The sequence below is a fragment of the Peromyscus maniculatus genome, chromosome 13, assembly GCF_049852395.1.
Source record: "Peromyscus maniculatus bairdii isolate BWxNUB_F1_BW_parent chromosome 13, HU_Pman_BW_mat_3.1, whole genome shotgun sequence".
NCBI classification, from domain to species: domain Eukaryota; kingdom Metazoa; phylum Chordata; class Mammalia; order Rodentia; family Cricetidae; genus Peromyscus; species Peromyscus maniculatus.
This window is the reverse complement of record NC_134864.1, coordinates 34,767,362-34,839,450: the sequence shown is the minus strand read 5'-3', so window position 1 is coordinate 34,839,450 and position 72,089 is coordinate 34,767,362. Positions and strand designations below refer to the sequence as shown.

The following is a 72,089-nucleotide window of genomic DNA, read 5'->3' as shown; positions in this document are numbered from 1 at the left end:
TAGACTGTTGGCCTAGCATACACAAGGCCCTGGATTTGATTCCCAGAACCACATAAACCATACTTGTAATCCCAAGTGTGGGATTAAGAAATGGAAGCAAGAGGACCAGAAATTCACCATCATCCACCACTACTACATCGTGAGTTCAAGGCTAGCCTCGGCTACCTGAGATTTGTCTCTAAAATGAAGAGGTTGCTATCGGGACTATCAGTAAGGACCTCAGGGATAAGACCATGGCTCGTTGTCAGGATCATTTCAACTGTGCCTGTGTGACTATTAAAGCTTAGCCCCATGCTGTGGATATGCAAAACAGTGGAAACAGAGCTCATGGTGGGGTAGGGTGGGGGAGTGGGGGTGAAGTCAGGTGTCACTTCTTTCTGAATTTGTGAGAGACGTTCTCTTAGAACAGTGGTCCTCAACCTTCCTAATGCTGCAACCCTCTAATACAGTTCCTCATGTTGTAGTGAATCTATTTTGTTGCTACTTCATAACTATAATTTTGCTACTGGTATGAATCACAATGTAAATACCTAATGTGCAGGATATCTGATAGGCGACGACCCCTGTGACAGGGTCATTTGACCCCCAAGGGGCTCATGACCCACAGGTTAGGAACTGCTGTCTTAGAAGGAAGCCGAAGATCCATTGGCCCTGAACTATAAGACAGGTGAAAACTTACCACTTGCTGCTTTCATGGAGAGTCCAGAAAGTGCTAGAACTTGAGCTCATTAGAAGCTGAGCCTTGTGGATGGACCGAGAGTCACCTGCGAGCTCTCAAAGCCACCAGGGCACTGCTGTCATCCACGATAGTCTCTGCAGCTGTAAGAGTCTAATGCAACGCAGCACATTAATATTAATTCCCAGTAAGTGTTCTGGATGGATGAGGCAGCTGTGTGGGTCACAGAGTCCTAGCTGTGTGCTAATTATTCCTTTTTTTTTTTTTAATTCTAGATTTAGGGTAATGGAAAACCAATTCTAACTGCCTGCTTTTCTGTTTAATTAGAATCGGCTTTGACTTTATGTGGCATTTCTTTTTGGTGTTTCACATGCTTCTAGCCAAATTAAGAAAAGAAAAAGAAATATAGGATGATGCTTGGCTTGGAGGTAGATAGAGTAAAAACAAGTAACAGTTTCTCCATTCATAATCTTACATCCAACATTCAAAAGTCAAAGATTTTTTTTCCTAACTCCAGGAGAGCAACAGACCCCATCTACCCACCTACCTCTTGCTAACATGAATATTTTTAATTGATTTTATTTATTGTTATTGTGAGTGCATGGAGGGGTGTATATGGGGGTGCACCTATGCCATCCCGGGTATATAGAGGCCAGAAGACAAGTTTGTGAAGTCAGTTCTAGACTTCAATTTCTACTTGGGTTCCAGATTGAACCCAGGCCCTTAGGTTTGCACACACAGCCCATCTCACTGGCCCTAGGATTCATATTGAGATAAGATGATAAAAGACGTTGGGAAATCTGTCTTTTCTCCCTCTCCTACTCTGTCAGTTACTGTGATAAAGTAACTAATGACCAAGGCAACTCATAGACGAGTCCAAACTCTGGAATTGGGGCTCCACAGTAGCAGGAGTAGGGAGCTGAAGGCTCACACACCCTGAACCCCCAAGCAGGAAGCAGAGAGGGTGTACTTAACCATAATAGGAGTGGTTTGAACAAGATGTCAGCCATCCTCTCAAGCATTTGAACATTTGGTCCCTAGTTGGTAGCACTGTTTGGAGAGATTTACAAGTCATATCCTTGCTGGAGGAAGTATGTCACCAGGGGCAGACTTTGAGGTTTCAAAACCATACATCATCTACCATATTTGCTCTCCCTGCTACAAGCTGAGCTTGTGGTTCAAGAGGTGAGCCATCAGCTTGCTGCTCTATCCGCCATGTCAGTCACCTGCCACCTCTATTCCGCCATCATGGATTCCTTCCCTCTGGAACCATACGCCTATACAGACGATTTCTTCTATAAGTTGTGTCGGTCACGGTATTTTATCACTTTAGTAGAAAAGGAATATTCCTACTCTCTCCCGGTTGCAATGTCAGAAGTAGCCTAGTGGACATGGAGCCTGCAGAGAAGACAAAGAGGAACTAAGGACTTTGCGTCATAACCGGGGGAAATCAAGGCTTCGGACTACACCATGTGAATAAACATAGAGGCTGAGCCGACGGCTCCAGATGAACCCTCAGATATTCCCAGCACCATATGGCAGCATGGCTGGGCTGGGGCTGTTTGTCCAGACTGCTCCAAGTTAGTCTGGTTTCAGAGGCCGTGTGGCTTAACCAATGCCACTGGGTTTTGATGCCTTGTACTGTGTTACGCCGAGTGTTTGGACCTGATGTAATTACTGATAGGGTCCGTTTACACTACCATCTGTTATGGGCTTTTTTTTGTCTCTTCTCTGTTCTCTCTTTGTTTCCTTTTCCTTGTTTCCTGGGTGCTTTGGGGACTCTTGCTGGCTCACCTAACTGTACTCTGCCTTGCTGTGTGGTGCCTGCTTTAGAATTCACATTCTTGCTTAGGCTTGCCACAGACCGCCTTCAAGTAGCTTTTGTGAATTGAATGACAGCATGTGTTCATTTCTCTTCTTCATGTCCTTCTGCTACTGTTGTTAGGAATTTAACATCTGCACACATTTAAATCCCATACTCTACTGTTATTATTTTTGCTTTAAGCGAGAAATGTTGAACTGTCTTGTTTTTACCAGGTACTATTCCCACTATATTTCTTTCATATATAGAACCTTGATCCATACCTTATACTCAAAATGGATCTGAGACAGAATATCATTAAACGTCTTGAGGAAACTAGAAAAGCAGAAAGGGGGAGGGGCTCTTTGATGGGATGAAGGGGAGGGGAGGGAAGTGGGGAAGGGACATATAGAAACAAATGGTGACGTGTATGTATGAAAATGCCACAGTGAGATCCATTATTTTGTATTCAAAAATTTAAAAATCAACAGTTAATAGATAAGACAAGTGGGTTGGTATACACACCTGCAATCCTAGTCCTTGGGAAGTGAGGGAGACAAGGTCAAGAGTTCAAGGTCATCTACCTGCTCCATGCCAAATTCAAGGCTGGCCTGGGTTACATACGATCCTATCTCAGGAAATAAAGAATAAAAAACAATGAAGAATATATTTAATATGTGTACATATTTATGTAAAAATATGGAAATAGAAAGGGGACACTGAATGGGGAAGAAGAGGCCTCAAGGTGAGGGGAGAAGAAAATGAGAGAGTAACTGATTGTGTGTGTCATCAAAGCAGAAGGTGGGACCTTCTGAGGGGATGAAAGGGACCAATGAGGGAGAGAAGGGGAGTGGAAGAAACAATGGAACACGTGGTAAGAATTCAGTTTTGCATTATGATATGACTACAAGTCTTTAAGGGTCAGGGAGTAGAATGTGGTGGTTTGAATGAAAATGGCCCCCAAAAGGAGTGGCACTATTAGAAGGTGTGTCCTTGTTGGAGGAAGTGAGTCACTGTGGAGATGGGCTTTGAGTCTCATATGTGCTCAAGCCATGCCCAGCATCTCAGACCACTTATTGCTGCTTGTGAGTCAAGGTGTAAGGACTCTCAGCTCCTGCTCCAGCATCATATCTGCCTACATGTTATCAGGTTATATCATGATAATAATGGACTAAACCTCTGAAAATATAAGCCACCCCAATTAAATATTTTCCTTTATAAGAGTTGCCGTGGTCATGGTGTCTCTTCACAGCAACAGAAACTCTAAGACACAAGTTGGTACCAGGGGCTGGGGTATTGCTGTGATAGGCCTGACCATGCTTTTGTTTGCAGGAATTTGGACTTTGGGATTTGGGTTGGGAAAATAGTGGAATGCTTTAAGCACTGCTTAATGAGCCACACTAGTGGGAGCATGGAAGACAATGGTGCTAAGAGTCATTTGAACTGTCAGGGACTGGCTCATGAGGTTTCAGAGGAAAGGAATTTTAGTATGTTGCCTTGAAATCATTCTTGTGATATTTTGGTGAAGAATGTGGCTGCTTTTTGCCCTTGTTCTAAAAGTTTGCCTGAGGCTAAAGTGAAGAGTTTTAAATTAATTCTCTTGGCAGAGGAAATCTAAAAACAGTCTAGTATAGACTCTGTTGTGTGGTTACTAGCATTAACTCTGTTAGTTATTTAGCTGCGTTGTGTTCTTACCCTGCAAGGAAACGTCACGAAACACGACAGAATCCGCTTATAAGAGTTTATTAGAAATACAGGGATAGAGTGTGCAGGCCTGTGGGAGAGACACGTGCGTGGAGAAGAGGAAGAGGAGAGAAGAGAGAGCTGGGAATATGGCGCTCTGCTTTAAAAACCGGCTGGGGGCGTGGCCAGGTCACGTCACTACTCCACGCATGTGCGTAGATCACATGGTCACGTAGCACGCTTACGTAGCCATGTAACGTCACGGATTCTGGTCACGCGAGATGCCTTGGCCGGAACTTGCTAGGCGGAGATGTCCGCCGGGTATCCTGGCTACGAGAGACGCTTTGACCCGGAAATGGCTAGGCGGAAGTGTCCGCCTGGTAAATGGGACCGTGGGGGGCGTGTTGTAAACCCTTCAAACTCCAATGAAAATATGTAATAAAAAGGAGCAAGCAAAGCAAGGAAAAATATTTAAGGAGAAAAGGAACACCAGGAAGTGGAATGGAGTTAAGTTCTGTGTTCAAGGAGATAAACAGATTAAGAAATGGAATTAAGAGAGTGGCAACCTAAGGTAATATTTCACTCAGCTAAGTGTCCAACTTGTGAAAAGGAATTAAAGAAAAGCTTAGAGCCAAGTGTGGTGGAACACACTTTTAATCCCAGCCCTGGGAAGGCAGAGACTGGCAGACCTCTGAGTTTGAGGCCAGCTTGATCTACAGGGCAAATTTCAGAACAGCTAAATTTAGGCAGTGAAGGTAACTGAAAGGATGATAAACAGTGCTGGTTACCGTGTGGAAAAGTCACGACTACCTAGTTACAGAGAGCTTTATTGGGAATAAGGGGAGGCAGGGATAAAAGGACCAGGCCTGGGGAGGAAAGAGGGAGAAAGATGGTGGATTGGGGCAGGGTGGGGGGGAGCAGAGCAGAGCAGAGAGAGAGGGTGGGGTCTGCGTCCGGCTTTTAAGGTACAAATTGTGTGACCACACCACATGCACGTAGTCGCCAGTGCACACTGATGACGTAAGATGAAATACCCTGAACTGTGCATGTGCAGCTGGAGTGAGGGCAGAATTCTAACAAAAACCATCAAAAACAGAAAGCTGGTGAAGATGTAACTGAACAAAGGGACTGTGTCCCGGCCCCAGCAAACAGAATTTGGCAGCTTTGGCCATGTGGTTCTGGATAGAAGGGCTTATGGAATTTGCCTCTGAAACTAAGGAAAACTGAAAAGGCCAGGCATGTGTCAGTGGTGTCCCTGAATGGAGGCCTAGGGAGGCCATTGTGTGAAGCTGTGAAGTTGAAGCCTGGGTTGCTTTGGAGACTCTAAGATGTTAGAGATGCCAGAGCTGTGGGATACCTGCCAAGGAGAGCTACTAACAGGGAGTGGAGCCAGCCCAAGAGAAAGACGTGTGTTGCAGTCAACAAAGCCCAAAGGAGTTGGAGATGTGGAGTGTTTTGACATCAGACATGGAGATGCAGAGTTTGGAGTTTGCCCAGCTGGATTTTGGTCTTGCTTTGGTCCAGTATTTTCTCATTCTGCTCCCTTCACTATGTTTTAGAACAGTAATGTATGTCCTGTGCCATCACATGTTGGAAGTGTGCGATCTGCATTTTGATTTTGAGTTTTGTAGCTGATTACAATTAAGAGATTGCATGAATCTCAGAAGAGACTTTGAACTTCAGACTTTTAAATAAGTTTGAGACTGTTGTAGACTATGGGGACTTTTGAAGTTGAACTAAATGCACTTTTGCGTTATGATATGGTTACAAGCCTTTGGGGGCCAGGGAATAGAATGTGATGGTTTGAAAAAAATAGCGACCCCCAAAAGGAGTGGCACTATTAGGAGGGGTGTCTTTGTTGGAGGAAGTGTGTCACTGTGGAGGTAGGTTTTGAGGTCTCATACATGCTCAAGCCCTGCCCAGTGTCTCAGACCATTTCCTGCTGCCTGTGAGTCAAGATGTTGCTCCTGCTCTCAGCTCCTGCTCCAGCACCATGTCCGCCTGCATGCCACCATGTCGTACTATGATGATAATGGACTAAACCTCTGAAAATGTAAGCCACTCCAACTAAATATTTTCCTTCATAGGAGTTGTCATGGTCATGGTGTCTCTTCACTGCAATAGAAACCCTGAGACAGAAGGGCGAATAAAAATTAAAAAGAAATTTAAAAACTAGAACTAATAGAAATAGCTATCCATGAATGAATAGACAAAGTGTGGTGCAGTCATGCATTGACGACTACTCAGGGATTCAAGCAATAAATTGGGTGCACACAGCAACATGAAGGACCCTCACAATAATGTGTGTGTGTGTATACATACATATATATATGTATCTAAAGCATACATATTAAATGATCACATTTATATAAAATTCCACAGACTGTAACTCTAGAGTGAAAGCATTTCTGTGGCTGTGTGGAAACGAAGAAGGCGGTGGTGGGAAGAAAGAGACACACGAAGCCTGCTGAGGGAACTATAGGCTCATTATCTTGATCAATGGCGGTTTCGTACATCAAAACTTGACAGATCACACCTGTGAAAGTTGCTGATCCCAGGAGAAAACCATTTTTGTCACCCTGATGCACTAGAGATGGGGAATAACAAAGGAGAGGAGCTCATGCCTGCCTGAGAGAAACAGTGTTCAGGGTAACTCTGAAGGCCATGAGTAAAGCCTTCCCACACATACACCCTGCTCTGCACATCTCATGTGACTGCATCTATGCACAAAACATTCTGCAAGACTGAAGCGACCTCCACAGGTCACTCTGAATGAACCCCTGCCCAGCAAAGACACCTTCACCTACAAGCAGACTCCAACTTGGGCATGTGGTCTCCAACATCAGTGAGCTTTGTATCCAGGTAGTATCAGAGATGCCTCTCTTTGTTGTTAAAAATGTCCCCATGCCTCAAAATTCTTAAATCTCCTCATAGTTTACCATGCTATGCAATGCCCTTCTGTTAGCAAATAAATGTCATTCTTCAGAGAACCTCTCTGACTCATTTTTTCAGTTCGATTTGTCTTTTAAACATATGGAGTTTATGTCCATCAGTTGCACCACAATGAAATCATTAAAATAAAATTGTATCAAATTTCTATTCTTCTGAAACAGCAATTGGGAACAGTAAAAGGTAAGTTATTTTATTGATCTAAACCATGTGAAGTTGCCATCTTTGCAGGCAAAAGTTACAATTAAATGTAAATTCCATTTGGTTCAACCAAAAGTATGTAAATGTTACCGCCTGGGAGACACTGATAAACCCTGGGGCAATGATAAGAACCAAGTCCAGTGAGCAATCGGGGTTTCCAGGTGGAGGCCTATATGCACATTTTAAGTGAGTTGTGAAAGCAGGTTTCATTCAGCAACATGGAATGAGAAAGGGAGGAGGTGGGGGTGGAAAAGGAGACATGGAAAAGCCTTCATGTTTAAAGAATGCTAAGAAACCCAACGCAGGTGGAGACTAAACATAACTTCTGGCACCCTCCTTTAATCCCACCACTTGGGAGGCAGAGGTAGGCAGATCTCAGTAAGTTGGAAGCTAGCCTGGTCTACAAAGCGAGTTCCAGGATAGCCAGGACTGTTACATAGAAACCCTGTCTCAAAAACCCAAAAACAACAACAAAAATCTAGCTCACAGAACAACCTATGTATCTGGGAAATGATACTTTGAAAGTGCACAGGGATGAGTTGAGAATAAACACCTAAAACTGGGCTCTGACCTGAGCCCCCATCATCCTGGGAACACACAGGGTATGTAGGGATACCCTCAATGGTGAAGACAGACACCTATACCACCACCATCCACATCGGTGTAGCCCTCTGACCCCAGATTGTCTCTGAGTGGGTCAGAATTCACAGTTCCAGTGGCCAGGTCTGCTTTTCAAGGCTGAGTCAGTTCCCAGACCCTCACTGGCAAGCAACAAGTAGGCAGCCATGGCATTTTCACCTTCTCATCAGGACTCATGCAATCCCCATGGGATTGCATTGCCAAGCACAGAAAGGATCTAAGTTCCAGAGCAAAGAGTAACAGAGATCTTTTTGTTTTGTTTTGTCTTTATTTATTCAATGTGTCTTCCACATCATGCATCTTGATTCATTTCCCCAATCTCTCCAATCTGCCCTCTGCCTCTGCAACCACCACACCCCCACCCCATCCCCAGAGAAAAAAAAGGAAAAAATAAAAACCTCATCATGGAAGCCGCTGTGTGACACAGTGAGTCACTCTGTCCATACATCTTTACTTGCAAGTGTTCATTGCAAAGAGTCATTGGTCTGGCTCGAGGCCTCTGGTTTCTACTACACCACCAATGCTGGGCTCTCATTGAGACTCTTCTTGGAGTCAACTCTCCCGGATGCACACTGTCAGGACCAGCTCTACTGTGTTGCCCAGGTGGAGTACAGTGGCCACTCTCCAGAGTGTTAGAGCTGGTGAGGGGCAGGGATAACCCTCCCACTCTTATAACCCCAGGACCAGCTCCTCCACCTGTCTCAGGCACTGATGGGCCAGGTGGGGGGCATCTCTCCTCCACCCATGCTACCACATGTCAGATGAGTATAGGGACAGCTCTTCCTTGCTTGCAACATCAGGGCTGGATCAGCCACACCTCTAACAACGGGGGCAGCTCTGCTCTGCTGCCTAGGCTAGGAGCAGGGCCCACTTTCCTGAGTGCTGCAGCTGGCAGGGGGGAGGGTCATCTCACTCTCTGTTGCAGGTGGTAAAAGGTGGGGGGTCAGGGGGGACATCTCTCCCCCACCCACACTGCTACATGACAGATAAGTAGTGGGGACAGCTCTCCCATACTTACAATTTCGGGGCTAGCTTACCCACACTTCCACCAACAGGATTGGCTCTTTTGTGCTGCCCAGGATAGATGCAGGGTCTGCTCTCATGAGTGTTGCAGCTGGTGGGGGACAGGAATGGCTCTCTCATGAACAGAGACTTTCTTTACCCTGCCAGAGAGGGCAATGCCAAAGCAGCAGGCCTGGTTTCCCTTACCTGGGTACCACCAATAGCGCCCATTAGCGATGGCTTATGATAGAGTTGAACAGGATAGAGACTTACATACTCCATAAAAAAGCCCCCAACTGACAATAGTCTGTTGTGCTTGACAGTATAGACCACAGCTGAAATCACAAGGAAATAAACACAGATCCTGTGAGACAGGACAGAAAGATGACCCATGGCTTCCAATGGCTCTGCAAACTTGAGTCAGCCACAGATCTCACTCCCAAGAATTCAAACAGCCATTTTCCTGCTGCAATAATAGCCTCTCCTGACCAGAGAAAACCTGCATCTCTGCAGCTCCTGGCCAGCCAACTAGTCCCTACCACTGCGATTCTTAGACTGAAACACTGAAGGAAAATTTCAGCCATGCTATTTCATGGTTCCTGTTGGATGTATGTATAGTCACACCCAGGAGATGGGAGAAGGGATGGGGACCTGATGTATGAGTATGCAGTGGGGAGAGGGCTTTGGTATTGTCATTCAATTGGTAGAGTGTTTGCCCAGCATGCACAGAGTCCTAGGCTCGACTGAAGCAAGATCCTAATTAGTCTTAATAACAAAAACCCGGAGTTAGATATCTAGAGTGAAAGCTAAAAGATCAGAGAAGCAGAGCAGCCAGCCACTCGTTCTTACCTCTACAAAATCTCAGACTGAATCCTCAGACTGAATAGGGGAGATCCTGTCTCCACCACCTTATATTCCTGTCTCCACCTCCCTAGTGCTGGGATTAAAGGCATGAGCCTCCCATGTGCTGGGATCAAAGGCATGAGATCCCAAGGGCTGGGATCAAAGGTGTGTGCCACTACCGCCCAGCTCTGTTTCTCCTTTAGACTGGTTCAATCTCATGTAGCCCAGGGTGGCCTTGATCTCCTGATCTTCCTGCTTCTTCCTCCCAAAGGCTGGGATGTAGGCCACCATGGCCTGGCTTCTATGGTTAACTAGTGGCTAGCTCTGCCCTCTGATCACCAGGCAAGTTTTATTTGTCAGAACACAAACAAAACATTATACAACACTTGATCCCCAGCACTGAATAAACTGGGTATAATGGTACATGCCTGTAATCCCAGCATCCAGGAGGCAAAGGCTAGAGAATAAAGTGTTTAAGGCCAGCTGGGGCTATATGAGACTGAAAACAAGTAAGTTTGTAACTCGGCTGGGTTTCCTAGATGGATTCCAGAGCCGTCCCTCTGGCCTCCAGGCTCAGATGGGAAGCTCTGACTTGGAATGTGATGGTTTCCTGTTACCATTTAATGATTTTGATCTTTGGACTTATCTAAAGCACAAAGAGGGCATGGCAAGAGCTGTTCATGCGTGTGCCACCTGCTGCTGCCTCCAGACTTCCAGGATCCCATCAGCCCAGGGCTCAGCACCAGCTACAGTCCTGATTGGAGGGGTATGCTGAGCATGTTAGCATGCTCCTGGGAGGTTCCACTCTGTTCCTGTAAATAACCTGTTTCTGAATAACCACGTGCTAAATAGCAAATTAGGCACACTGTGACAGTTCAAGAAAAACCACAGCAGGAAAGAAAAGTCTCTCTGGTTTTTACTTTGTCTTACCTTTCGTTTTTTTGGCACAGTCTCCCCATGTCGTGCAGGCTGGCCTCAAACTCATAACCCTCCCACCTCAATCTCCCTGGTGATGGAAGGAGAGGCATGAGCCACCAGGCCCCTCACTTGCTGATTTTTTGACAACGAGCCCTGGGCCAGGCTGACTATATCTGCAGGGAGCTGATAAGAAACCAGGGAACGTGCGTGCACTCTGGGAAGTGGAGAAGGCTCAGGGGGACCCAGGACATTGTGGAAACTGGTTCGCCCTGACCTTTGTCATTTAGGACATAGAGCCTCCCTTTTATCTCACCCTTGGCTGTCTGTGCATGAACGCAACACAATAAAAGGGAAATGCCAACATACCATTTCCTGGGATAAAACAGGATTTCCTAGTAGACCGGGAGATCGGTGTGTCTACAAATGGGACATTTTACCTAAACCTAACAGGGCATTGAATTTGATGCAGCCTGTGGGTTCTGGAGAGAGAATTCCAGACAAGAAACAAAGCTCCAAGGTGGGATCAAGTGGAGCTAAGAGGGGTTTGCAGTGATTTGAACCCAGGGTTAGTTTCAGGAAATAATGGCCTCAGACCACGCTGAACTGAAGAATCACTTCTTTCCATGACCTTAAAGTGAGCACTAGTCCACTGAGTTTCAAGCTTGGTCAGCCCCTCCCTGATGGACATCTTTGTCTATTTTGTCCACTGGAGAGCATTTGAGAGCTGCTGGACACTAGCTGTGACCCTGACTGAGTGAGTCCAGGAGGGGTAGGATCCTTTGTATCTGGGAGTTAATGAAGAATCTGTGTCCCAAGACAGACGTGATGTATGTCAAAGGACCAATGACTACCACCAACCCGTCAAATGTCTTATAAATACTTAAAAACCCTATGATGGGGGAATGTCTTTCTCTACGCTGCGAATATGTGTTGCTCTGATTGGTTGATGATAAGTAAAGCCATTTGGCCTATGGCAAGACAGCTTAGAGGCAGGCAGGAAATTCAAAGAGAGAGACAGGAAGAAGATGGAGAGAGACGCCAGGCCCAAGGAGCAACATGTAACGGGATGCAGGTAAAGCCATGGAACATGCGGTGACACATAGATTAACAGTTGTGGGCTAATTTAAGATATAAGAGCTAGCTAGCAAAAGGCTTGAGCCATGGCCGTGCAGTTATAATTAATATAAGCCTCTGTGTGTTTACTTGGGGGGAGTGAGTGGGAGTTTTATCCCGACCACCGGCAGGCCAGGACACAGCTATAATCTTCACATCTTATTCCATATTTGCCAGCTTCCTTCTTAGCTAATTAACAGCATCACAATTTCAACCACGATTGGTTAACAAACTAAATGAATTGATGTGCAGGAGAAGCCAAAACAGAAACTGTAGTAATGCTTCCTGCTTCCCCTTTTACTTCACATACAATGTCCTTTAAAACTTAAATCATCAAACTTATATCATAACTTTAATAAAGTCTTGGGGTTTTGTGTTCTAACAACTTTATTTGTATTTTATGCACATTGGTGTTTTGCCAACATGTGTGTCTGTGCGAGGGTGTCAGATCTTGGAGTTACAGACAGTTGTGAGCTGCCGTGTGGGTGCTGGGAATCGAACCTGGGTTCATCTGGAAGAGCAGTCAGTGCTATTAGGGGCTGAACCATCTCTCCAGCCCCTAAAGTCTTGTTTTTATACTATGCTTAAAGATTCCAGGATTTAGTCTTCAGCTTTATAGAATGCCTGAGTCATTCCCTTACTAGGGATAAAACTCCAAGGCCCGGGGCATGCTGGGTAAGCACTCTACCATGGAACTAAACCTTCAGTCACCATTCTACATCATAGAAATAATAAAAACAGAGCCAGAGGGGTCGATTGTGCTGTGTAGCTATAGTGTTCCCGCTTACTGTCTTTCTCAGAGTTTCTTGCCCTCAGTCTATGTCATCACAAGACAAATTAGACTTGTAAATAGTGCTGTTGTGGAGTACCGTAATAAAGTAAAGAGTAGAAAAGCTGACATAGAGAGACCGCACATCCAGAAATGAAAGAAACCCTGCTCAGGTTTCCTCTGGGCAGGACCCACAGATGCCTGGAATCTGTAGCTGGCCATTCTTAAAGATCCCTATGTTCTGATCACTGAGACTTCCAACTCTGTTATGTTAAATGCCAGAGGTGTTAAAACCATCGTTGGTTTGTTCAGTTGTCCATCCGCAGATGAACCAACCAGAGTCCAGTGGACAGCAGCCACAGCCACATGTCACATAGATGGCCCTGCCTATATGCAGGAGGTTACTGTTGCTGGAGGGCTTCTCTCCAGGCTCCACCAAGCCCTGCAGTCCCACAATCCACGTATAAAATAATCACTCAGACGCTTATATTACTTATAAACTGTATGGCCATGGCAGGCTTCTTGCTAACTGTTCTTATATCTTAAATTAACCCATTTCTATAAATCTATACCTTGCCACGTGGCTGGTGGCTTACCGGCGTCTTTACATGCTGCTTGTCCTGGCGGTGGCTGCAGTGTCTCTCCCTCCTTCTTCCTGTTTCCCCAATTCTCTTCTCTCCTTGTCCCACCTATACTTCCTGCCTGCTCACTGGCCATCAGTGTTTTATTTATATAGAGTGATATCCACAGCAGGTTACAAACAAAACAAAAAGACCTAAATGCCGAAAAGGAGCTTGTGTGGGGCGTAGTATGAGTGGGAGGAAGGTGAAAGATGCCGGGGGGGGGGGGGGGGGGGGGGGGGGGAGGGGGGGGGTAATTAGAATGTGCTACATAATATGTGTGAAATTGTCAAGGAACAATTTTAATTAAAAAAAATTGTTAAAGAAGGCTGTTTGCTTATCTAAGTGAGGACTTGATCCAGGCAGAGAGGCCAGGCAGGGCTTTGCTGAGCAGCAGATGTTGAGTGTCTCTGGGGTGAGTGTGTAGGAATTAATGAGAACACAGAATCCAGGAGGAAGCCTCCAGGTGGGAAGACATCACAGGCAGGCAGGGGTCCTGAGGCCGGCGAACTGACAGGAGATGCAGACCCATGAAGACTGTTCTGTGGGAGACAGAGGGGAGGTGGTACGGAACGGGATGCCCGTAAGGAGCCAGCAACTCGTCTTCTTCCTCCCCCCTCCCCCACCACCATGCAGGCAATGGCAAGCCACTGAGTGGCACCTTGGGCACAAATGTTAAAAAGTCAAAACATGTTCAGGGTAAAAAAAAAAATCACTTATCCCAAATATATTCTTAGTAACATATTTAAACATACTGCTTTAGAAGGTTTTCACTTAAGTCTTCAAATTTGAACAAATGCGATTTGATAATAGCAATATTGTCCTCTCTATGAATATGTGCTGAAAAGTAAAATCCAAAAACAAATTAAAAATTCATTAGAATTTTGTTAACAGAGTGCATTTTCAGAACTAAAAATAAACTGGTTCAGACAGCATTTTAATGGCGTGCTCCCATTGGCGTTATGGAGTTTATGACAGACATGATGCAGCCTTTCCCAAGCTGCAAGGGTTCTCTGAGGGCCCTAGTGTGCTTGCAGAGTCTTTTCTGGTTAGCTGGTGGGGTCAAGGAGATCTACAGCTACACAAGTTGTATAAGGAATGTTTAAAGAGGTGTCTGGGCCCACCTGGTTTTCCTAAACACACACACACACACACACACACACACACACACACACACACACACACCTGACAAGATGGTTTAATACAACTACATATCTACATTTCTCGAAAGGGCTTTACTGAAAAGAATCAAGGCAGAGGAGCAGTGGTGGCACACACCTTTAATCCCAGCACTCAGGAGGCAGAGTCTGGCAGATCTTTGTGAGTTCAAGACCAGCCTGGTCTACAAAGAGAGTTTCCAGCAGCCAGGGCTGCTACATAAAGAAACTCTGTCTCGAAAAACCAAAAAGAAAAAAAAAATCCAGAAAAGAATCAAAGTAGATGAAATTAATATTTTCCTGGGAAATCCAGTGTATAATAAGTTGTTCATTGATGGGGCAGCTAAGATGCACAACTCCCTATAATTAACTTCTGCATGTTGAGCTGGTTTAATCCTTACAAACATCACTATGAAAGAATTGATAAAAATCTTCTAAACCCTCTTAAAACATAACACATGCACATATACACATATACATACACATAGACACACATACATACATTATATACATAAACACATACACAGACATACACAAACACCCAAACACAAATACGTGCACATGTATGCATATGTATGCACACACACATACACATGTGCATATATATATGTGTGTGTATATGCATATATATGTATATATATAGATATATAAGCATATACACAACCTATGTAGGAGTCCTCATCACTTTGTACCCACACTACGAGAATAGCCCACCACTGGTCTCCCTGCTTCCCTCTTCTACCCAGTCTACCCATAGAACTCTAGGGAAATAGTCGTAAGCTCCTGCAGCTCTTGGCCATCCCCTGCCACTAGGCTCCATCTCCGTATCATCAGGGCTCACCTTCCTGGTAGGCTATCAAGGCTCTTTAAGATCTCCACTTACTATTCCAGCCTTGGCTCCTTGAGTCTCACCACCTGCTGCCGCAGTACAAGCACTCCCCAGGCTTGATCACTCAGAGGGCTCCGTAGCTCTCTATGCCTTTCCCATTTCCACCCTTGTCTACATAGAAGAGCACGCCTCTCCTTATTGGGCTCCGATTCCTGCTCACCTTCACACCCCAGCTTAGAGACAGCATCTTCTGAGTTTCCCATAATCCTTTCCCCATCATCTTCAGAGCTTCCTCAACCTCCTTGCATCAGTCCCTACGAAAGCATCTATCACAAGTGCATGGCTGGAAAGGAAACCAGGAATCAGCATGATCAACGGCTGGTCAGCGGTGTAGAGATGTGACTCATGTAACGTCTGGTGGTGAGTTCAAGAGCACAGGCAGTATTGTAAGAGCTGACCACTCTTAGCAGATTGTGGGAGGAAACAGAAAAGGTTATCCAGAGTGTTGGAACGAGGCACAGACCACAGGGAGCACAGGGTGGGCATCATGGACAAAGTAGCTAATGTAAATGGGAGGAAAGGGGCCTGGAGAGATGGCTCAACAGTTGAGAGCACCAGCTGTTCTTGCAGAGGGCCCAAGTTCAGTTCTCAGTGCCCAGATGCTGGCTCACCACTGTAACTCTAGTCCCGGGGACTCCGATGCCCTCTTCGGTCCTCTGCATTCACTGCTTGTAAACTCGTGCACACGCAGGCAGTCATTCATACACAAAATAACAATCAATGAAACTTTTTTTTTTTTTTTAAGATTGGGAGAAAGCGAAGGAGTGAAGGGGAACATGACAGAGTCCATGTGCCTGTCCAGGGCAGACGCGGGTCAGCTTAGGGACCCTGTCACCATTATGGGAGTGTGGCTTTTGCTCTGGGGGAAGAACGGCATTTGCCGCATTCTGAACAGATCCACTGTGTTCCTTTAGGATCACTACAACTGCTGGGTTGGAGCTGAGATGCAGAGAGTGGGTGGCAGCCCCGAGGCAGAGCAGAGAAGGAGCCGAGTCGTGAAAAACCTATTTCCAAAAGATTAAACGTAGTCTCAGGAATAGATTTAGGATCTCTGGTCTCAGAGACATAATCACAAGCAATTTTCTAGCTCTGACCTACGCAAGAAGATTGGAAGTTAGATGTGTGCCAAGCAGACGAGGAACATTAAAATGTCTCTCATTTTCTTGTCAGCCTCATGTTTCCCAATTATCTCTTTATGGTTACATTTGTACATTTGATGGGGATGTGCAATCAAGCTACCCTATAATAATGCAGGTTAAAAAAGACTCACCCATCCTATAAGCTGCATGCATTACACATAATTATACACCTGCAGGCCTATCTGATTCCATGAAAATATGAGTTATATGCTAACACAGCCTTCTATCCTTGAATTTTCCAGTTGCACTTCACAGTGAAAAGCTGGTGGCAAACAGAAAAGGACCAATCAAAGAATCGCACAGCAGATATTAAACCTACTTGCAATTGACAAGGCTTTTCTCGGAGCTAACAATCGGGCGGTAACTCCGCCGGCCTCTCTGAGCTCCTGTTTGTACCAGATTTGATTCCCAAATACTAGAGATGCAAAGATGAGCAAGCCGGCTGTGGCTATAGATTGCAGACTAACAGAAGAGGCAAACTGACTGCACAGTTCCTCTCTCTCTCTCTCTCTCTCTCTCTGTAACTTTCTTCCTCATCTCTGGATGACACCTCTCAGATTTGGCTTCATGCTGTCCCCAGAAGTGAATTAAACAATATAAAATCCTGTTGGCAGAAGGTCTATCCTATACTTTTTCTGCAGGGGTTCCTTCATTCTCAGGAAATGTGTGAACTCTTCTACAGTGTTTAGGCTAAGGCTTACCCCGAGGAGGGCATTGAGGAAAAAAAAAAAAAAAAAACCCATGTACAAAATCAAATAGCTCCTCTTCAGTGCATTTGAAATTTTGATGAATGCCAGCCCCAGGCACAGTGCCTGGACATGGTGGCAATGTTAGCAAGCTCCCCAGGCAAATTCTTGGGTCTAGCCAAGATGGAGAATCCTTAGAAAAACGTTCAGAGAGAGAATTTCCTTACCACTGATGGCTCTTCTTTCAGGTGCTAAAAATAACAGCCTACTTGGTAGTTTCTATATAAAGAGATTTATTTGTGATGTTTTTAACACTCCATTGCTTGCTGGAGTGGTCTCTGGTAATTCCTTCTTATGCTTAAGTGTTCTTAGATCTCTAACAGAAAGCATTTAAAGCGGCCATTATCCTTTATGCTCATCCATATCAACCCTCAAATGCAAATTGTAAATATCGCCAAGCAACCCCTTACCTGTTCCTCAATGCATATGCATCCTAAGGGTAAAAATCGAGATTGATCAAGATCTATGTCCACAGGCCATCCATCAGTAGTGATCTCAAACCCTAACACTTGCAGCAAATCAAGATTCCAAAATGCCACAAAAGGATGTTCATGCTCAACAATAAAGCAGAATAAGCCATCCATGCTTGGAACATCAGAGATTTATCTCACCTGTTTTCTATTAAGAAGGTGAGTTCAAAGGGCTGCATGTTGTATGGGCTCCATTTAGAACATTCTGGAAAAAATAAAAATACAGAGAGATAATACTGCTCAGCGGTTGCCAAGGGGTTGATGCTAAAAAGTTCATAATTGTTGGTGGGGTGGTATACTAGTTTCCTTTCTGTGGATGCAATAAATCACTGAACAAAACCAACTTGGGGAAGGAACGGGTTTATTTCCTTTATTAACCCATAGGTTACAGTCCACCATCAAGGGAAACAGAGGTGGCCACAGCTTGAGGCAGGAACTGAAACAGAGACCGTGAAGAATCTCTGTTTTCTGTTTGCTTCATGCTGCTCTTCTTATAGCTCAAGACCACGTGCCAGGGGTGGCACTGCCCAAAGTAGGCTGGGCCCTCCTCCATCAACCAAGAAAATGCCCTTAAAGACATACCTATAGACCGATCTGATGGAGGCAGTTCCTCAACTGAGGTTCATTCTTCCCAAGTGTGTCAAGCTGATAACTAATAATAGCCATCACAAGTGGCAATCATGCTCGGTGGCTTGGAGGTGCTTGCTTGACTGTATGGATCTGTCAGTACTTAAAATAGCACCTAAGTGACTGAATATCAATTACACCTCTCTTGAAAATACTATATAAGACAATATCAGCGGAACTAACTTTTAAGCTTAGTCAAAATTTTAATTTAATTCTTCGTTGGTTTGTGTCTCTGTGGAGGGGGTTATGTGCATGGGTCTGTACTTGTCTGTAGAGGTCAGAGGTTGACTTTGAGTATCTTTCTGTCACTCTCCACTTTTGCTTTCGAGGCAGGATCTCCCCCTGTACCTGGAGCTCACTGATTCAGCTGCAGTGGCCAGCCACTGAGGCCAAGGAACCTAGTTGTCCCCACCTCCCCAGTCCTGGGATGCCAGCATACCCTGTGTTTTTCATATGACTGCTTAGGATCCTGCTCAAGTGCCCGCAGCTAAGCAGCAAGTACCCTTCCAACTAAGCCATCTCCACAGTCTCAGCAACTTAGTTCAAATGATAAAACGATTGCTTTATTCAAGAAAGATAATTGATTACCTTTAGGATGGAATTGTAAGTCCAGTGGTCTGGGAAAGGATTCTACAAGGCTGGGCACTGCCTCTTCGGTGTTCTTCCATAGAATCTGAGAGAGAGAGACAGAGACAGAGACACAGAGAGATACAGAGAGAGACAGAGAATTCTCAACCGACCTGAGTGTGTTGGAGGATTTTTTTTAATTTTTAAGTTGAGCACCAACAAGATGGCTCCGCATGTAAACACACTTGCCACCAAGCCTGATGACCTGAGTTCCACCCCCAGGACTCACATGGTGTAAGGAGAGAAGCAACTGTCACAAGTTATCCTCTGGCCACCATGTACATGCCGGGGCACACATGCAGCTGCACATATATACACACAAAAATAAATAAGTAACTGTAATTTTTTAAAGTTGAGAAGCCCTTCATTTGAGACTCGTTTCTTGTAAGTGTTAATCTCCCTGGAGTTTGGGGCCTGTGAGTAAATGCTACATTTTCAAAACTTTCTACTCTTAAAACACACTGAATGCATATTTGCTATTCTCAGGATTTGCACAGAATGGAAGTGTAACGTAGAATGTGTGTCCCTGGGAAAGCCAATGTCAGTGAAAAAATAGGTCACAGAGCAACAAACAACAGGAAAGTCAGCTGTTGGTGAGGATCAACGGAGCCAGGAGCAATTGCATAAGGCTTTTAGAGGAGGCAGAAACTGATCCAAACATGGAAGCTTGGGTAGAGGCCAGGAGAGGTACTTTCTGGTTGCAATCATGGAGAGTGACTTGGGAGAGTGGAAAGGAACAAATAGACACAGTCAGACACTCAAGTCATCCTTGGTCTTGAAATCTGAGCCATATCTTTTCTGATATTTGATAAATACAAACTTGGATGAGCCTAACCAGCCTGAGCAGGGGCTGTACCCCGGAGCTTTTACATTGCTATACTGCTTTGGACTGGCTGCAATAACACATTTGCTGGGTGTGCAATGTGTAATGGCACTGTATCACACTTGCAAAACAAATGGTTTTCCCTGGGCTCTCTAGGGACAAATGTTAATTTTTGCATAAATATACATTCCGATGAGGATAAAGAAAGCCACAAAACTTTTAAAATAGTTCCTACTCCTCAATGCAAAAGAAGCCTCCATATTTAATTTTAGTGTATTTTAGGATTGTGAGGGATAGACATTTTGATTTTTCTTACATATGTGTCTATATGTGTGCATTGTTCAGGGTTCTCTAGAGGATAGTAACTGATTAAATGAATATAAATATAGGATTTGTTAGTGGTCCAGCCAGTCCAGCAATGGCTGTCTCCTAATGGAAGTCTAAAAATCTAGTAGTTGTCTTCTTCACAAGGCTGGCTGTCTTGGCGGTTTTCAGTATATGTTTAGAATCCCAAAGAAGCAGCCTCCAATGCCAGTGCACGGAGAGCGAGGGCAAGCAGGCAAAGGCAAAAGCTCTTCTCTCCCTTGTCCTTCTTCTTACAGGCTTCCACAAGAGGGTGTGGCCCAGACTAAAGCTGTGCCTTCCCACCTCAAAAGATCCGGATTTAAGGTGTGTCTTCCAACCTCAAGTTACCTGGTTTTAAGGTGGGTCTTCCTCCCTCCAATGATGCAATTAACTAAAACTCTCTCACAGGTGCGCCCAAGGACAAGCCAAGCTGGCAGCCAAGAACGGTAGTCAGATCTACAAGTGGGTGCAGAGATATCGGAGCACAACTTGCAGGATTTGATAGTCTCTCCCTTTCCACCATCTAGATCCTTGTTGTTCGAATCTTAGATGGTCATTTAATAAATTAAAAAAAAAAAAAAAAAAAAAACACCCAGAGTCAGATATCAGGGTGAAAGCTGAAAGATCAGAGAAGCAGAGCAGCCAGCCACTAGTTCTTACCCCTACAAAATCCTCAGCCTAAAGAGAGTGAATTCCTGTTCCCTCACACCTTATGTACCTTTCTCTGCCCAGACATCACTTCCTGGGATTAAAGGCATGTGTAGTTCCCAGTACTGAGATTAAAAGTGTGTACCACCACTGCCTGGCTCCTTTTCCAGTGTAGCCTTGAACTAATAGAGATCCAGACAGATCTCTGCCTCCTGAGTGATAGGATTAAGGGTATGTGCCACCACTGCCTGACCTCTATCCAATCTAGTGGCTGACTCTGTCCTCTGATCCTCATGCAAGTTTATTAGGGTGCACGATATGTCACCACAGATCCTGGCAACCCAACTCAGTTTACCAGCTTAGCAGGAAGCACCTTCACCCACTGAGTCATCTTGCCAGCCCTATTTTTAATTTTTAAATGTCATGCAGGAGAGATGAAATTTACAGCTACTGACTCACACATCTAAGATTGAGATTTTTCTGGCCTAAGGAAAATGCAAAGCTTTTTGAAGAAAGAAAATAACAACAAACAAAACCCACAAAAGTATAGGGAGTGATTTTCCAAAGCCAGGCATCAAAAAGAAATGTTTGGTCCTTTTTATGTCTTTTTTTTTTTTTTTTTTTTTTTGGTCACTTTTCATAAAACTTCAACCAGGATGGCTACATAAAACTAATAATAACAGTAACAAGCCAATGTGTGCTGAAAGACAGACACAGGTTGACTAGTCCAATGCCAAGAGTGAGTGTTAGCAAGAGCGAATGCTCTCACCAGTGGCCCCAGCAGCCTCAGGAACATCTGCACTGCTGGCCTGGGGTGGTTAACTGTGTGGCTATGGCTGGATCGGCCCCTGCACATCAGTGTCCATCCCCAGAGTCACAGGGATAAAAACAGTCCCTCCAGAGCAGTGGTTCTCAATCTCTGGGTCATGACCCCAACCCTTTCGCAGGGATCCCCTGAGACCATCAGAAAAGACAGATATTTACATAGCAATCCATAGCAGTATCAAAATTACAGTGATGAATCAGCAAGAAAAAAATTTTCTGGTTGGGGGTCACCACAACGTGAGGAACTGTATTAAAGGGTCACAGTACTAAGAAAGTTGAGAAACACTGCTCCAGAGATGCTCTCCCAGGTATATAAAATAATGTGTGAGAAAACTATCGAGCAATATGCTTGGTGTACAATCCATACTCGGGAAATCAAGGCTCCCCATTAGATAGTGCAAACATTCAATTTTGAAAGAAAACATGAGGATGAACTCCCTATATAGACACTGAGTCTGGACTCTGGCTTGATGACTCCTGGCCAGATCACCAACTGCAAGAACAATTGTATCGCCTTTGGAAAATGACCTCAGAAAGGTTTTCCCCAAAGCCATCACCTTCCCTTACCAGGAGACGGAGTGAATGACTCATGGGTGACAGAAGGCATGGATCCCTTCCTGCGTTAACTCCACAGAAGTCGTGTCTGGTAAAATATGGATCTCACATATCCATAAAAACATAAAATACATATTTAGTCAGTTCGGTTACTTAAAGTGATAGATAGGCTTCTGCCAAGCATGAATATGCAAATCACACAGCATTTGCCAGACCTGTCTTTGAATTACATTGAGGGGTACTTCCAACAAGAAGAAAAGGAGAGCTGTAACCTGCATCAGCCACACAAAATTATCCGGGTGCATTTTGTTGGCAATGAAAATGGATGAGGATGGCTCCGTGTAGCTACTGCACTTTGAAACGTGAGTTTTTTTGAGGCTACCCAGAATCAGTGGCAGGGTGGCGGGATTTTTTTTTTCTGTTGACTATATCCACTCTGATCATCCCTATCCCCTTCCCTCTGAGATGAACCCCAACATGGAGGTCATTCAAGATGCAGAATAAGACAGAAGCTTATGATTTTAAAATAATAATAATAATAATAATAATAATAAACAACAGGTTGAGGCTGTGTTTCTGGAATGTGTTCTAAGTCAAAGATTATAAAAAATACCTGCATGTTGGCATATTATGGTGATGTATGCCACCTGTTAAAGTGTCCGCTGAGTACTTTAAAAGATGAGTGGAATGTGGAATTTCAATATAATGAAGGAAAGGGTGTGATCAGTGAACTTTTAGCAGGGCTCAGATGTATCATTGGTTCTCTGGACTGTCAATGCATATCTATGAAGCCAGTTTCTCCGGGGAAGCCCATTTGGAAAAGCCGATTCTTCTACCTACTTTCTCAGCCATTCCTAATTTTCACTGCCTTTGTGAGAAAACACCACTTACTATTTTCTGTTCTCCCTCCATCTCTCAGTCTTTATCCTTCTGGGGTTTTGTTGTTGTTGTTGTTGTTGTTGTTGTTGTTGTTGTTGTTGTTGTTTTTCTTTCTTTTTTTTCCCTCACCTCAAAAGCAGGAGTGGTATTTACCAGTTTGGATTGCGGAAGGATCATAAAGAGGATTCTCTAAGTGGGAAGCGGACCTTCAGACTCTTCAAATCTACTGTCCTACTCATGGGCAGTCCACCCCCAGTGCCATGACATAGTAGAAGTAAAGTTTGTAAACAACGCAAGTTCCCTGCTGAAACCTGCTGCCAGTAGACTGGGTTTGGTGTAAGGGTGACACACAAGCCATCCCCTTGAGAACACCCCAAGGTCCTAATGATCAATTTCACACCTAAACCTTTCCTAAGCCGTTGCTAGATCGTGAGCCTAGAATTTGATGATACCTTCGACCCATCTCTCCCAGGAAGTGTGGAGCACAACTTTGCACACTGTTTCTGGGGCTTCAGAGAGCTTCAGCTGCCTGTGGACATGAGGTAGGGACCTGTACAGTAGACACCAAACACCTTTAAAGAGAGTCACAGCCTGGGAGAGCCAATCCTCTCATATCCACGTGTGTAAATACAGAAATGATAATACAGAATCTTAAAATAGAGCCAATGAATTTGAATTCATAAACTCTAACGAGAATTTTATTTGGAGTTCAGGAGATGTGGGTTCAGATTGCTCTAATCAGTGTTTAAAGGGGGACAGGGAAGAGGGGAGTGTGCCTATAGCAGAAAAGCTCTTAATCTATTACAAGGTAGTTAAAACCGTTTAAAGATAAACGCCTATTGATGTTGGGGAAGCTAGGCTATGTAACCAGCACTCAGGAAAAACGTCCACAAAGCAGGAGTGTGACACTCTTCCAATACACATGCTGAGTCTCCAGACACATGAGGTTATCAGGCCTTCCCAGCTATCTGCAATCTAAGGGAGGAAGCCACCACCTCACAGCCTGGGCCACAGCTGGAGACCACACAGGCGCTGATTCCCTAATGCCTACCCCCCCACACACACACACACACCATTTCAAAAGCTCTCTGCAGGCTGCTTTCCTGGCAGGTTCCTTTTCTTTTCGCTTTAGGAGAGTAGAGGGAAATGATAGCCTTGAATGCTGCCTTCTTGGATCGCCTCAGAAGCAATTAACATCTCATAGCTGCAGCTTGCAAAATTCCAGCCAAGAAAAATAGCAATGATATAGCTAAAATAAAAATCATCGATCGTGCGCCTACCACATGCTAGGTCTCAGGCACGAGGCTAAATGCTGAAAAACCCTGTTTCTATTTATTCCACATCCCGATTGGTGTTTTCTGAGACTCTATTGGCCCACTTAGGGATCTCCTGGGGGACTCAGCTGGCTGCTTCCAGCTGGCCTAGGCAGCCATCCACCTCCTCAAGGGCTGAGACAAGCAGAGAAGATGTCACCTGTTGTAGTCCTAAGCCCCAAGCTGCCTGACGGCTAACCCTAGAGACAAATCTGCTAAACCCACCTTTGCTGTTGGCCCCACGGCTTTGCAGGTCCACCAACCCTAACACGCCACAGGAAGGTCTCAGCAATCCATGGCAGAATGAGAGAGACCCAAGCTTTTCTGGACCTCCACAGCCGGAACTTAAAAGCAAGAACCAGGCCAAAGGGCAGGGTTGCTCAACAGGTAAATGTGTTCGATGTCAAGCCCGGTGACCTGAGTTCTATCACTGGGACCCATGACTTCCACAAGTTGTCTTCTGACCTACACACGCGCACACACACACACACAACACACGGAAGTAAATGTGGTTTAAAAATAACGTGTTAACCGCTTGAGGCCATTCCGTTGCCCATCTCAGTTGGAATCAATCTAGTGAGAGTTTTCTTTTTCTTTTTTGTTTTTCTTTTTTTTCACGTTTTAAAGAATTGCTTATTTATTATTTTTATGTGTCTGGGTATTTTGCTTGAATATATGTTTGTGCATCATTGGCATGCCTGGTGCCTGCAAAAGCCAGAAGAGGGCGTCCCATTTCATGAGCCTGGAGTTATAAACAATTGTGAGCCATCATGTGGGTGCTGAGAATCAAACCCAAGTCCTCTGGCAGAGTAGTCAGTGCTCTTAACTTATGCAGCCCCTGATTCAGCTTTAGACATGGCACCCCAGGAGATCCCAGACCTCCCAAAAATCATCTTTCCTCCTGGGAGACAGGACAAGTGTTTTTAAGGAAATGCATCCTCCTGTAATGACTTCAAAAATCCCAGTGGATTCGTCACCCTCAGGTTTGGCCCTGGAGCATGTGACATAATGTTAGTCTTAGCACAGTGTCCTCAACACCGTGAAGTAAGCTCTCTCACTTCAGCACAGTGAAACTGTGGAACCAAAATAAGACCAAAATGCTTTCACCCTAAAACTAAGGCCTCAGATTTCTCCTTTTAGGTACAGGCCACGAGTTACTGGAATAGGCCATGAGTTACTGAAACCAGTCAGTCCAGATTCCAGAAACCAGGAAAAGTCACAAGGCACAGAGTCACAAGGTAGTCACAAGGTAATGACTGCTGGACTTTGGAATGTCCTCTCCCTGGCTCCCTAGGTAACTGTTTGACCAAAGAATGTTCCACCCCTGGTTTCCAGGGTAACTGACCATAGAAATGCCCCCCCCCCTGGGGACAGCCAATGAGAAATGGTGGCGGGCAACCACCCCCTTAGAAGTAAGATTAAGCCATGATTTCTAGAAAGCCCCTAGAAGCAAGCCAATGAGAATTGTACCCATACTAGCACCCCTAAATGATGTAACCTTGTAGTTTTTGCCTTTAAAAACTGAGCTTGCAGAGAGGCAGGCACTACCCCCAGCCTCCACTGCATTGGATCTGTTGAACAAAGTCCCTGCCTAGGCTTGTATTGCTTTTGGATATCCCAAATTAAACCTTGCTTTTATATTCCGGCATGCTCATCTTCGGTTGTCTATCTCGGGGTTGCAATCTGGGCACAACAAAACAAGGTCTTCCACACCTAAGCAGCCATCTTGAACTCATACTACCTAATGTTCCTGGACTTCAGCTTCCATAGTTCTGAACTAGTCAAGAGTTCCCTTGAGATCACTGTGAGTGATTAAGCAGAAGAGACAAGGGTAAGGATTCAGTATAGCTTATACCCATTAGGACTTGAGATAGCGAACACACACACACACACACACACACACACACACACACACACACACCACCTGTGAGAGACCTGCTGCCAGTTCCACAAAGAACTTTCCTCCCCATAAGTTTACAAAGAGCTAACCCTAATACCAATGCTTAGTGTTGGCTGGCTGTGTGTTTCAAGCTGATTATTCATTTGCTGTACAAGAAGGATGATTTCAGGAAATAGTTTCTCCTGTTCCCTCCCACTATTCACTGCCTTGCTGTCAAATCTTGTTATCAAATAAAGCCTTGTGATATCAAGAAGGGGAATGAAATGGTAAGAGATAGTTGGCAAAAAGCATGAGTGGGACGTGAGCATTCTGTGCTTCAGGTCCCCCCCCCCCATGGCTAGCAAAACTCTCATTTTGGCCTGGCTTGGTGGCTTATACCTTTAATCTCAGTACATAGGAGAAAGAGGCAGGCAGATCTCTGTGAGTTCAAGGACAGCCTGTCTTCATAGCCGAGACCAGCCAGCTATGCATAGTAAGACCCTGTCTCAAAAACAGACAAAAACCCCTCATTTTTCAAAGTAAGTCCTCAGACATTCTCAGAAGTGTTTTCCTGACTTTTCTTTAGCTTTATCCTGCTAAGAAACTGTAGGAATGGTTTCCCTTTCTTCCTTGATCTTAAGGATCAGAATATCCAGGGATGAGTGGTGGCCTTTGAAAGTCTCCTTCCAAAGACATTCATTTGGCCTCTCTCTAAGGACACAGTGGAATCATGGCTCTTGTCTCCCACTTAACTTATTTTCTCCTTCCACATTCCTCCCTTCAGCAGAACTCTCCTATTTTCTGAGCAAAACCTCTTTTGCTCTCTTTTCAAGTTCCCCTCAAGCAACCAGTCAAATGCAAACCTGTCACACACAAGAAGGGGGAAAAAGTCTCAAGGGTTTAGTACACAAGAAACTCCTTGAACTGGAGTTCTTCACATTACTAAGTCAGAGGAAGGCTCTGTGGGCTGGCATCCAGGCCTGCCCCTTGCTCTCTGAGTGCTGCCTTCTCATCCAGAGGACTTGATCTCGGTCCCTGTTCCACGGCATCTACTTTCCCTGTGCCTCTCAGCTTCGTGCTGCATAATGAAGCCCCTTTGTGGGATCTCCACCTCCGCCATACTTAAAAATAACTACTGCATATTGTGTTCGCTGCGTTCTCCCTTGCTGTGACAAATGCAGAAGAAAGCAACCTAAGGAAGGAGAGGTTTATTTTAGCCTACTATTCAAGGGATACAGTTCACTGTAGGGCCAGAGGCTTGGCAGCAGGAGAGTGAGGCGCTTGGTAATGAGTACTTATGCTCAGTCTGTTTTCTCCATTTTATTTAGTCTGAGACCCTAGCCTTGGAGTGGCACGTACCACATTTTGGATGACTATTGCCACCTCTATTAATCTAAGCTAGATAATGTCTCACAGACATGCTCAGTGGGTTGTTTCCATGGTGACTGTGAATCCTGTCAAATAGGCAATCAATATTAACCATTACAAATATCTATTGTATGGTGATGAAGAATTGTCTAAATGTATTGGTAGTTATCTTAGTTAAGTTTCTATTGCTGAGATAAAACACCATGCCCAATAGAAACTTGGTGAGCAAAGGTTTTATTTCATCTTACAGTTCCAAATCATAGTCCATCACTGAGAAATCAGGGTAGAAACTCTAACAGGGCAGGAACTTGGAGGCAGAGGCAGATGCAGAGGCCAGGGATGAGTACTGCTAACTTGTTTGCTCCTCTGGGCTTGTTCAGCCTGCTTCCTTATAGGCCCATCAGCCTAGGGGTGATATCACCCACAATGGGCTGGGCACAACCATAGCAATCACTAATTAAGAAAATGCCCTACAGGCTTGCCTACAGCCCGCTATTGGAGGCATGTTCTGAATTGAGGTTTCCTCCACACAGAGGACTCTAGCTTGTGTTGACTTGACATGCAACTAGCCATCAGAGCAGTCTAAGGCTCCATTCAGTAATTTGCCTCCAATCAACGGATCTGAGTTGATGAAGGAAGTGTAAGAAGGATGGAGAATCGAGTTCACATCCTGTTTTCGGGGCTTGCATTCTTCTCAGCAATCTCACCAGCCTCACTTTCTTTCCAGTCACAGTTTTCAACCTCTTCAGCATTTCCACCCCATCAGAAGCTTGGGCCACTGTGTCCAGCATTCGTCACTATGTACAGCCAGAGACTCTTAGATGAATACAAGGCATGCAGGGATACAAGGAAAAACAAACAAGATTGTTTATCATGATTTGTGGTCATTCAAACATTCCAACACTGTCAGTCTTCTCAATTCTCTGTAACCTCCTTTTTAATGGAGAGGTCTAGAGTTGGAAAACTTAGATGGTTTTGTCAGAGTAGAACAAAGAGTCAATATGAGAGCAGAGAAGTTCTGTCTGAGGGTTTCATTGCTGTGAAGAGACACCATGATCGTGGCAACTCTTATGAAGGAAAACATTTAATTGGGGGTGGCTTACATCTGGATCCCCAGGCAGCAGGAAGAGAGAGTGACACTGGGTTTGGCTTGAGCTTCTGAAACCTCAAGCCCACCCCCTAGTGACTCATTTCCTCCAACAGGGCCATACCTCTTAATAATGCCACTCCCCATGAGCCTATGGGGGCCATTTCCATTCAAACCACCACAAGTACAGACATATTCTGGAAGTCCTGATGGATTTACCAACTGGAACACAGCTCTGCTTTGTGAAAGAGACAAGAAACCAAAGATTTAATCCAAGGGCTTTACAGACTGAGATTAAAAACAAGCATATTGCAAAGCTTTCACATACCAGAAACGCAGCGCTATTGAATATACATTCAAAACATTTAAATATAATGTGCATCATTGAACTAGTTGAACTAGTCATCTGATTTGAAGTTGTATGGCTATCCCAGTAAAAGACGATATATTCATTATGAATAACTAGCCATAACATAGCTAATTACTGTAGGTTGCATAAATGATAATTAAAAGCGGACAGTGACATGTCTAAAAAATAAAGCCTTTGTTTCATTGATCTGGAAATTCTAAGTTGTGGTTGATTTCAGTGCTCACATCGTAGTGGAGATAGCTCATCTGAAAGGCAGCTCAGCTGGTTGTTTGTAGAAATGGGTCTACAAAGCTACACTGAAACCATAATATAAGCTGACAGAGTTAGCTGAGCAACAGTTGTTAGCTGAGTGTGGCCTGGCTGTCTCTCCTGGAGCTATTATCACCTGGTTGGGGGGCGGGCAGGGGTGGGTGGGTAGAATAGACACAGGTCAGGTTGGATGGGCCTGTGAGAGACCATCAGCTTCTTGGTGTTCATCCATTACAGAAATGCTGTCCTGCGTCTACTATTCCCCTGCCAGCTTTAGCTTGGATTGGTGCACTGCTGTCCACAATTTCAGGAAACAAGTAGGGCATTTTTGTTTTCAACCACATGCTAAGGAATCTGCTTAAGAGCTAATAGCATGGCCCACATGTTGCGGTGAGCTCTGTGGTCTCTGCTGAAGTCATGGTCTTCAAGTCCTTGGATATATACACTTTGAGATAGGAAAAGTACATTTTGTGTGACAGCAGATGGGCAGGTGGCCTGCCACTTAACACAGGCTTGACTCAGAAGCCAAGAGGCAGCTGTTAGCATATGTTGAGACTCCTTTCCCCTAGGAGAATTTTAATAAAGAGGTGCAGGACAGTTGGTTATTAGTGATACATCAATGCCGGACAGAAGGGAAGGCCCAATGTCATCCTCAAGGCCCACCCACTCCCCAGAGATCCACTTCCTACAGCAAGACCCCACCTTCCAAAGTCTCCCCAAACAGGGAAGCCATCAGTGAACCAGGTGTTTAAACACAGGCATCCACATGGGACATTTTACATCCAACCATCACAGTCCTCATGTCAGAACTCATCAGCCTGTGTCAATTTCCTCAACACAGCTTGTTCAAGAACAATACAGAAATCTGACTCTTCACACATGTAGAGACTATCAAGATCTCAGCAACACCCAGGAGCTGATCAACATTTCCAAGGAGGAGAGATTAAGCTGATGAAAACATCGGACTGTCACCACATCGTCAAAGAGTTAGTGACTTGGAGTTCCATAGTCACATCTTTTCTGAAGCTAGAGAAAGACCCGTGTTATTAGCTTAAGTTATTAATAGCTCCTCGCTTTTAAACAGTATCAAGAGTCATGACTCATAATGAAGATCCGTTTCAATGACATTAATCAAATCTTCAGCATGTTAACAATGCATGCCTCTCGAGAAAATGAGATTAAAAGACTTTGAATAAAATTTTGATATTTTTACAACTTCCAGAAGCACTTCATAATCGCTTTGTCTGATTTCATATAGTTATACTTAACTGTAAGTAAGGAGTTTTTAAAATCATGATTTCCCTTCATATAATATGTAATAATAGCATGACAGAAGAGGAAAATCTTCTAGAACAAATGAATCTCTTTCCTCTGCTCTCAGGTTGCTGCTACAAGTCAAAAGTTGATAGGACATGTCACAATGACAGATTGCTTTTAATAGAATGGTCACTACTGCCTCCGAGTGGCGGGATCTCCAGACTTGAAATTTCCTTCATTTCAATTCTTTTCAGCTTAACGGTAGAGAATTCCAACAGAGGGTACAAGTCACTTTAAGTTTCGGTTTTGACCCTGAGACTACAGTTTAGGAACATGAAGGTATATTTTATTTGGAGAATGTTTAAAAAACCTCATCAGTGTCACAGGTGGTCAGGGTGATGGCTAATTTTGACTGACAACTTGATTGGATTAAGAAATGCCTAGGGTGTTAGGGTCCTCTTGGAGGGTGTCTATGAGGACGCTTCAGGGGTGGTTATCAGAGAAGGCAAAACACTCTCGATACAGGTCATTTAACGGGCTGGCGTCCCCGACAGAATAAAGTGGGAAAGAGAAACAGGCCAAACAGCAGCGTTCACCTATCTTCTGGTTCCTCACTGTGAATGTGATGGAACCAGCCGCCTCTGCTCGCCCCACCCCACCCTGTCTCAGAGCCATCACCACACCTTCCCTACCATGGTGAACTGCATGCCTCTCAAACTATAAGCCAGAAGAAATTCTTTGTTCCTTAGGTTGATTATTATCAGGGATTTGGTCACAATGGTGAGAAAAGTAACAAATACACCCAGCTGTGTCCACAGAATCTATGTCTATGCACAAAGCAGTGGGCCCCAAGTGCACAGGGTATATCTCCCAAGAAATGCTCCTGGACCACCATGTTAGCAGGCTGTCATCTCCAATCCCTAGAGGGGCAGGGCCACCGGGCTCACAGTACTCTTCATTGTTTATGAAATATCACAATGGAAAGAAAAGTGTTATTATAAAGCAAAGCATGCTATTGGGACTCATTAATTTTTTTCTCATAACGATGGATACACATTTGAGTTGGTCAAAATAAAGATGCAGATGCAGTTAAGAAAGTTTGAAGTTAGCAGGGTGGCGATGGTGCATGCCTTTAATCCCAGCACTCGGGAGGCAGAGCCAGGCAGATCTTTGTGAGTTTGAGGCCAGCCTGGTCTACAGAGCGAGATCCAGGACAAACACCAAAACTACACAGAGAAACCCTGTCTCAAAAAAATTTTTTTTTAATTAAAAAAAGAAAGAAAGAAAGATTGAAGTTCAGCAAGTGACATTAAAAGTCACTATTCCAACAAACTGAACACACACATACAGAAAACTGCCAGCCAGCAATAGAGTTGGTGCAGATCTGACCTAGTCCAGCAATTAGTATGGCATGGAATTTTTATTAACTGGTAGATTATAGTGCCTTGGCTCTATCTCAGCTGTGAAATAGGCTGAGTAAACTAAGAAAATTAAGGAAAATGGTAACTCCATCTTTGAGGAAAAGAGGAGATAGTAAAACCTGAATCATGGAGAGAGGGAAGCACCCCAAAAAGAGCCAGCAAGGCACGGCATGAATTGATGAAGTATCTACAGGCCAGGTCAGGACCCCCTGTGTGCACAGAATGCTTTCTGAGCATGTGCAGAGCTGCAGGGTGCAGAGGCCTGTGAATCCCACCTGACACCATGAGTGGCTGAGCCAGTAAGGGGGGGACATGCAGAGAGTGCCACCCAGGCATCCAGGACACACGCAAGGGAGCCAAGGGAGCTGGAAAAGGAACAAAGTTGATCCTGAATAGAAACAGAACCAAAAATGGACACAAGAGCTTTCTCTTGACAAGCTACAAAGTGCACTTTATTTTTAAAGTCAAAATAAATGATCGCCTGATCTGTGGTTTTTCTTTACCTCCTTGTATTTCCAGGAGACATTTCAAACATCCGGAGGAATTTTGTCAAAAATTGGAGAAAAAGGTTGCAGTTGGCATCTGGTGGATGGAGGCTAAGAATGCAGAAAAACACACTGCAATGCCAACATAACCCCCTCCAAACACAAAATTAGAGAGTTGGGCCCCACAATTCAGTAGTGCCAAAGTAAAACACTGACCTAATGCAAGCAAGAAAGAAGAATAGAAAGTACACTGTAGCCAGAAGTTTTCTCTGGTCCTGCCAAGCCCCTGCAGTCCCATGGCCCACTTGTAGAATAATCATTCAGAAGCTTATGTTAATTATAACTGCCTGGCCATTAGCTCAGGCTTAATATTGACTAGCTCTTACACTTAAATTAACCCATAATTCTTATCCATGTTTAGTCATGTGGCTTGGTACCTTTTCCCAATTCTGCCTTGTCATCTTTCTTCCTCTGTGTCTGAATGGCGACTCCTCCTAAGCCCTTCTTCTTCCCAGAATTCTCCTCGTCTGCTTGCCCTGCTTATTCCTCCTGCCTGGCTACTGGCCAATCAGCGTTTTATTTATCAACCCATCAGAGCATCACATATTCACAACATACAGAAAGACATCCCACAGCGGGACACAAAATGAAGAAACAAACTGGATGCAAACACGCTTTGAGATTATAGAAATGCTGGCCTCAAATCTAAGCAAAACAGTTTTTAGAGCCCATTCATAATGAATAATGCTGTCAAGAAGTAGGCATTACTGAAGGGGATGACACAGAAGATGGAGCTATAAAATTATCAGAGACTACGAAGAAAGAACAAACAGTACAGAGAGGACATGATAATTCTATGAACTATTTAGGAAAGAGATCATTCCAATGTGGTTCACATTATTCCAGGGCAGAGGAAGAAATCCCATATAATACCAAAACCCAACAAAGAGAGCCCAGGAGGAAAGAAATTGCAGTTTTAATTACAAATACCATAAAATACCAGGCAGATGATTTTATCAGCACTCTGACAGTACCTAGTGACCAGGTGAGCCACATCTCACAGAGGGAAGTCTCAGCATTTATGAGATCTGCTAGTATAATTCAACACTGCAAATGTATCATGAAAAGATGGCACAACAGCTTTCCATGTTTACTTTGGCACTATTCACAGTAGCGGATTATAGAATCAGCCAAGGTGTCCATTAATAGATGAATAGATAAAGAAATGTGGCACACATGTACACACACACACACACACACACACACACACCACACACACACACCTATAATAGTATTTATCCATTAAGAAGGATGAAATCATGTCCTTTGCAAGAAAATGAATGGAACTAGAGATTCTCATGTTAACTCGGTTAAGACAAATTCAAAAAGAAAAAAAAAATCACAGTCGGATGGTGGTGGTGGCGCACGCCTTTAATCCCAGCACTCGGGAGGCTGGGACAGTCAGATCTCCATGAGTTTGAGGCCAGCCTGGGCTATAGAGTGAGATCCAGGAAAGGCTCCAAAGCTACACAGAGAAACCCTGTCTCAAAAAACAAAACAAAACAAAATAAAACAAAACAAAACAAAAACAAAATAAAACAAAACAAAACAAAATCACGTTTATCTCCTGTGGTTGTTTGGATGTCATTGGCCCCCATAAGTTCATAGGAAGTGGCAGTATTAGGAGGTGTAGCCTTGTGGGAGTAGGTGTGGCATTGTTAGAGGAAGTGTGTCACTGTGAGGGTGGGCTTTGAGGTCCCCCGTGCTCCAGCACAGTATCTCAGACCACTTCCTGCTGCCTGCGGGTCAAGATGTAGGACTCACCTACTTCTCCAGCACCATGTCTGCCTGCACGCTACCATGTCATACCATGATAGGAATAGAATAAACCTCTGGAAATGTAAGCCACCCCAATGAAATCTTCCTTTGTAAGAGTTGCTGTGGCCATGAGGTCTCTTCACAGCAATAGAAACACTAACAAGACATCTCCTAGGTCAAATCTATACTTTTATGTGAAAGGAGAAGGAAAACATGTTGAGGGGATGGAGTAGGTGACAAGAGAGGGTATAGGCTAATAAGTATGTTCAAAGCCCCTTATATACATGTATGAAATCTTGTAATGAGATCCACTATTCTGTACAACTAATATACACTAATTTTTAAAGGGAAGATGTTATGGGTGTTGGAGATGAAAGGGTATGACAGGGACAAAAAGCATCAAATTAGGAATGGCGAAAGATCAAGAATATTCCAAGGGTGACCTCTTAGCCAAGTGTTGTCATGGAAGCCCACAGGCAGCCCGTAGAGGCACTTTGTCGTTACACAGGCAATGTGATAACTGATGACAGAAGTCAGTGAGGAGGCCGGAGAGAAGGGTCAGTGATTAAGAGCCCCTGATGCTCTTACAGAGGACCAGGTTCCTGCCTCAGAGTCCCCAACCCACAGCTCACAGGTGTCTGTGACTCCAGCCTCAGGGAGTCTGTCGCCCTCTTCTGTCCTCTGTAGATATTGCATCCATATGCATGTACCAACCCACAGACATATACACATTTAAAGTAAAATATAAAAAATAAATAAAAATGTAAAAACTCCAGTGGGAATTGCACAGGGGTGGGTAAACTTTACAATCTAGAACTTTCCAGTTTGGGAAACCAAAGCTACTTTACAAAGCATTAAAAAAAGAAACTGAGAATGTACTCAAAGTATATTACGTATTTCCATAAAACATGGCTTTATGTAGCCAAGTATAATAAAATAAATCTTTAAAAATAAAAAAAAACTTTACAAATGTTAGTTTCAATCAATGAAATATTTGGGGTGGTTTTTTTTTTAAAAAAAAAAAAATCGGTGTTTGTTTTAATTTCCAGTGGTTGGGAGTGTTCTCTCTACACAAGGTTTTCAAAATGTGTAGCCTGATGTTATAATGATCCTCTCTTCTGCCCTGTCCTAAATAAGCTGAGTCAAAATGAGAGGTACATAAGCTGTCTTCCTGACAGTCAGTCTCGAAGAAATTTAAAATATTTACCTGTGAAATAATGTCTTAAACTGTCTGGGTCTCTCCCAGTCCATCTAGCAAGTGTCTGGCTCATTTTGGCAATAGAAAAACCAAAGCTACTGAATTTAGCCCTGAAGAGTAGATGCGGGCTGGAGGAAGCCTGGCTTTTAATAACTTTGAGTGGGTCCCGCTTTGCCCTTTGGAAATTAAAGTTGTGTTTTTTAATTTACTTAAAAAAAAAAAAACTATTGCAGATGTGCGTCGAAAAACAAACCACGTCGTGAAAGAACGTATCGAATGCGAATGACAGAAAGGAATCCATCGTTAAAGGAATTACATCATAGCTCAGAATGAAAACGCTTTTTCCATGGTTGCCCACAAGGTGGCGATAGGATCCCGCTCATTTACTGCAGATGCTGCTCGCAGCGCCCGGGGAACCTGCGACTACGTAATGAAAAAGCGAGAGTGTGTGGACTGATTTTTAACACCTTTCCCTGTGAAAGTCAAGACATTTTTCAAGGAAATTGAATCCGCTACATGAGTATTTTCTGAACACTGACCTACAGGAAGTCCATGAATTCTTCAATTTTTATGTACTAATTAAAATATATAATTACATCACTTCCCCCTCCCCTTCCCTCCCTCCAACACCCCCTTCACCGCCCCCCCCCTCAAATTGATGGCCTCTTTTCCTTTGATTATTACTATTACATAGATGCATGAACATATAAATACCATTTGCTGAGTCCATTTAGCGTAGCTTGTGTGTGCATGTGTGCGTGTGCGTGTGCGTGTGCGTGTGTGTGTGTGTGTGTGTGTGTGTGTGTGTGTGTGTGATTATATGATGCCAGTGCTCATTTTGTATTGGATAACCAGTTAGGGAACTCACCCTGTTGCAGAGCAGCCATCCTTCTCTCAGCAGTCACTAGCTGCCTATAGTATTTTGACATCCTGAGATTTCCTCCTACCATTCTATCGTGTCTACCTGGTGGTGTCATGGGCCAGGTCTTGTTTCAGCAGCCATACTTTTGAGGTAGCAAGAGTGTAGCTTCCCTGTCCTTTCTAAGGGACACAGTCTCCCTGCAGACTTCCTTATCTCTTGCCCTGACAGTCTTTCTGCTCTTTGGAGGTATGTTCCTTGAACCTTAGGAGCAGGAGGTGCGTTGTAGATATACCTATTCCGGCTGGGTTTCCCACCACCGGTTGATCCCTGCATTGTGGTTTCCTGTAATGGTCTCCATCTGTGGGAAAGCAAAGCTCCTGGGGGGGGGAGGGTAGAAACTTAAAGGTAAGTTTCAGAATGCAAATAGGCATTATATTGGTCTGGTAAAATAAAGTTACATATAGTACATATAAGCAGATTGCATGTTATATATACATGTATGGTGATATTTTATTTGTACTGAAATTTGATTTTATTTGTATGTTAATGAATAAAGTTGCCTGGAGATCAGAGGTAAAAAGTGAGCCATTAAGCAGAAGTCCGGCAGTGGTAGCACATGCCCTTAATCCAATCACATGGCAGGCAGAGTCTCTGTGTGGTCAAGGACACAGCCAAGTGTGGTGACATGCGCCTTTAATCCCAGTACCAACCATAGAGACCTGGAGATCTGTATAGACAGGCAGTGACGAGGAAGTCATGTGGCTGGGCTTAGAGCCAATGAGAAGGCAGAAAAGGAAAGCAAGTCACACAGGAAGAAGGTCTCTCTCTCGGGGAAGGACGGCAGCCAAGTGGTAAGCTAAAGGTTGTCTTGGCTCTTCGCTAGTGCCCTGATCTCTTGGGCTTTTAACTCTGTATTTGGCTCTGTGTTTCTTGTTTAATAAGACCATTTAGAATTTTGTCTATATACATGTATATATGAAATTATGGAATTTGGGCTGACATCGTTCCCTAGAAGAGCCATAGACTAACAAAAATTGCAGGACCAGATGAGAGGATGCTGTGGATTATGCTCATTGTTAATAAAAAACTGATTTGCTCATAGCAGAGCAAGAAGAGATTGGGCAAGACAGCCTGATGCAGAGAGAATGATGGGAGGAAGAAGGGCAGAGTCAGGAGAGTCAGGGGAGATGCCAACCAGCAGCCCAGGAAGCAAGGCATACTAGAGGACAGGTAAAGCCATGAGCCACATGGCAATACATAGAATAATAGAAATGTGTTAATCTAAATGTAAGAGTTAGCTAGTAACAAGCCTGAGCTATTGGCCGATCATTTGTGATTAATATAGGCCTCTGAGTGGTTATTTTGGAGCAGGCAGTTGGGACAGGAAAACTCTCCCTACATGATGAATTTCCATTTGAGTTGTTGGTTACCATAGTTCAAATGACTCCCCAAACAACATAGGCTATTGATGTTGCCCTTGGCTGGCTGGCTGCCTCTCAGGGGTTGAGGGTATGTCCCTGTTGCTGAAGGTATCACACACTTCAGATATAAGACTCTAAATATTCTCCTTGAATCTAACCTGAGAGCCTCCTTCCTGCAGTTTACCTCTCAAAGTATCAGAAGGTGCTATACAAGCTGTTAATAGACCTATCCAGCTGTGATGCCCATGAACACAACAATGTCCAGTATGGCAAGATATACCTAAAGTTTCAGTCATGGCACACATACCTTGGCAGTAACCAATAGCTGTCTAAATGGACATAAGGCCAATATGGAGGACATGGTGCCTGGTACTAGAAGCTTAGCCAACCACTTGGTGCTAGGAAGGCCATGGATCTTGGAGGGGAACCTACTACTGACACTTGACTGGATTATTGATTTTTTTAAAGATTTATTTATTTATTATGCATATAGTGTTGTAGATGTAACCATCTTGTTAAATAAGAAACACAGAGTCAAATACAGAGTTAAAAGCCAACAGGTCAGAGCAATAGCTAAGAGCTAAAAACCTTACCCCTTCACTGCCGCTGCTGTCCTACCTCTCCGTCTGCCTGCACGCGTCCCTGCAGGCCAGAAGAGGGCACCAGATCTCATTACTGATGGTTGTGAGCCAAGATGTGGTTGCTGGGAATTGAACTCAGGATCTCTGGAAGAACAGCCGGTGCTCTTAACCTTTGAGCCATCTCTCCCGCCCTAGATGATTTTATATATAGATCTTTCAGAATAATCTTGGTCCTTAGTTTAGGCATCTAGAACTGGACCAACTCTTGGGTGAGTCGCTGTCCTGATCTCAGGCTCTATTGATTTGGACAGCCCCTATCGGTCATGATCTTGGGATTTCCCCACATGGGACAAGTCTGGCACTGGCTTTTTTGTAACAAGCGACTTCATACAATAGGAGCTGTGAAGATCTACTGCAGTGGCCTGGCTCCCCCCTCATCCGTGCTGGGGACAAAGTAGTCAACACATGAGTCTGTGGGGGGCCTACCATATTAAAACCATAGTAGATAAATATAGAAATATTAAAATGATAATCTTTGGCCTTTATGATCTCATCGCCCTTTAGAAGAATCAAATAGATGCTCAAAATAAATATGGTGTATTACAGGAAAGCCTGGTTGATGCAGAAGGTCTGAGAAAAGTCAATTTGGGAAGAGTTTTCCTCACTGCTGATGGAATCCAGCTTGGTTATTTTCCCCTCATCTCTTTTACATTTCTTTACAACATACAACCAAGTCTTCTGATGTTAGTTTCAGTATTTACAAAGACTTAAAAATTGTTCTTTCTAGAGTAACTAACACTTTCTTCATTAACTTAGATAAGTCATTTGCCATTCGAGAAGGCACCTCTGCTGCAATAGAATCCTGAGTGTTGGCTGCACACAGCCTCCTGAGAGAGCAATGAGGTCCTTTATATCTGTACAACACAGTCACATCTGTGGGCCACTTGTGTCTGGTGCCGACTAACCTGGTCTTGTGATAGCGTAATGTTTCCTGGACTTGCAGTTCAGCTCTCACTATAGAAATTAGCAAAAGGACTCAGAGATTTTCTTATCCTTCTATTATGTAATTTGATTGCCTCCATGGGTTTCTGTTTCCCCTACTTTAGAGTGAATTTGTGATGAATAAAAAGAATATATTAACATTAATTTCCTACCAGATACAGATCTTGCCAGAACTCCCCAGTGGTCTGATGTTCACTGACGAGCATATTTCTGCTCATTCTCCCAGCTTCTGGGCTTTCCTTCTGGGCTGTTTCAGGCAGGTAAGAGTTCATCCCATGTGGCAGAAAAAAATACTGATTTTGAACGGCAAACAACAGCAAGGATTTTTGCACCCAGCCATGCCTGTAATTATTTTCAAACAAGGCAGTAAGTTCCCTGGTTTCTCCAGGTAAATGCCATGCAATCTCACTGAGGCTCTTGGAATTGCATCAGATGAAGGGCTGTCACTGCAGACAAGTGACACACTTTTAAACCTGTTTTCCTCACTGCTGTATCTCGGGTGCAATCAGCTCACCCAAACTTTCTGCCAGACACATTGGGGTGAGTGGAAAAAAAAAACCATAAAACTTGCTTGCATTTACCTCAAATGTTCCAGTTGGAAGCCTTAACCACACCCAATTCCAAATTTGTCTTTATGGTTTAGAATCTCAGAGGAAACTTATTTTCACTGCAAAGATCAAATCAAGTAATTGAGTCAAGTAATGCTGTGGATATCACTCTATATAAATAAAATGCTGATTGGCCAGTGGCCAGGCAGGAAATATAGGCAGGACAAGCAAAGAAGAGAATTCTGGGAAGTGGAAGGCTGAGGCAGGGAGACACTGCCAGCCACTGCCACCACTGCCAGGACAAGCAGCATGTGAAGATGCCGGTAAGCCACGAGCCACGTGGCAAGGTACAGATTTATAGAAATGGGTTAATTTAAGATATAAGAACAGTTAACAAGAAGCCTGAGCCACTAGGCCAAACAGTTTAAATAATATAAGCGTCTGTGTGTTTATTTTATAAGTGGGCTGTCAGACTTCTGGGGCTTGGCAGGACCCAGAGAGAAAACTCTCCAGCTACGAAGTAAGCATTCACAAGGTGCTTCTCTGCCATTTACATGTGCTATATACATGGGCAACTACAGTGTGGGTATGTGTGCATGTGTGCCTGCTAGAGTTTGACACTGGGCATCTAATTCTATCTTTGTTCATCTTACTCTTTCAGGCACGATCTCTCACATAACCTGGAGCTCACCATTCAGCTCGACTCACTAGCCAACAAGCCCCAGGAATCCTCCTGTCTCAACCTCCTCAGTATGGAGATGACAAGTGCACACCATCATGCCTACCTTGGGCTCTGGAGACCTCACAGCCTCATGCTTGTACAGCAAACGCTTCACAGACTGATAAGTCTCCCCAATCGCCAGCTGCTTAGCTTTAAGTTATCAACGCACGGTAAGTTCTAGGATTTCTGGATCTAATTGGGCGTTGAAAGCAACAATGGGTCGAGTTTTGGAAGAGCTGTCCGTTACGAAACTACAGGGGTGCTGGTTTTTCTGCATATGAAGGTACCTCCTTCAGCAGCCAATCAACTAACCACAAACAGTGGCGCATTAAATGCATTTGGAACACATAACAAATAACATGGATTTTTAAGGACTTCGAGCTTATTGAATCCTGCCTGTTCTCTGATGAAGGGCATTTTGGAAGGCAAGCATGATGTAATATGTGACATGTCAAAGGTCATAACTAATTGAGCTTTGGTGGGAATAATGTCTTGTGCTTTTCATCTGCATCTCGCTTCAGCCATCATCAAAATGCTCCATACACTTGAACTTGGAGAACAATGGGACTTACAGATGCTTGGCGTATATGCCGTCCATTTCAAAGCTGGCCACTACTTGGCTAACTAACCCATGTTGTTAATTTCCTCTAGAAAGAGATAGACACCTAAAATACCACCCTTCAAGGTGTGGTGGTTTGAATAAGAATGGTCCCCATAGGCTCATGCGTTTGAATGCTTAGTCTTTCTCTGCCGATGGATCAGGATGTAGTTCGCACCTACTGTTCCATGTCTGCCTGCATGCTGCCACGTTTTCTGCCATGATGATACTGGACTAGCTCTCTGAAACTATAAGCAAGCCCTGAGCTAAAAGATTTTTTTTATAATAGTTGACTTGGTCATGGTGTCTCTTCACAGCAATAGAACACTGGCCAAGACACCAGGTTTCTGGGTATCCATTTCACCTTACATGGCATACAACTCTGGTGTACAACCAAAGCACAGAATTCTATTTGTTGTCACTTTTTTTTTTGTATGGGTGCTCTGTTTGCATGTATATCTGCATGCCAGAAGAGGGCACCAGATCTCATTACAGATGGTTGTGAGCCACCATGTGGTTGCTGGGAATTGAACTCAGGACCTCTGGAAGAGCAGCCAGTGCTCTTAACCGCTGAGTCATCTCTCCAGCTCCCTTGTTGCCACGATTACACAGCCTTTTCTCCCCTTCTTTTGTTTTTGACTCAAAATGGGAATGACTACTTGAAGGATTTCAAAACTTGGGAATTTCATCGTTCAATTTATGATTTGGTTGCGGGAAGGTTAGTCTTCAAGGACTTTGGCCCTCCAGGAATTCAACATTCATGGTCATGGCATTAGGTACTATGTCTCTAAAGACTGTAATCAGCACCCCAGGGTCTTAGTACCTGAGACATGCTGAGTGTTCCTCATGATTATCCTTATCTTGCCAAGGAACTGTGCATTCCACCGCAGATAGACACCACCATCAAAGTGTCTTCTTACCTTAGCTCTAGGCCCATTGCCTATTAAACTCTGGCTCTGCCAGTGACTGCCAAGCCCATGTCTAAGATGCTCAAGGCCCTGCATGCCTCCCCATGGCAACCCTTGAACTAAATGGCAGGGACCTCTGATTCAGCGCTTGTCATGCAAAACAAAGGTTTTATGACATGGCCATTGGCCACGGAGGAGAGCTTGAGTTGTGACTTGTTTTCCCACTCCTTGGTGACTTGATTCTGTGCGGCAGGCTCACTCCTTCTCACACGGACTTTCCCTTGTCTACAAAGTAAAATCAGCGACTAGAAACGTGCACATTTTTTTCTCTCTCAAGATGAAATGGTACCCTGTCACTCCCAACTCTAGAGTTATTCATTCTACGGCCAGTGATCAGGCTCAGCGGCCTTCTCAAGCTGGGGTAGTGTGGGGCCTCCTGAGTCCTTCCCTCCACACTCCATGAGAGGGTGAGGATGGACTCAGTCTTGTGCAGATTGCCACGGCTGCTGAGAGTTCAAGAAGGAATGCTGTGGAGGGCTGGAGAGATGGCTCAGGGGTTAAGAGCACTGGCTGCTCTTCCAGAGGTCCTGAGTTCAATTCCTAGTGCCTGGTGGTTCACAATCTTTTATAATGGGATCTGATGCCCTCTTCTGTCATGCAGGCCTACATGCAGACAGAGCACTCATATATATAAAGTACATTAAAAAATAAAATCTTAAAAAAAAACAGCCAGGCAGTGGTGGTGCGCACCTTTAATCCCAGCACTCAGGAGGCAGAGGCAGGCAGATCTCTGTCCATTCCATTATTGCTTCTCTTTCTCTTTTTTCTTAGCTGGAGTCTCATGTATCCAATATTGGCCTCTACTCACAATGCTGTCAAAGATGATCTTGAATTTCTGATCTGACTGCCTCTTCTTCCTCCTCCCAAGTACCAGTGCAGGCGTGTACCATCATACCCAGTTTATGCAGCCATGGAGATGGAATCCAGGGCTTTGTACAAGCTGGGTGAGCACTATCAACTGAGCTGGTTAATCTGCCTCCAGCCCTCAGGATATACCTTCTGTTTTCATACACTCCCAGAGCTTCCTGCAGAAATGTCTCTGTGGTACCACCCGTGATCACAGAACTTGCCATCTTTACTTGAGCATAACATAGGATGAAGGCGTTCTACCCACAGCGTGAGGGGATAATGTCAATGCTCATTGAGGTGCTTTTCATACTTAATAATGGCTGCCCAGGACTCAGTTGCACTTCTACCCCATTCCTAAATAATGTTTACAACAAAACGGTGTGGGGGTGGGGGTGGGGGAGCATCTAGGATGCAGACGTAACTACCTCATCCCCTTTTCTTATGTGAACCAAACATCCTCATAAAGAGAAACAGTATTAAGTGACCTGACTCACCTGGACTTACAAGGGTGTGCCTGAGAGCAGAATTGATGGCCTCCTGACAAGCTGAGTCACCTACAGAGGTGACTTGTTCGCTGTGTCTCTTGGGAAACAGATCCCAACCTGGATTCCATTCCTCGGGCTTTCTTTCCCACAGTGGGTTGGTTTTTTTGATTGGTTTGTAGGGCAAAACTGACAAAAGATATTTGAATGTTGCGCTTTTGCAGAGGGCATGTGTGAGGTTCCCTTGACGCTCGCTCAGCGAGCACTCCCATATGTAGCCTGCTTCTCCTGCTACACCAACTACCTTCTTTCATTTTGTGTCTGTGTGTGTGTGCGTGCGTGCGTGCGTGCGTGCGTGCGTGCGTGCGCGCACGAGCGCGCGTGAGTGAGGAATGTCTGGGGAGAAACTGCAAGAATCAATTCAGATCCCCAAGGCCAGAACCAGGCAAACCTTTCCCAAGTACCCAGGGCTGCTGTTTGGTAGAAGGGCTCAGAAGAGCCTTGGTAGTGGCTGGCATGGACCAGCTGTAGCGTGGACCTGCACAGACCCTCAGAGCTGCTGTGGCGTGGACCTGCGCAGTCCCTCAGAGCTGGAGCATTGGTGCTGTCTCCTGATTGTCTTTGTGGCTGCAAAGTGTCATGGTGGAAACCACTTTGCTTACACTTCTCCCAGTAGGCGTGTGTGGCTGGTAAGGCCACTGCTAAGGCGACAGTGTGCAATCATCAGGTTTCTTTTAATATCACCCAACGGCAACTAGAAACAGGTTTTAGCCTCCCACTTTTCCAGCTATGGAACCCAGTTCTGGGGCCATCTGAAGGCTCCCTTACATACCGTAGCTGTCTGTGGCCAAATTGAGAAAATAAAAATTGGGGAAAGTGATTGGTTTGAAAAGGAAGAGCTAGGCAGAAAAAAAAAAAAAGCTCTAGTCACATGTGATTCAGTGCTTGCTGTAATTTAATATGGGGGAGAGATTGGGAGCAGGAGAGAAGCTCCAGTTACTTATATCTAGATGGGCAATTAAGACCAAGCCAAGGCATGCATGTTTGTCTTCATTGTTAATTCCTAGGGTAGCATCTAGCAAAATATTTGGTGCATAAATTTCACTGCTGTTCATTACAAGGCAGAAATGATTACCTGGTATTATTGGATCCAGCCTCGGGGAACTCCTATGAAAGTCAGGGAGACCCTCGCCCCCAACGGTGTATTCAAAGGAGCAGTGTGTTTGTGGAGAAAGCGCTAAGCCATGTGATCGAAGGAGATCCACTTTGTAGTTCTGCCTTCCAGGTGGGCTCTTCCTTCCACTGCCTCCTGAGCCTAAACCAACTTTTGAAATATCTAATGTAATTCTTCCTGTGTCTCCTCTTGGTGAAACCCAGGAGGGAGTGGGCAAAATTTGCCCACATTCTCACCACATTCCAGCAGCCCGAAAATTTAGAGCATGCCCACCATAGTACCTTCTGGTGACAAGCTTGGAATAGAGTAAAATAAAATATTCAGTCATGATTGACTGATTGGATCATAGCATAAAGCAAGAGAAAATTCCAAAGTGCCACTGTAGCAGAGAAAGGGAGGGAGAGAGAGAGAGACAGAGACACAGACAGAGAGAGAGAAACAGAGACAGAGACAGAGAGAGTATCATGACACATGAGGATGTTAAGTTCAATTCGTATGGGGATTCTAACAGGCCCCTTGGATGGGATCCAGTGTATTGGATCTGGAAAAGCCTTTGGAGGTTACTAGGTCTTGGGGGGGGGGGCTGATGCTGCAGCTAGTGGCCTTAGAGAAAAAACACCAGACAGGTCTGTCCCTTTCTTCACTGTGTTTGGGGCCAACCTGAGCTACACAACCAGACAAATGCCCTTCTCCCCCAACCTCCCACCCCTGTGAATCCTCAAAACCAAACATAAAGCTAAGGGGCGGAAAATAAGAGAAGAATACACACTGTCGAGTTCACACAGGAGAAGAGGAGAGGGGAAGGAAAAGAGGGTGTCGAATAAAAAAGGAGGAGTGATGGCCGGAGAGAAGGAAGAGTGGGAAGGAGAGGGGAGCCAATACAGGGACTTTGAGAAGGCTCTAGAAAGCTAGACAGCCCTGAGCTGCTTCTGGAACTTTTAAAGATGGTCTGTGACAAGGTCATGAAATTTACAGGTTTCTAATCAACAGAAAACTCGGTGTGAGCCATGGCTCTGTTCCCTTCCAAAGTCCTGGGACGCTGGGCAAACACTACCACCCTCAGATCATAACTTAGTCTGTTGTGTATAATCTATTGAACTTTATGATGTATTTCCTTATTTACTATACATCATCTTCCTGTTAGGTAAAACAAGTAACATACATAGTTAAAAAAATCTTAAGTATATTTGCCTTTTTTTTATGATCTCATTGATTTTACTAAAATTTGTCTCATAAGGTAATTTTTGTCTCATAACATTTTAAAACTGCGGGCCTGAAGGGCCAGTTACATTAATACTATAATATATAGTAAACTATAAAATACAATATAATAACAAAAAACTCTTCTGCATTCACAGCACTTAATAACATGCAGATATTTTCATATATATTACCTGGGTTCTCGCTAACAACCTTTGTTACAGTAGATAAGTTACCACAGAATCAAAGAACCACCATGTTCAAGGTCACGTATAGAGAATTTTAAATCCCAACCTGCTCCACTGACATTTCCATCCCATAATGTAAATTGGATTCTTACATTGAATAGAAAAGAGTGGGTGACATTTTAAGAGTACATTATTCTATAAGCCAATTTTATAAGGTGCATATTTGAACTTCTCACTATTCTTTATGATTTCCATGGACTCATATCCTCACCCATATATTATGTTAAAGAAATTAAGATAACATCATAAAGTATAAGGAAAATTTAAAACTTCCCCCTGCTGTGCTTTCATAAGCAACTCAATTGTTCACTAAAATTAGGTTTCTGAAAAAGCCTTTGTTATAAGAAGTCATACCAACATTAAGTCCCTCATACTATTTTCTAAGATCAAAGTTTAATCTGTGAGGTAGAGAGAAAATACAATGAGGCTATTCTGATGTTTAATGGACAGAAAAAAAATCAATTTAGAATTCCTGTCGGTATCCATCTGCAATTTTCCTCAGTTCCCTGATTGTTCTCAGCAGCGCATGCAAACCCAGGCTGCACACATATTCCCAAGACCCATCTGTGCCTGAGCTAGGCTTTCTCTTCAGGTGGGTGTAAGTGTTCCAGGTCTTGACAGATTGAGCTGGGGGCTGAGAGTGGACCACCTAGATCACTTGCCTCATAAGCATCCTTGAGACCCTGGCTTCCATCCGTAAAAGGAAGGAAGGAAGGAAGGAAGGAAGGAAGGAAGGAAGGAAGGAAGGAAGGAAGGAAGGAAGGAAGGGAGGGAGGGAGAAGGAGGGAGGGAGAGAGAGGGGAAAGGAGAAGAAAAGACTGTAGTTAAATAAGCATGTATATTCTTACATTATACCTACCCAAGAGAATGATGGTCACAGAATCAAATATTTTTTTAAATATTTATTTTTATTTGACGTGTATGTATGTCTGTGTGAATGCATACTACATGCATGCATGTTCCCATGGAGACTGAAAGAGGGAGTCAGATTCCTCAGAGCCAGAGCTACAGGCAGTTGTACGCTGCCCAGTTGGGTCCTGGGGACTAAAGGGGATTAAATGTTTGCCCTTTAGAAGAGCAACAAGCTCCCTTAACCACAGAGCCATTCTCTAGTTTCTGGGGTTTTTTATATAAATTTATTTATTTATCTATTTATTTTACATCCTGCAGTCTCTCGTCCCTCCTCTCTTCCCAGTCCCTCCCTCCACCTATCCCCTCTGTTCCCACCCCCCAATCCATTCCTCCTCTGTTCCTGTTTAGGAAAGGGCTGCTCTCCCATGAGTATCAACAAAATATGGCATATCAAGTTGCAATAAGACTAAGCACCTCCCCATGTATTAAAGCTGGGCAAGGTGACCCAGTATGAGAAATAGGGTACAAAAAATCCATAAAAGAGTCAGAGACAGCCCCTGCTCACACTGTTAGGAGTCCCACAAGAGGACCAAGCTACATAACTGTAACACATACGCAGAATGCCTAGGTCAGTCCCATGCAGGCTCCCTGGCCTTTTGGTTAAGTCTCTGTGAGCTCCTGTGAGCCCAGGTTAGTTGATTCTGTGAGTTTTCTTGTGGTGTCTTTGACCCCTTTGACTCCTACAATCCTTTCTTGATGTAACTCTAACCAAGCAAGTGAAAGACCTGTATGACAAGAACTTCAAGTCTTTGAAGAAAGAAATTTAAAAAAATATCAGAAGATGGAAAGATCTCCCATGTTCATGGATCAGTGAGATTTACATAGTAAAAAATTGCCATCTTACCAAAAGCAATCTACAGATATAATGCAATCCCCATTAAAATTCCAACACAATTCTTTACAGATCTTGAAAGAATTGGAATTGGATCTTCATATGGAAAAAAACAAAAAGGATAGCTAAAACAATCCTGTATAATGAAAAAAACTTCCAGAGGTATCACCATCCTTGATTTCAAGCTCTACTACAGAGCTATAGTAATAAAAACTGCATGGCATTGGCATAAAAAAGACAGATGGATCAAAGACACAGACATAAATCCACACACCTATGGACACCTGATTTTTGACAACAAAGCCAAAATTATACAATGGAAAAAAGAGAGCATTTCCAATAAATGGTTCTGAATAATTGGATGTTGGCCTGTAGAAGAATGCAAATCAATCCATACCTATCACCCTACACAAAACTCAAGTCCAAGTGGATGAAAGACTTCAACATAAATCCAGATATACTGGACCTGATAGAAAAGAAGGTGGGAAATAATCCCAAATGCATTGGCACAGGAGACAACTTCCTGAACAGAACAACCAATAGCACAGACACTAACAGTTTATTTTTTCATTTTTAATCATGAGTATGCACCTACTCCCTGAACTTCAGCATCTGGGCAACAGAGAATGTGCCATTTGTGACTATGATCTCAAGACTGTAAACTGCAATTCATAATATTCGAAGTCTCCACTTGCAGGTTACAAATGCTTATACAATGGTTAATGTTGTCAACATGATAGGGTTAGAAGGTCGAGGAAACAAGCCTTGGGCCTGCCTGTGAAGGATTATCTTCACTAGGTTAACTGAGGTGGGAGGAATCAGCCTAAAAGTGGGTAGGTATTCCTTGCACTGGCAAAGAGAAAGGCCGCTTCGCAGCCCTGCCCATCACTCTCTGCTTGCTGACCGCAGATGCAATGTGTCCAGAGCCCTCAGACTCCTGCACCAGGAGTATCCTGTCATGATGGATCGCAACCTGGAACTGTCAGCCAAAGTAATCCCTCCCTCCCTTAACTTGCTTGCTTTTGCTGTGGCATTGGATCAAAGCAGCAAGACAAATAACTAAGACAGTGCATCTTTATATGGCAAACGCGGGCCTAGATTGTGGAGTAAGTCCAAACCTCAACACCTTTTTAAAGAGTGGGTTCAGTAGATTATCGCAGTTGCAAAACCATCACTGCCTTTTGGGTGTGATGGCCACAAAATGTCTAACTAGTATACCCATGAATACTTAAGGCATGCAAAAGTGTTTATTGAGTGAACATATAAATGAACGAATGAATAAGAATTGCAGAAAGCCCTGGAAACCCCCCAAATACATCTAGTTCCCAAGTCTCAGTCAGCACAACCTTTCAGCCATGCTCAGTGGAGATCTGGAATTTTCTAATCATCCCATGTCTTCCTTGGGTTTTTGTTTGTTTGTTTGTTTTTAACAAGAAGTGCTTTCCTCTTCAGAGTAGGGAATAAACAAATGAGAAATAGAACATCTCAGAGTCTAGCATTCATTTTAACCTAGCTTCTGGATTCTGGTATTTTTCCTAATTAAACTTGGGGGGGCAGGCATAATTTTTAAAACACTTTGCATTTTCATTCATTTCAGATGCAGAGAACTTTAAAAGCAAAACCACAAGAGAGTATGTGGTAAATAGGGCCTACTTACCAAAGGAGGTCACATAAAAATTAAAAAGCACTAAAGAATAAATAGTTCACACTGTCGAGGGGGATAAGCTTTGCAACCTCAAGTAAAACATTAAAACTGTATTACACACACTAATCAGATCTGCATAATACATCTGATTCATTCGCAATCGAAGCCAGTGTTCTGATAGATGCTGAACCAACACATGTAGCTGGGTTAGTGTGCCGCTGAGAAGGTTCAGGCACTGGGCCTTCTTCCTCTGCCTGGCTGTGTTCTCTTCCAGCAAGCTAGCAAACTATCAGCTCCCCAAGGACTTCTGCTGCTGGAAGTGAAAGCAGTATGAACTTGTGCATTGAGAGCCTGGGGCCCCCTCCGATGAGCAAGAAACTGGACGATCCTGGATCAGTGTTGGTAGATCTAATCTGCATTGTCAACTTAACTGGATTCAGACTCACCATGGAAATGCACCTCCGGGTAAGGATGTTTCCAGAAAGATTTAACTGACGAAGGAAGACCCACCCTAAAAGTGGGCAGCACCTTCCCATGGGCCGGAGTCCCAGATGGAACAAGGAAAAGGCAGGCTGAGCCCCAGCCCCCCCCCTCCTCGAGTTCAAGGCCAGCCTGGGCTACCAAGTGAGTTCCAGGAAAGGCGCAAAGCTACGCAGAGAAACCCTGTCTCGAAAAACAAAACAAAACAAAACAAAACAAAAAAGTACATAATCAGCTGTCTCCCATTCTCACTTCCATGACTCCCCAGCCATGAATGGACCTTCCCACTAAAGTGTGAGTAAAAAACAAACCCTCCCTTAAATTGCATTTGTCATTGATATTTCAATGAGGACAATTAATACAATGCTTCGTTTCTAAAACATTCTATCTTGTGTCTTACAGAAACACGTTTGTTTCGTGCTATATAAAGAATTCTTCTTTCTCTTCACCCTGGACAGGACATTTGGAGATTCCCGTCTTTGCACCAAAGTCCCTTTGACCAGGAAGTGACAGAGGACGGAGTCTCTCCTTAAAGACTGTTTGGTTTGGAGAAGCAGTCACCTCGAAGGAAGAGCCTGACAAGCGGCATGGTGGCTGACTGTTCTGAAAATCCCGGGGAAATCCGCTCAGAAAAGATTGCCTGCGTTTGGAGTTGATGATGGTGAAGCCGGTGTCGACATTTGTCTCCGCCTCGAGTTTCTGGGAGCTGTTTTCCTTAAGGACGTCCATTCTCGTCTCAGGTTCGATGGGGATAGACAGGCAGTACTGCCGCATGCCTTTGGCTGCGCTGTCGGCCAGGGAGGACCAGCCAGGGCTTCTCCACAAAGGGTCACTGGAGGCTTCTGAGGTCCCACTGGGCTGTGGAAGCTCCAAAGAGTGTACTTTGAACCTCCGGCTCCTGTTCCTCCGGCTCCTTGTCTCTAAGGTTCTCTGTGTGGAGACCAAGTTCAGCCTGGAGCCCTGCCCATGCCTGTCACCTCTGACGCTGCCGTGTAGGAAGGAACACTCGCCATTCCTAACACCAAGTCCTGCCTTCGGTTGGACCTAGGAGACAAGGAAAGGAAGAACCCATGAAACACGGTTTCCCCTGGCCAACAGCCAGAAGCACCGTGTGCCTCCGCCATCCTCTACTGTACCACACCACAGCAGATGTCCAGCCATTTGAGCGGAAGTGAGACATAAATCCGATTTAAATGATCAACACTGGCTCCAAACATCTCACTCTCTTTCCTGGACTTACTAAGTTTTTGACAATGACAAGACTTTGGGAATGAAATGATCACCTGACACCACCACACTTCTTGTAGATTTAGTAAACACTCAAAAGACATGCACAGATGTCGGTCGATGACCTCACCAGATAATTTAAGTAACGTATTACAACCGACAATAGTCAAAGCCTGTGACCACAGTCAAGACAAGGACCGGAATGGGAATTCAATCTTCCAACACTGGTGATACCTCTACTTGATCATGCTAATAAAGAGATATTCCTTTACACTATATGAATATATGTCACTATGATTGTTTTAATGAACAAGCTGACTGGCCATTAGCTGAACGATATAAAGTTAGGCAGGAAAGCCAAACTGAGAATGATGGGATGAGGAAGGGTGGAGTCAGGAATCACCAGCCAGACAGAGAGGGAGCAGGAGATGAATGTGCCATGCTAATACACTACATGGCAGAGCGTAAATAAGGAATATGGGTTAATTTAAAAATGTAAGAGCTAGTTAGTAATAAGCCTGAGCTATTAGCCAAGTATTTGTAATTAATATTAAGCCTCAGAGTGGTTATTTGGGACTGGGCAGTCAGGATAGGAAACTTCTGCCAACAATATCCCTCTTAGATATGTCTAAAACATGTGGGTGCCCCAGGCAGGCTAATAGGCTGAGTACCTTTTAAAACAAATATTCCTTATTTTCTTGAGGTGCCATTTATACACAGTAGAGCATAGCATCATCTGGGAAAATGGGAAAGAAGACTGCTTACATGCATGCTCTATCATTTTAATTCACACAACTTGCATTCTAGTTCCAATCTTACAATACTGGTCAGCAAAATCCCCATTCTGTGGGTGGCTACCCTCTCTTTCCATAGGATGGAGTTCACTGGAACACCTTCCATCATTGGATTCCTGGGAAATTGCATGCCACCTCTTTCACAGTGCTCTCCCAAGATGATTTCTGGAAGCAACAATTTTCACCATAGAACTTGGTATCTAGTACCTCTCTATGAGTTATTGTTCAAGGAGTCCTCACATGCACCTACAATAATACAGGCTATTATCATTACTCTTGGTTCCCCACCAGAGCTAGAAGGTAAGAAACCATATACTTTGGCTGCAGGACATGGAGAAATCAACTGACTAGGAAACTTGCTATCTGTTGGCTAACGCTGAACACTAATACACAGGCCAGTTGGGAAGAAAAGACGTCACTGGTTTTTTTCTAGCACTAGACCCTGCATGCTATAATACCAATTCTAGCCAAAACATGCCCAGTGACTGTTATAGAGGAAACCAACAGATTGACAGTCAGATTTCAGGCCTTCTCCATAGGACAGAATTTATGCCTGGTCAAAGCCCATGGCCTTGTTTGGTAGTTTGTTCGTAGACTTTAGGAAAGGTCTACTATTTTTGTTGCTAAATGGTCACGTTGTCAAACTGCCTTTTAAGTGTTTATGTTATACCTATAGATTAGTACTGCTCTCAATCTTGGTCACCGAAGCTTCTTCTCAGTGGGGATTGGTTAATGCAGAGATTCCCAAATGATCAAGACACTAGGAATAAACTCATTTATATCAAGTCCCTCCTCACACATACAGCAAGGCTCAGATAATATGGAAGTGGGGAATGGGAAGAAGGTAAGAAGTGAAGGAGGAAGAGTCTTGAGAAATGCTGTCCTACGGCCAGAACACGGCTCTCGTATTCACAAACTCACTGTAGCTATGATTGCCTGCACAAATCAGGCCAGCCAACTCCCCCCTGCCCCCCCCCCCCGCACCACCACCACCCCCGCATGGATGGGGGAGTGGCACATGAGGCCCCGCCCCTAGCCGAAGAGCTTTCACAGAGGTTGAGAGCAGAAGAGGCTATTTGTCTGTGGGGTCAGGGTAGAGCTCTCTCTGTTTTAAGAGCTAGCTTTGATGAGGACTAACATCACCCTAAAATAATAGTCTTGGAAGAGGAAATTTGAAGAGGAAAAGAGAGAACTGTACATTTGTCTCCCAAAGCAAGAAGGCAGAAGTCGGGACTGGGGGGTTGAGGTTGGGGGGGGTAGAAAAGCAGGGGTTTTGGGTTTTTTTAGTTAATTACCAAATACATACACAAAGTATTTTTTTTTCAAATGGCAGGCATACGTGCTTTCTTCTAAATTTGCTCTGTGATAGAAATAGAGAAACTGCAAAAAATCAACCCCCAAAATAACAGGGACATTTATTTCTCCTTTTAGAAGTTTCAAATATGTCCTGTGAAAGGGCCATGTAGTGACTGTCTCGCCATGGAGATATCAGCCCAGCTACTCGGCTCAGCAGCGCTGCCAGACACAAGCCACAAATGAATGGTGTGGCTGCGATTCAATACGTTTCTATTTGTGGGCCCTGGGACTTGAATCTTGTGTCATTTTCATGTTTCATATTTCTTTTCCAATCATTTAAAAATGGAAATCTATTCTTAGTTCCTGTCCCATAATTGTCCAATCTCTCCGCTCTCTAGATCAATGAGTCAGTGGTTCTCACTCATCCTCTCTCTCGCTCTCGCTTTCTCTCTTTCTCAGACAAAGTCTTTTTTCTAAAATTCTTTCCCTGGGAGCCCCAAAGCATGAAGCAGTTGTACTGAAGAAGCTTGGAGACTATAGCACAGGGGTAACTCTGACTTCTAGACCTTCCTCAGTTCCAACTCCCACTTCCAGGTCTGTGGGCTTTTTAAAATATAGATTAGGGCTGGAGAGATGGCTCAGTGGTTAAGAGCACCAACTGCTCTCCCAGAGGTCCTAAGTTCAATTCCCAGCAACCACATGGTGGCTCACAACCACCTGTAATGAGATCTGGTGCCCTCTTCTGGCCTGCAGGGACACATGCAGGCAGAATACTGTATACATAATAAATAAATAAATCTAAAAAATAAAAATAAAATATAGATTAAAAACCACCACTCTAGAATCCTTAGATGCCATTCATGGGCCAAGCCAGTTCCCTAAATTCCCTAAATAAATGTACTGCACACATCTAGATGCCCACCCCTAATCCACCAGTGGGACTCCAAGATGGAGCCCATGTGAGCATGGTGCTCTTGTCTGAACCAGTTCCTGCCAGCATTGAGGGGCCTTAGTTGCACAGATGTCCACTGCACCTTAATATGTGCACTTGGACAAACCCATGGGAGACACATCTGTCCCCAAGCTCTGCTGCACACTGTAGTCACCTGGGGGTCAATTCAAAGGCCCTAGTGTCCCACCCTTAAAATTCAAGTGTATCCAAGTAAGGATGTAACATGGGTACTAAACATGTCCCCATTCCCCTAGTGTGTCAAATGCATAGCAAATCTGGAAGCCAATTCCACGGACACAGAAGAGCTGTGTACAGGCAGTTGTGTTGTGGACAAGTGACCTCTTGAAACACTGCTGGTCACTACATCACCTAATTCCATTTCACTGTCTCTGTTCATTCAGTTTCTTCCCTTTCCTTTTCTCTTCTCTCTTTTCTCCTGCTTCTCCCTTCCTGTCTTTCTTTTTTCATCCATTTGTTTTTTTTAAACATTTATTTATTTATTATGTATATAGTGTTCTGTCTGCATGTTTGCCTGCAGGCCAGAAGAGGGTGCCAGATCTCACTACAGATGGTTGTGAGCTGCCATGTGGGTGCTGGGAATTGAACTCAGGTCCTCTGGAAGAGCAGCCAGTGCTCTTAACTGCTGAGCCATCTCTCCAGCCCCTTCATCCATTTGTTTTTAATAAAAATATCTTATTACAGGTTGGATATCCCTTATCCAAAAAATCATTCTTGAATAGTGTTAGATTACCCAGTCTGGAGAAGCAAATCCTTAGGTTTGACTCTGCAGGCCCCATTTCATTTTCTAGCAACTGTTGTTAGAAAGAGAAGTCTGTGGTGTGTTGGCTTAGTACTCTTCAGATATACATCCCGGAGTGCTATTCCCACAAGCATACCTGGAAATCCATGTCTATTGCAGCACTATCTGTAACAGCCAATTTACGGGATCAGCCTATGCCCATTAAGAGATGAATGAATACAGAAAATATCACACACACACAATGGAGCTCTAGTCAGCCATTTGCAGAAAATGAACACAATTGGAGATTATCATATTAAGCAACAATATGTTGGACTCAAAAAGACATGTATCATGCATGCTTTCATTTGTGGAGCCTACATTATATACAGATACTATATTATAAATATACATATAGTAACATATGTTCTAGTATCATTTCTGTTGCTGTGATCAAATGCCCTGACAAAAAGCAGCTTATGGGAGAATAGATTTGCCTGCCTTAAAATTCCAGGTTACAACCCATCATTGAGGGAACTCAAGGTAGGAATTTGAGTAGCTAGTTACATGACATCCATAGTTAAGAGCAGAATGAAGTAATGTGTGCAACCCTATTTTCTTAATTGTGTGCTATGTTCTTAACTAGTTTTCTTTTATACTGTTCAGATTCCATGCCTAGGGAATGGTGCCACCCACAATGGGCTAGGTCTTCCTACATCAATTAACAATCAAGGCAACCCCACAGACATGTCCACAGGTTAATCTGGTCTAGATAATTCCTCATTAAGACTCTCATTCTCGGTAATTCTAGATTATGTCAAACTCAGTTAAAACTAACCAGGACATTGTATATGTACACATGACATGAACATAGAAGTGAGATTGTATGAGGAAATTAAAGGGAATGGCAAGCGTATGGAGTAAAGAGAGGAAGGAATATGATTGAAGTGTGTAATATACTTGTATGAATGTGTCTTTATAAAACTTATCATTGTGTGCAATGAATATACTCTTAGCAAATGTTATATGAAAGTCCTCCTGCCTCCCTGCATTCTACAGCAATGTGAGGTCAAGAACTATTGCTTTAACCACTCCCCTGCCATCCTCTTCTCCCACACCACTTCCTGCCTGTCATTACTTCCACCAAACACTCCCAGCCTTGGATTGGAGTCAGAATGGGAGACGCACATCCACATTTTCTTAACTTGGGCCCAGGGTGTAGAAAAGCACATGACTATGAAAGCTGGTGCTGTGAGGTGGCTGTGGCTTCCAGCTTCAGCCAGGCTGCATCCGGTCCTCCTGTTCCCTTGGTCATCCCTCTCTGGTTAGCACGGCTGCTTTGCACCCATTAAACTGTCCTGAGAATTTTGGAGGCACAAGCTCCCTTTACCACCATCCCATCAGGTCTCACTCCCTCTGTGACAGAGAAAGCAAACCCTGTCCTTAGTCAAACTGACCCACAGCTCCATTCATCCTGCCCGTGGGGAAGTGACCAGCCCCTACCTGTGATGTGATCTCCATTGCCCTCTGCCTTCTCCATGACCCCAGCCTATCTGTCCTTTTGTTCTCCTCTCTCCCCCATCCCCGCCTCCCTCTCTCCTTCTCCTCACTCCTTTCAGTGAGTAAATGGGTTTCTCGAGTCTCCTATCTCCTCTCTCCCACTCCAGCTTTCTCCCTACTGCTCTTTGTCAATAAATGTCTACCTTCGTTTTTCCTGCTAACCGCCCCTCCCATGACCTCCACCTCTGCCTACCATTCCACAAACCAGCTAGTACCACAGTTATCTACCGTCAACTTTGTCGTTAGCTCCTGGAAGGATTTTCCTCTGTGATCTTTATCCTTCACTCCTACAGTTCTCTTTAAGTTTCCAGACAACATATTCCTTTGCATTTCCCCCTTTCCCTCTGCCTTTCTCAGTTTCCATAAAGGTGTCTTTTTCTCAGACGATTCATATAATGTCACAGTGATCCAGAGATGACTTAAGCCCTCTTTTTAAAACTTATTTGTATTTCATGTGTACGAGGTTTGCCTACATGTATGCTGCGTACCATGTGTTTGCCTCTTGCCTGCAGAGATAAGAAGAGAGTGACAGATCCCCTGGAACTGGAGTTAAAGATGCTGTGAGCTGCTGTGTCCCTGCTGGGAATTGAACCTGTGACCTTTGAAAGAGCAGCCGCTGCTCTTAACAACTGAGCCATCTCTCCAGTTCCCCTAAGCCTTCTTAATCTATACAGTTCTCAACCTTCCTAATGCTGCAACCCTTTAATGCAGTTCCTCATATTGTGGTGACCTCCCTTCAACCATAAAGTTATTTTTTGTGGTTAATTCATAACTGTAATTTGGCTACTGTTATGAATTGTGATGTAAATATTTTTGGAGATAGAAGTTGGCTAAAGGTGTCCGGACCCACAGGTTAAGAACTGCTGCTCTATACACATGCCTAGCTCAACCTCGGATATTTATGCCTTTAGTCATCAAAGTAACTAGGCTCACAGAAACATGGCTGCCACTATCATCTGTCTCTTAAGCTTCATATCTAGGTATCCAAGTTCCTTCCAGGTACTACCCTCTCAAATACATCACTCTCCAACTCTTCTGTACCACTGAATTCATCTGCCTGCACAGAAACTCTCTGTTCTCCTTCTCTGTTTCCTTGATGACCATTATGTTACCCAAGCACAAACTTCCTCTGCCCCTTTCCACACCCCGAGAATAGCAGTCACCTGTTCCCATGGACTCTGCCTCCTAGCACTCTTACAGATCTTTCTCTCTCCACTTCCTGCCACTAGCCTTAACACTTAGTACATCTTATCTAAATTCCTGCAGCAGCCATCTAACTCCCCATGATCCTCTTGCCTCCCAACTAGTCCACTCTCAACTCTCCTCGTGTGTGTGTGTGTGTGTGTGTGTGTGTGTGTGTGTGTGTGTGTGTGTGTGTGTGTGTAGGGGGTGCTTTAACTGTCCTGTAATGGCCTCCTGCTTGTCTCAAGATGAAGTTGAATGCTTTGATTAGCCTACTTTGCCCTTGACCATCTGCAGCAAGAACTCACTACAGCTGAGAGCTCATCACTTTCCCCCTTTGAACCTCTTTCCACCCTGTTGGCAGAGCTTGCTCTTTTCCATTGCTTCTGTTCATCTATCATCTGTTCCATCTAGAAGGGCTTCCTTGGAGCCTTTTTCCTAGAAACCAATCTCTGTCACCTGCGAGTTTATACATCGTCTCTCCATGAAAGTCTTCTCAATTTGCATTAGGTACTCCTACTTAGCAACTTCACCACTGATCAGCTGTGAGACTTTGGACAAGTTGCTTAATATTTCTATGCATCCCGTTCCCCACCTGTAAGAAAGGATAAGTGCCAACATCACAGGATTGCCATGAAAACGATATGATAACGGTGTCTGGTATGTAGGAATGCTGTATATGGCATGACTGTGTTCACCATCACTAAGACTGCTGTTTCTTCTCACAGACCTTAGAACTTGCCATTCTGTTTTGTGCCGGGTTGTGTGTCCATCTCCTCTGCATCTACCCCTGGACATTGCCAAGGTATCATAAATATCTTCATCATAGTGCCTTTCACACTTAGAACATTGCCTACAACATGTTAAGTTCTTGTACAACAAGAACTAACCTGTTAAACACGTAAAACTTAACACTTAACAAAATTCATATTTTTTGCACAGAGAAATGAGTGGAAATGGACATCTATAAATCAAGCTCCTGGCTATCATTGAGTTACTTCATGGAGTTGTTTTAAGAGAAGTCAGCCTGGGGCATGTAACTTAGCGGTAGAGCACAAACCAAGCATGTTCAAAACTCTAAGCACACACAAAAGAAAAGAAAAAGAATTTAAAGCGAATATTGCTTTTTTTTTTCTTTTCATACATCTGGATGTTTCTGTTCTCTTCCTAACCTAAAGAGAACAAAAGAGAGAGAGAGAAGCCTGAGATCCTTAGGCCTTGTCAATCTAGAAATGCAGTGTGGGCAGTCAGAATGAGAAATTTCCCAAAGAAATGTAATTCTGAGTGACTGGGACAAATCCCTGGAGAGAGAATAAATCTTCTCTTGCCAAAAAACAAATGAAAATGCACTTATTGGAATTATGATCACCAGGAGCTCATCTTTCTAAGAACTAAAATGCCACCAATCGAGAACAAGGTTTTCCCAAGTTCAGAGAACATTAGCAGCTATGATAAAAAGGGAGTACATTCATCCCTCATTGTGAGTTTCAACCTGAAAAACATGAGAAAATGCATCATAGAAAAAATGGTTCAACTATTGAGCAGCAGGCTTGTACCTGTGAAGGGAAACAATATTGTGTCTCACTGACGATTTTTCAAAAAGGTAACCAAAGAATTTCTCTGAGATGGGAAAAATGATGGTGTAGAAACAAACTAGATAGATATGCAGAGACTCTCAAATAGCACCAGAGTTACCGAAGAGTGGAAAACCTTTTCCAGTTAACTGTTTGTAAAACTCCTTAATCTACTGACAAGCCACCAATGCTAACCTGCCATTCTCTAGCAGCTATTGCCTCCAAGTATCACCTGTTAAGCACAGTACAACCGAGGTACTTAGTAAATGCAGATGTGGGAGTGTGTCACTGCCTGAGGTGAGTCAGGTGGAGGGATGGAGAATGAGAAGGCAAGAGCAGAAAGAAGAGGGGCTGATGAAGTCTGTGTGAGGACAGCTTGGACATGCAAAGAAGAGGTCCTCGAATAAATTGCTTATTTCCAGCGAAACAGGATTATGTAATTCCACTTACACGAAATGCCTTCAACGGGTGAATTCATGAAGACAGAACAGAGCATAGGCTGCCTAGCACTGGTAGGAAGAAGGAATGCTAAATTCAGTTTACTGGGTGTGGAGTTTTGTTTTGGGGTGATGACAAGATGTTTTGTGGACAGTGTCACTTAGCGAGAGAGCTAAGAGCCTCTGACACACAAAGGCAGCAATTGCTCTGCTTCTGCTTGGCCTCCAGAAGCTTCGACGTGACAAAGCACTTGCAGGTCTATTCTTTCATTTGATTCTCATAACACAAATCATACATGTGAGTGCCATTTGCAGGCTCCGTCAGCAGCTGTACATTATAGTAAAGTTAGAATGGAAGCTAGTTATCAAGTATTCACTCAGACATGAATGCCCATGCCTCCCATATACGAAGCATTAGTTGGAATACTGCCTTCACAGGAGTGAGCTGGAAAAGATGCCTTCCTTCCTGACACTCCTATCCTATGATGAGTCATACTTCTGAAGACCTGGCCTCTGTCCCCCTGTCCATCTACGTGTCATGATGTCACTCCCTTGACTGCAGTTCCATGCAGCCTCGGGCAATGTGTTAATGTGTCCTACTAAGGAAGTACTGAACTGCACACTGTCTCTTCCATTCGGGACACCTTTCCTCCCCTTGATGGCTGGCCTGCCCCGTGTCATCTAGCTCATGCAGGCCTCCTCAGCACTTCTCCTCGAGAAAGTTTCTCCCTGGCCCCTTGGATTCAGCATCCGACTCACTCGGGCCTCTTTAACTCCACCCAGGTCCTATAAGTGTTATCTGTAGAGAGGTTAATTTGTGATTTTGACTCTCTTAGTGATAGACATTGTTTTCTTGAGTGAACTTTGTTCATTTACAAACATTCAGCCATTACCTCCTCCACTCTGATCTTTGGTAAGGACCTTCACCCTTTTGTGACAGTTCCATACATCAGTGTGACCTCACACAACAGCTAGAGTAAAGGTTAGATCTTTGCCTCAGGACTAACTTCACCCATAAAACTCCATTCTCTGAGTACAACCATCAGCTCAGAGGAGAGCATAGAGTCTATATTGGTCCAATTGGAGTCTAGTCTAGAAACTTTATTGGGCCATGATGAATTGATTACAGAGCTGAGACCAAGGTAGCAGAGCTAAGAACCGGGTCCTAGGTAGGCTAATTTAAGGCCTGGACCACTTAGTTGCAAAAGCAAGAGTATTCATCATCCATCCCTGTTACCCTAACACTGATCCCAAGGAAGTTTACACTGGGTTTTGCACCCTAAACATCTCACTTTGTTCTAAGTGCGAATTGGCTGTACTGTAGTGACAACATGCTGATTTCAGGAGCATAGTAGAGTCTAGCCATTTGTACTCTATACTCAAACATTTTTTATGACAAGAAATCACAGTAGAATTTTCTAGAAAACAATTCCTCATTTTGTTTGCAAAAGTATAGAGTCCTGGATACCAAGAGATCAAGAAGAAGTGCCCAAGACCAGTGTTTTGAAGTGAAGAGGTGCACGAAGTAAAGAGTCTGAGGGAAGCCACAAGAATGAAGGACACATGCTGGGTCCCTGCTCAAGAGGTGTTGGGACTTCTAAAACATCTCGAGACAATGGAGTTATTTTCATATTCCTTACTGGATTTCCCTTCATCAAAAACTTCTCTAGTCTCCCCAAATTTGATTCAACTTTCTGACGTAACTAATTATATAACTGTGTCTCCCAATTAAACATCACTTAGCCTTCAGAAACAGGAGTGAATAAGGACATGTTCCCTACTGCATGCCAGGGATGCTTATTTTAAGTTCCGGAGATTAACCAGAACTAAATGTGGAAGTTCAGATGTCCGGGGAATTAGGGAGTTGTACACGAAGCATCTAAGCAAGAAGGTAGTGAATAAGGCGGTTGCTTGGCGACCCCAGTGCAAGTGGAGGTCAGAGGACAACTCTGTGGGAGACATTGAACTCAAGCTGGGCCATGGTGGTACATGCCTTTAATCCCAGCACTTGGGAGGCAGAAGCAGGCGGATCTCTGTGAGTTCGAGACCAGCCTGGGCTATAGAGTGAGTCCCAGGAAAGGCTCCAAAGCTACACAGAGAAACCCTGTCTCAAAAAAGAAAGAAAGAAAGAAAGAAAGAAAGAAAGAAAGAAAGAAAGAAAGAAAGAGAGAGAGAGAGAGAGAGAGAGAGAGAGAGGGAGGGAGGGAGGGAGGGAGGGAGGGAGGGAGGGAGGGAGGGAGGAAGGAAGGAAGGAAGGAAGGAAGGAAGAAAGAAAGAAAGAAAGAAAGAAAGAAAGAAAGAAAGAAAGAAAGAAAGAAAGAAAGAAAGAAAGAAAGAAAGAAAGAAAGAAAGAAAGAAAAAAGAAATTGAACTCAGGCCCTCGGGCTTGGCTACAAACACCTTTACCAGCTGAGACATCTCCCTCACACTGCGTCTATTTTTAAATTCTTTTCTCAGTAAGACAAAGAACTCATAAAAATGAACCCTGATTTCCCCAGTAATATATCTAACAACACGTTTTAGGGGATCCCCTCCCAACAGTCTGGAGCCTTCACTTTTGCTCTATAAATATGTCCTGCGTTTTACTCATATGAAAAAGAAAAGGATGTATTTATTACAGAATCTGTATTCATCATGTTTTATTAACTAAGGCCAATGAATGTAAGAAAGCTAGCTGAGGGGGAAGGGCAACAATTGCTACCTAGTGTTATTTCATACACTAGGCCTTAAGGGGAGTTCTGGTCATTTCCCAAGGATGGACACCATGGGATTTGCTTTGACTGTCATGTACTTTCTGCACATTTCTAAGCACAGGGACTGCTGCCACCCTGCCCACCCCCTATGTCCCACCTCCGCGGTGCCACCATTAGTGAAACAGACTTTGAGACCTGATAGAGACACATCCTCACTCTATCTTGGACAAATAACTGTGCCTCGGTCTTCTCATCTGTAACAAGAACGGTAGTGACTTCTTAGAGTGTTATAAGGATTAACAAAATTGGTGATTAGAAAATCTTAGTGCAGTGCATAATATGCACAACAGTAACTAAAATATAATAACGTGCGTTTATGAGTGTTCCGTCATTTCATGCAGATTAACAACCTTCATGCAGGAAGATGCCAGTTATCACCTTCATTGAGCTAAGGTCACAACAGCCACTAAGTGTTAAAGCTAGGCTGCCACATCGTATGCCAAAAGGGACAGCACGTGGCAGCCATCATGATTAGGTAAACCCCTGGCTGTGTTTAGCGTCAGTTGGATGGCTGGAAAGGGTGGCTTTCAGATTTTCTTTAGAAGGCATTCGGGGTGTTGAATTTGATTTGTGCTTAAATTTGACAGTGGTAGAAAATGCTGCAAAAGGAAGCCAACGGTATTGCGAACCTAGCCTTCCCAAACGCCGCCGTTACAACAACTCGCCCTTCCCTAAGTCTGTGGAAAGAGCTCGTGACCGCAGCCTTGATCAGCAGCCTGGAAGGACCCATGCTGCTTCATAAGCCCGGCTGCTCTTCCTGTGTATCATTTCCTGCTTTTTCTACTCCCTTGCTCAGCGTGGTTTCCGTAACACTTGGGGCTTTACTCCTCCTCTAAGGCTTCCTCCCGGCTGTGTGGCTGACCTTCATGCAGGCTTCACTCAAGCAGCATGATTTTTCTCTTTCTCTTCCTTATCTCCCTACTCGGGCAGCTGCTAAGATTTACAGCTTGCCTGCACTGAATTGTTTCTTTTCTTCTTCTCCTTCTTTTGAATTCCAAGAAATCTGTCCTTCAGTTTCTACCTGAGGCTGTCCTTAAATTTCTTTTTTTAATTTAAATTGAATTTATTTTTAACTAGTACAAAAAAAGCAAAATGGTACGTGACTATGGAGTAGTATGTGATCTTGTGGTACAAATACATAATGTCTGCAGTATACAGTAATTTAAACATAGATAGTGCCTCAAACATACATCATATCTTCTCCAAAGGTAGTTATCAACTGAAAAAAGTTCAGGGCCGTCATGGTGGCATTTCTATATAAACACATTTCATGCTTGGTCCTATCCATCGCGCCTTCTCTCTGTGGTACCCCTCTTCTCTCTGTCCAACCTCAATGCTCTTCTCAATACCTAATAGTCCCTCTTCAGTTTTCCAGCTCCATTTTCATAGTTCCTGATAAGAACAGATACTACACTTGAGCTTAGCCAAAAGGCCAAGAAGTGATGACAAAATTTTTAATGGCTGAATAACAACCCGTGGTGTATGTAGAGCATGTCCTTAAATTTCTTTATTAATGAGACTAAGAACTGAAAGGAGAGAACTCCATTACCCTAGTAACATGTGTGACTCTGACAAGATGCTCCCAAATTTCCAGTAATATTATTACTGCATCTGAGTGTGCAACGTGTGTATGGACAGGTGACAGGCATGGCAAAGGGCATTCTGGGGAGGCAGCATGGTCTGACTCTCCAGCTTTTTAGCTACAAGTTCATACACGTCAGATGAGGATACTGTACAGTTTGAAGTCTGACTGTCAACTGCAGTATATATTAGAATCACACAATGAGCTCTTTTATTCTTTTGTAAGAAATGCTCTGGGTCTCCTGATCTAACCAGACTGTGGTGCACCTTGGCATGAGTAAGTCTAAAGCCTCCCAAGTCTCTTAATATACAATCAATTTGAAAACCACTGAGTAAATTACCTGCAGGGTCCATCCAGAGAGAGCATCACACCTTTCTGTGTGCTCGTGTGACTGTCCTGACAGGGATGAGGCTATTTTAAAGACATGCATGTGCCCCTCCCTTTGGCTATCAGACTAATGACACAATGGATCCCCAAAAACACAAATTTCCCCAGGAATCTCATGCTGCAGAGGAGGGAAAGCTGGGCCCTGATGGCTGCCAGAGGAGGAGCTTGACTCCCAGAAAGATTTTGCCACTTGCTGGGCTGTTCTGCAGTAGAGGTTGGAGCTGAGACAATGGCGGATGGATGATAACTGGGACGGACCACACCCAAACCAGGACTGCTTAGTTATCTATGCATACTTCTTGCCCTCTATTTAAACCTAAACTTCATGTCAGGGGGATGGGCCATTGGACATCTTCATTTATTTTTCTCCCAATATATCAGTTTTGAATAGATCTCCTTTCTCTGTCTTTCACTATTATTCATCTTTTTAATTGGCCTATTGAAGATGGATGGCCAAGCCTAACCTGTCTGAGTTTCCAGGGCCCTGGTTCTGGTCCTACCAACCCTAGTAACCCTGTTACACACCAGAAACAGAACAAATGAAATACCTGCAGCAGAATCTTGTTGCCATCATAGTCCTGAGTCTGCCACCTGGTGCTGCTGATGGGCACACACGGATTGGGGAGAAGAGGCACCAGCTGGCCTATCTCTTGAACCTTGAACTGCAGCACAGAAGACTCTTTGGGGTCCACTGGCATTCCCAGGGGCAGCTGCTTCAGAGAGAGCTGCAGGCTGAAGCCCTCGGAGGCATAGAGAACAAAGAAACAGAAGTTGCTCTTTTGAACGGTGGCATCTCTCTGTAGGATCATCTCATACAGTCTGATGGCATCTTCGTAGTTATCAAAACTGCAATACAGAGTCACTCGGAGGATATCAGTGCCACAGTGCACCGGCCTCATGCCCCACACTGGCATCTGGTTGTGCAGGCTGTAGAATTCCTGATTGGCAGGGAGATAGGGACAAGGCCTCCCCTGTGCATGCTGGGTAGGGAAACCCTGCCAGGGTGAATGCTGTAGGAAGTCCAAGACTCGAAACAGCCGCTCCTGTCCCAAGCTTTCCTGAAGAAAGAGCAAAACAGACATCCCTGGGAAGCGGGCCCTCCGGGGATGGTACTTTTCATGGTAATTCACTGGTCTGGCCCGTTCAGACACCAGGAAGAGACGCACCTCCGGGCAGATGCAATCCAGGAGTTGGTCCAGAGCCTGCTGCAGAAGTGAACCGTTCCCAGTGTCAGCAAGAAGATGCACAGTCAAGGCTAGAGACTCCTGTGTCTCATCCATGGCAGGCCTAGGTGAAGATGATAAAGAAGGCCACCGGGCAGGGTCCACTCTTCAGCCTTCTAAGATGAGCCAAGGCCTCACACAGAGCCCTCTAGAAAAACTTCAGCCACTTCTGAACCAAGCTCTTAGCCAGATCACACACGCTCCCGGCTTCCTCCAATGCTCCAGCAGGGAATGTCACTCAAGTGTGGACTTTGCTACACACAACAGCAGTAGCTCCATGTCATCCGGTCTGGGCAGATGTAACTATGTGCTTGGCTTTTTCAGGCATTCCCTGGCGTTCCTGTTTGACCTAAAAACCTATAATGCTGAGAACCACGCCAGTGGGTGGTTCTTACATTCAACTCAGTAGAGGAAATGACCAGGCTTAGAGGAACAGGAGGAGGCTCTGTTGGACTGATAGCAATCTGGAGCTCTGTTACACTGAAGAGACATCCATTGGGTGGACCACAATGGGCTCTGACTTCCTACTTAAATATCCTGGTGTTTACAGGGGCCTGCCAGGCCACCCGAATAGAATGCCTTCTTTAATACCACTCCCAAGCTTGTCCGCATGCCAGAGCCCTCAGCCACCATCTCTTTTATTTCATTTTTTGACCATTTTCTCCTAGGTCACAAAGAAGAGATATTTTGTCTACGTAGTGTCGGCCTCATTGAAAACGGTTTGCCTGGCTGAACTAACAGTCTGGATGCGCTAAAACAACGTTAAGAAACTAAGTCGCCTTTGGTTCGTGCAAATTTGCAGACAGTGAGCCTTCCTATTTCAGTAATTACTGTGTCTTCCTATGGAGGATCTGTTGGTAAATTGTCCTAAAACTTTAGATAAATTGATTTAATCAGCCAACAAACCTACAAAGAAGAGAGTTTTTATCCCCCAGTTGCTGACAAGAAACTGAGGCAAAGGAAAAATCAGGGAAGTTGCCCAGACTCACACAGTGAAGTGGCTGAGGAAAGATTTGAAAGACTGGAAGGACCCACATTCCATGCTCCCTCTCTAGAGGTAGGAAGGCTAGCCACAGTTTGTTGTTGTGTTTGTTTGTTTGGTCTCTCAAGGTGAGGAAGAGATGCCAAGTCAACACCTAGTCAACATACTTCCCCATGGATACAGACTGTTAAATCTTAAAGAGAATACCACATAGTTGACACAATCACCTACTCTGTTCCCAAATCCTGTAATAGTCAGGCATAGAAGCAAAAACTCTAGGATTCAGCCGGGCGGTGGTGGCGCACGCCTTTAATCCCAGCACTCGGGAGGCAGAGCCAGGCGGATCTCTGTGAGTTCGAGGCCAGCCTGGGCTACCAAGTGAGTCCCAGGAAAGGCGCAAAGCTACACAGAGAAACCCTGTCTCGAAAAACCAAAAAAAAAAAAAAAAAAAACTCTAGGATTCAGGAGGCTGCAACAGAGGTATTACTGTGGGTTCAAAGCCAGTTGGGCTGGGTAGAAGCCAGTCTAGGCATTATAGTTAACCCCCACCTCAACAACAACAACAACAAAAAATTGCTGTTATGAGAGTTGTTCTGCCACTGGGTGTGGATATGCACCACGTTCTAATGTGAGAATGTTTGTGTAACGCCACAGTGGATCAGGGTATGTTGTAACTTTCTAATTCAAAACCAATTTTAATGAAAGGGATAACTTCCTCTAACTTTACATCTTACATTCATGGGTTTCTTCAGTAGTGTGAAAGCTACGATCCTGTGCTTGGATCATGGGCTAGCCACGCTAATTCTAAAGAGAGACACTTTTGCCTGTCCGTAATTAAGAATGGAGCAGTGGAGGTACCCGTGGGAAAGGAGCAGCAAGGAGTCTCACGGCTCGGTCTACATATCTCTGGTTCCATTCATAGTTGTCTATACATTGCAAAATTCTCACAGATCTATGGAAGAAGAGACAGATTCTTTCCCCAACTTGGCCAAACTGTCATTTAATTCACTTTCCTTTTCTAATTTCTGTTTCCTAATTTTTTGGACTACAGGGAAGCTGAGGGGTTAGTTATGGACTTGACCACTTGGTAACAGTAGAATAACCAAATTTAAAGTCAAAAGTTCAATCCTCAGAAAGGAATCATCTCCATCGAGATCTGCCCATAATTTTAATCAGTTGAATTTTATAATACTAAGATTCTTGTATTAGAAAATTATAGAAATACAATTTGTAACTGACAAATTGCTTCTAAATTTCCATGTATAACAAAATAATCAGGTTCATTTTGCTTTAACTTTCTGGGAATTGTTAGAAGGTTTTAAAAGAATTACAGCTCTCAAACTTTTTTTTTTTAAAAAAAAAGCCACCTCTTAATTCATGTCACATGCTGACATTTGAAGGCAATAACTCTTTTTGCTCAGTATAAGGCCCTTCCCTCTCCCACAACCTTTCTCTTGCAGAGCCCGCTCTTCTGAGTCACTTTAGACCAAACCCTGGTTTTTGAAAGAGCTTTTGAAATTCTTAAAATAGCATAAATAAACTCTAAGTGTTTGAAGAAAAAAACCCTCCACTTGAGTCAAAAATATTAACTCATTAGCTCACAGCATTTTGTCTAACACAGACGTTAAAAGTCGTATGCAGAACAGGTTGTTTAGCCTTCCACCCAGTGTTCTCTTGGAGTTATCATTGTGTTTTCATGGAAAAGAGCTCATTAATCTGTTGTCAGGGAAATGCTAAGCAATTGCAGTCAGAAGCAGGGGAGGGGGTCAGCTAGCACTCTGACAGACTATCTTTGCAGTCCCTTCTCCTGGAGCAATGTGACATCCTGACCCACCTCCCCACAACCCCCACCCCACCCCTCCCACCCCCGTCACCTCCATTCAGGGTCACCCTCTACCATTCACCACAAATGGCAGCTTCTTCGCTCAGCTCCATGGTGAACTCTGTGTTTGAACAATGCTCCTGTGGACAACGTAGAGGAAAACATTCAGGGACATCATCAGCTTTGACTTCTTGATTCTGAGCTTTCTACCTTATTTTCCCTGAACTTGGAACCCCTGCCCAGGTTCCTGTCAGAGATCTGTGCCTGAACAGCAGTGAGCTGGTCCACTCTCTACATCAATGGTGGAAGTGTGGTGACAGGAAATAGCAAGAAATCAGCGACTTAGGAGAATTTGGTGGGATGCGAGAGACTTTCCGGATTTGTCCCTTCTGTAAGTCTCTTAAATAGAGTGTGATACCCTAAAGCCCTTAGATTCCCCTTCCCACTCTCAGGAGAACTTTAAGAACATTTCTTCCCATCTTTAATCTATCAGGTATGTTTTTATTTCTCAGACATTGAAAGACTGGCTCTTCCTCCAGAGCAGCGGGCACAGTCACCCAGGTCCCACTTTGGAGAAGGGCCTTAAGCCATTGGTGTCATGATCAAGGGCATTGCAAGTGGTCTGGGAGATCTGTGGGAGGAGCTTCGAGGAGCTGCAAGGTCTAGAAGAGGGAAGATGCTACTTAATATCTAAGTCTTGCTAAGTGAGAGAAGGAGACAGGCAGGTGGGGAGACTGGGTTTGGACTGAGGGGAAAGGAGCCTGAGGATTCTCAGAGCTGTGGCCATCTAGAAATGCACACATCTCATCATAGCTGGAAGGAAGTCAAGGGCCTTGTAAGGAGCTGTTTCGGCTTTATTTCTATCACAAACAGAACCATAGAAGGGGTGTCTTGGGAAGGAGGGATGTAGATACAGGATCTCCCTACATATCCCAAGGTGGCCCCAAATTTACAGTCCTGACTCAGCCTCCCAAGTGCGGGGATTACAGGTGTGTGCTGCCCACACCTGGCCAAAGGGTTGTCTTGAAAAAAAGAAGCAATGCTTTGAGGACCCATACACCCAAATGCCGTATGGGAACCCAGTGAGTAGGCCTTTGAGCTGGTGGAGTATCATCCAATCAGGCTTCACACAGTGGTGTCCATGGGTGTCTGGGTGAGGCTGTCAGTGCCAGATAAGGACTAATGCAGAAAAGGAGCCATCAGGAATAAGGATAAGGTGTGTGGCATGAACACACTGAGAGGATGTCTATTGGGCTCAGAGTAGAGATGTCCAATACCACCTCAGAGCGGAGCAACAAACCAGAGATTAAGTCCTGAATAAACACCGATCATCATGGGACTGAATATGACCACCTATAGAGAGAATATTTGATAGGTTTGGGACAGAGAGGAAGATGGGCCATGAGCATACTCCATTTAAGGGACAGGAGACATTTATGCGGCACCTAGGGACAAATAGTGAGTGGGATATGCTATCCTAACCGTGTGGTGCTTGGGTCTTTGGCCAGAAGACTCCAGGACATGGCTTTGGCTGCAGACATTGTCACTTAGACACTGTCACATTTATGAGTCATTCTTCCTCCTCAATTAAGAAAACTGAAAAGCAGCAGCTGTCTCCCAGCAGACTTCAGACCCATGTAAATCTCTATTCCTTTGTGCCTAGAAGAACTTAGCTCTGCACCTTTGATTCTGTGTTGGCAGTCTGGAGGAAGTGCCCTCCCCGACACACACACACACAACATCTGAAGGAAAGGGGGTGGGGAGAGGCCACATCCCTCACCCAGTTACCTCCTGCTAACAGCCTCTAATTCTGTACCCGTGAAGTGGGTATGGCAAAGGTCTGTCATGGATACAGGACTCTTGGCATCTTCTAGAAGGTGAGACTCCCTGGGGTGGGGGGAGGGGGCGGGGGGGGGGGGGAGAGATGTTATTGTCACCACACAGCTGGCTGTTGGTAGAGCCTAGCTGGATTTCTGGGTTTCAGGATGCTTCTCTACCGTATCTGAGGGAAACTGTACACGGCAGCTGTGGCTACTCAGGTAAGTCTTGGGACTTCAAGACACATTAAAAGAGGGAAAGAAGATATAGGAATGGGGATTATGTTTAGACTTGGTCATGTCCAGTCTCTGGACCCCTCTAGAGTGTGCTTCCCTAGCATGCACACACACACACACACACAGACACACACACAGAACACACACACACACACACACACACACACACACACACACACACACACACACACACACACACACACACACACGAGTGCCTGTGCATCTCAGCTCCTGGCTTCTTGGGAACCCTGGCAGAAACAGCAGTATAAAGACAATGGAGACCGAGCATGCCCAACCCTTCAGGGCTGTACTATTAAAGAAGAATTGTAAATAGCCACCGTAAGCACCTTCTCCCAGCTCTGGCCTCTCTACTGAAAGCCTCCTCCCAGTTCTCCAAGGAATATTTCCTGCTCAGCCCCCAAACAATGCTATCGGGTCCCTAGTAAACTGCCATCTGTTTCCCACTTTCCTGGAGCATGCGGGAGCAGATCCCTGGTGTTCGCGGGTGCAAACAAAGACAATGTGTTTCCTCCTGGCCCTTTGCTGGGCTCTGCCCCTAGACTTCACTTCCCGTGTCCCAGCCAGTCCTAGTTCCCAGCTATAAACCAGTGAGCCAGAGGCCTGGCCCCTCCCACCTGCCTCTGCAATTCCTGATCCCTCAGGCTGGTTTCATCATCCGCCCTCCGAAGAAAGAAGCAACAGTGGTAATAACTGACCTGACTCAAGGGAGAGAATCTAATGAGTTCAAATAACCCAGAAGCAGCCTTGGAGCCTTAGGGTGTCCCAGCCTGTGTTAACTCCAAATAAAATCTACTTAAGCACAGTGGGGCATGGGTGGATAAATTGGTATAATTATTCTCGTGGAATACTATAAGTTAGTGTATATTTTTAGCATGTGACTATGAAGGCTAGAGTCAAAAAAATGTAAAATAATACAGAAATTCTCGGCATTTAGTAAGGCTAAAAATGGGCGTGTCTTCCAACCTTTGACCTCCTGAAGAGAATTTCTAAAGAAATCTCCCCGCAAGTGCATAAAAGACAGCAAGATCAAAGCTGTTTGTAACTTCACCAATTGCCACAAAAAAGAGAAGTGAGAGAAGACAGACCACCCAGCAAGAGAGGGATGGATGCTGGCTCAGAAGCCCTCACAAAAGACCGTGTTGAGGGACTGGAGTGAAACTGAGCTGGCATTTCATTTCTTCTTTATTCCTGGACACCTTCATACATGTTCATTATATTTTTATCACATTCATCTCCCACATCCCTCCCACTCTCTCTGGACCCGCTCTTCTTCCGCCATACCTTCTAGTTCTTCTATTTATCAATCCACAGAGTCTCCTCCGAGTCACTTGCACGTGCATGGGTGTGGGGTCATTTACTAGTGAAGTGTCAGGTCTCCATTTGCCCCTGCAAAAGAGCAGGTCCACCGACTCGGTCCACAAGTGAGTCTAGACGTGCCTCGAGCTGGACTACAGAAGGATTGCTGGTGGTTAGATAACAGCCAGCATTCTTCCGGAACTTGTAAAATGGGTTCCCATCAGCCAAAAGAAGTCATTTTCCTTGCCTCAGGAAGAAGAGACACATGGCTCTATCTTGGCATATACCTGTGGTGC

The 72,089-nt window shown here is 44.3% G+C and overlaps 1 protein-coding gene, 1 long non-coding RNA gene and 1 pseudogene across 2 annotated transcripts; all 3 read right to left on the bottom strand.

The window, feature by feature from the left end:
• Positions 1-13,493: 13,493 nt before the first annotated feature.
• On the bottom strand, positions 13,494-42,584 carry LOC102915734 (uncharacterized). Its single transcript, XR_013044057.1, has 4 exons — positions 41,946-42,584; positions 18,831-18,915; positions 17,757-17,820; positions 13,494-13,756 (listed from the first exon to the last, which is right to left on the bottom strand). It is a non-coding gene; the product is annotated as an uncharacterized LOC102915734 (long non-coding RNA).
• A 6,618-nt stretch (positions 42,585-49,202) lies between these two features.
• Fam124b (family with sequence similarity 124 member B) lies at positions 49,203-66,112 on the bottom strand. The gene is made up of 2 exons (XM_006972113.4): positions 64,944-66,112; positions 49,203-50,956 (listed from the first exon to the last, which is right to left on the bottom strand). The coding sequence occupies exons 1-2, from the start codon at positions 65,673-65,675 to the stop codon at positions 50,333-50,335; spliced, it is 1,356 nt and encodes a 451-aa protein (XP_006972175.1). The 5' UTR covers positions 65,676-66,112; the 3' UTR covers positions 49,203-50,332.
• On the bottom strand, positions 63,777-63,870 carry LOC121822169 (U2 spliceosomal RNA; annotated as a pseudogene).
• Positions 66,113-72,089: the final 5,977 nt, after the last annotated feature.

Excerpts from the sequence above, each read along its gene's own strand:
- Fam124b (XM_006972113.4), bottom strand. The coding sequence starts at position 65,675 with ATGGATGAGACACAGGAGTCTCTAGCCTTGACTGTGCATCTTCTTGCT. Across the intron at positions 50,957-64,943 it reads GCAACAAGATTCTGCTGCAG|GTCCAACCGAAGGCAGGACT; the intron begins GTATTTCATTTG and ends CTTGTCTCCTAG.